The sequence below is a fragment of the Anolis carolinensis genome, unplaced genomic scaffold (assembly GCF_035594765.1).
Source record: "Anolis carolinensis isolate JA03-04 unplaced genomic scaffold, rAnoCar3.1.pri scaffold_12, whole genome shotgun sequence".
Classification (NCBI taxonomy): domain Eukaryota; kingdom Metazoa; phylum Chordata; class Lepidosauria; order Squamata; family Dactyloidae; genus Anolis; species Anolis carolinensis.
This window is the reverse complement of record NW_026943823.1, coordinates 3,728,801-3,800,889: the sequence shown is the minus strand read 5'-3', so window position 1 is coordinate 3,800,889 and position 72,089 is coordinate 3,728,801. Positions and strand designations below refer to the sequence as shown.

Sequence of the window (72,089 nt, the reverse complement as noted above, 5' to 3'; positions counted from 1 at the left end):
CCATCCAAGACTGTGATTATAGGCCTGCACTTCAGCTGTAGGCACCTGAATTGGTTTCTACAGAGGACTCTGAAACCAGGGATGAACATTCCGATGAACAGTCAAGACCAGTTCGGCCAGATGTTAGCCCGGAGGAGAATCATAGAATCGTAGAGTTGGAAGAGACCTCACGGGCCATCCAGTCCAACCCCCTGCATGAAGCAGGAAAATCTCATTCAAAGCACCCCTGAGTACAGAAGACCTAAATGTGAACACACCTAACAGGCCAGTATTTCTCAACTTTTTTTTTTTTTTTACTCTCAAGGGACCCTTACAATAATTGGCAAATCCCAGGAAGCCATTGTAGCTCTGGAGCTGGAAAAAATATATACTTTTTAGTCACAATCTCTGTGGAACCCTTAGAAACCTCTGGTGGAACTTGTTTATAAAACTCCGAGTTAGACAGTAAAAGTCATCAAATGCTTCCATTTCCTAACCAGGCCTGAAATCCGACTGGGTGTAATTAATCAGTATCACCCACATTTGAGAGGCCACATATATTCTACAGCTCATTCAAGAATGGTAAATTTGACACTAGGTATATTTATCAAAAGCCGCAGGCTCCAAGTTGGGTTCCTTCAACAAAACCCTTACCACAACTTTCTTCAAATCGGCAGTGGCTTCTTCCTCCACGAAGGAAGCAATGACCACATCAAAAGACCAAATACCCAGTTCATCTCAGGCTGATTTCAACAGACAAGATGTACAACTTTCTAAAAATCAAGTGGTGTATTTCAGCCCTTCGAGTCCTTTGTCCATGACTTCAGTGTACAAAACACAAAAAGTATCGGGGTGTTGGGTGGTTTCTGGGCTGTACAACTGAGAGGATGGATGGCTTTGACAGAAGCGGGATGTTTACTCAAGGGCGAAGTGAAAGTGAGGTTCGGAGAGGAAGCCAGCGTCTGGTTCACAGAAGCGCTAATGAGCAACTTTCTCATGAGAGGAACAGCACTCCCTAGTTTCCATAGCCTTGGAATCTCCTTAAATATTCCTCCCTTCCTTTGCACCGCAGAGGTGTCAACTTTGCAATTCAAGTGAGAAAGATCTCTTTCGTGCTCTTGCCTTCGTGTATTTCAAGCCAAGATCCTGACTTATGGATTTCAAGTATCTCCTGCCTTGTCAACCTTGCTTCCAGATGGACCTTCCTGATTCCTTGCCTTGTGGATTATAGTTTCTTGGAACCCTTGAGGCTTGTCCTTGCTCCTTGTGGCTTTCTGCTGTTTCCTGCTTGGAAAGAGAACTCTGTTTGGACTACCGTGATACTACTTGTGGGGCTAGGCACAGTTCCAGTTTGGATTACATCTGCAATAGACTTTCTTGGACTTCTGTTTAAGGACAGTTAAGTATTCTGCTGGGTGGTTCGTCCACTCTATTGATTTTGAGCTATACTTTCATCCACTTTATTGACTTTGAACTTTATTTGCTTGTGCTTACTTATATTCTACAATAAACAGCTTGATTGCTTATATTCTGGGCTTCGGTGTGGTTTTCAAGGTGCCATGCAGCCTTGGGGTGTGACATGGGATCCCTTCCATCTCTAGAAGAAGTCATGCAGAAGATTAGTTGGGTCCCTACATGGCAGAGAGTTGGACTGGATGGTCCAGTGGTTCTCAACCTGTGGGTCCCCAGGTGTTTTGGCCCACAACTCCCAGAAATCCCAGCCAGTTTACCAGCTGTTAGGATTTCTGGAAGTTGAAGGCCAAAACATCTCGGGATCCAGAGGTTGAGAACCACTGGGATAGTCCTTGTGGTTTCTTCCAACTCCGTAGTTCTATGGTTCTTCTATGGTCTGTCTTCTGGTGCATCTCCATTGTAGAACTAACGCAGTTTGGCAGCACTTGAACTGCTATGACTCAATGCTATGGAACTCTGAGATTTGTAGTTTAGTTTAGTTCTTTTTTCCATGTCAGGAGCTACTTGGGTTGGAGTCTCTCTCTCTCTTAACGAACTAATGCTTTGCTTCTCACCCAAGCAGAGCGTGAGCAATGCTAAGCAAAGTCAGGGATTATAGTAAAGGCTTCATTACAGCCTAACTCAAAATACATACTTTCCAACGTTAGCACAGACTCAGAACAGGACAGAAGGAGGTCTCGCCTCCCAAGTCAAAGATGCATTCAGCATCACGGGTAGGTATTTGGCAACTCCCTGAATGGATTTTCAGAGAAGGCTCTTTGTGAAGGGAAACTGGTGACAAGGGAAATCACTGGGGTTGTAGCAAAGATTATTTCCTTGGTGATCTGTCCCCCTTTCTAGATGGAAAAACCTGATATTTTAGAAACCAGCATTTGATCTGAACATGGGAGGGAGATGAGTAAGAAAGGAAAGAGTGAATGCTTGCTCTACCGTGCTGTAGGAGCACCGGGTGCCAACTCACACCTCCTCACTGTCACTGCTGCTTTGCTTTGCTTTTCTCTCTCCTGGAATTTTTATTCTCATTTTGCAAAGCTATGTGTGTGTGTGGCCATCTTCTCGTGCCTCCAGGGAAGGAGAATGTGCTGAGAAAAAAAAGGAGTGGGCTTTGGAAGTGAAGCAGCGGTTCTGGAAATGACTGCTAGAAATGTTGCCTCACAGTTGTCCGCTTTTTCCTAATCCCTTTTCCTTCTTCCAAGGGAGATTTGGTGACCACAGGTGAGGTGAGAGCCAGGTTGTAGTCCTCGGTGACAGTTTGAAAGGATTGATAGCAAACAACATCAAGAATAGCAAACAACACAATGGCTGAGAATGGGAACATGAGTTGAACTCCCACCCCAAAATAAAGAGACCAAACAGCAAATATGAAGCTAAAGGGCTATATATATATATATATATATATATATATATATATATATATATGTGTGTGTGTGTGTATATATATATATATATATATGTGTGTGTGTGTGTGTGTGTGTGTGTGTGAGCTTTTAATCTTATAAGATAGAATGAGTTAACATCGAAAGAGTGAGAAGATTTTGGTTTTATAGAAAGTAGGAAAATGAAAGAAAAAGAAGGGTGAGAGAGAAGGGCAAAGAGATACAAAAATTAAAATAAAAAATTAATGAAAAAAGAAAAAAGAATATATATATATATATATATATATATATATATATATATATATGAATAGAAAAATCTAAAAGGGAAGAGAGAAAAAAGGACCATTTTTTGAACTCTCAATTTTACTATAACATCTGGAATGCCCAGCAAACTGAGTTAACATACCTCACAACTTCTGCCACAGATGTGGGTGAAACGTCAGGAGAGAAAGCTTCTGGAACAAGCCCACACAGCCAGAAAGACTCACAGCAATCCACACTGAGTTAACCCGTTAGGGAAAAGAACCTGAAAACAACACAGACTTTGTATTATTAAAGGCTTTCATGGCCGTAATCTATGGGTTGCTGTGAGTTTTTCGGACTGTATAGTGATGTTCCAGTAGCCATGTTCCATTCTTTCCTGACGTTTGGCCTTCAGAGGTTCTGTTGGCAGTGAAGCAAGTGGAGTTTAGATATACCGTATATACTCGAGTATAAACCGACCCGAATATAAGCCGAGTCACCTAATTTTACCACAAAAAAACTGGGAAAACATTGACTCCAGTATAAGCTGAGGGTGGAAAATTTCAGAAATAAAAATAGATACAGTAGAGTCTCACTTATCCAAGCCTCGCTTATCCAAGTTTCTGGATTATCCAAGCCATTTTTGTAGTCAATGTTTTCAATATATCGTGATTTTTTGTGCTAAATTCGTAAATACAGTAATTACAACACAGCATTACTGCGTATTGAACTACTTTTTCTGTCAAATTTGTTGTATAACATGATGTTTTGGTGCTTAAAATTACATTACTTGAGGCATCAGTAGGTTAAATGTTTTTGAATATTTACATAAAGCTCAAATTTAAGATAAGACTGTCCAACTGTGATCATGATTCTCATCTTCTTCAATGTAAATGTATATCCTTTTAATAATAATAATAATAGAGTAAAATAATACACGTAATAATAATAATAAATACAAGAAAATAATATAAGTAATAATAAATAGAGTAAAATAATAAATGCAATAATAATAATAAGATCAGAGTGAAATAATAAATGTATTAATAATAATAATAATAATAAAAAGAGTAAAATAAATGTAATAGTAGCAACAATAATAGAGAAAAATAATAAATGTTATAATACCAATAATAATAGAGAAAAATAATAAATGTACCATATATTCTCGAGTATAAGCTGACCCAAATATAAGCCAACCAGGACCCTCACCCGAGTATAAGCCGAGGGGAGCTTTTTCAGTCTTAAAAAAGGGGCTGAAAAACTAGGCTTATACTCGAGTATATATAGTAATCAAGGTCTGAATTTTTTTCCAATGTGTTAGCTATATTTCCCAGTTTTGCATCATCCACAAACCTGATAAGGATTCCTTCAAACCCATCGTATAAGTCATTAAAAAAATACACTGAATTGTGTCAATCCCAGAGGATCACTCACCTGCTATAACACATCCCAACAATTTAAATGTAGTTAATATGAGAAAGTGATGGTGTTAATCGGGAAACCCAGCAGGTTAGAACAGATCACCAGAAAATTGTAATGAGTTAACAATTTATCAAGCTCATTAACTACTTATCATAAGCTCCGGCCATCTGCATGCTGCTAATGGCTATACAAATTGAAATTAACCTGTAACAGATAATGTTTTTTTTTTCAGATTAGTATTTTAAAACAGACCAACATTCAGAAATGTCTTCAAAAACAATAAAGATTGCATAGGATTTTTTTTTAATGTGAAAAGAGAGAGATAGATAGATTTCTTCATCTATATTCATGACATGCTGAGCGCTCTTAAAAGAAAGCTCAACATAGAAGAAAACAAAATCCGTTGTCATCAAACGTATTCTGAAAAATGGGAAGCTACCCTGTTGTGACTTTGCTAACTCAAGAAATCTGTTTCTGAGAATGGAGTGTCTACAATGAATTCCTTAAAACAGTGAGCATTTTGGCAGCATCCATACCTCACAACCTCTGAGGATGCCTGCCATAGATGTGGGCGAAACGTCAGGAGAGAATACTTCTGGAACATGGCCACACAGCCCGAAAGACATACAACAACCCTGTGATCCCGGCCATGAAAGCCTTTGACATCACAAGTGAGCATTTTGGTTATATTGCCAGGAAATTGGTCAAACCTAAGTTGGTTGTGAATCTTGTAAATGCTTTTTAGTTAGAAGAGGCAATAGGGTTGAGTCTGAAGCTGACAAAGGAAATTTTCCCAGTATATAAGGATAACCTTTATCACAGTCACAGAGCAGTCAACTTCCAAGATCAATAGTATTTCTTCAAATCAAAACTATAGGTAGTACAAAGCCAAGTGTTCATTGTGGTGGAGGAGTCTCTTTCTCTGTAGGTTTTTAAATAGAATTGGAGATCATACTGCAAACACAAGTTGGATAACAAAAATATATATAGACCAGTCTTTGCCATTCAAACCACAAAACATTTTCTCAAACCATGTGGCTTTCCAGTCTGTTCTCAGGAACAGAAAACTTTTCCAATGATGTTACATAGTGTAGTAGATGACAAGATCCTGCTGAGGAAACAACTACAAAACATTCAGCACAAACAGGGCAGGACTTTGAGTGATGTTTCTTGGAAAATGCTTTTGGTACAAAGAGGATGATGTTGTACATTGAATGCCCCCCGTGACATGTATGCATACACATACATACACACACACACATCAGAGAAATATCAGAGAACATCAGCACATTGTAAACAAGGCTCGTGTAACAGTTGGTCAAAGCAAAAAAACAAGGGTCGGTCCGTAGTACAGCAAACATTGTACAATGTGAAAAATTGCCGCACAAAGCCAGCTTTAAAAATTACAGCATTAAACAAATAATGACAGACTGGCCCATACAGCTTTAGATAAGACGGTCCCTATAACAGCGAACCACATTTTGTTTTTATTGCAGATTTATTGCTCATCTTTTGTGCTGCCAATACAAAGAGTCCCATTATGAGTCACATGTCGGTCTCTGCACACAAAAAGATAACACATTTTCATAGCCTGGCCTGTGTTATTCCATCTGTTTTCATTAATAACCGCCTTCTCCTTAAAGATACAGACGTGTCGAGGTGGGTTCCAAATATCCTTCTGAAAAGGAAAAACAAAACAAAACATTGGTTACATGTTATTTGGTGAGCAATATTGGAAAGAAAAGGGAATCTACTGAGACTACTAAATCACTATATACCTTGGGCTTATAGAATGCCCAACTCGAAAGGTAAAATTCTTTTAGCATGTGTTGCCTTTAACAATTCATGCTGTGACAGGGATCTCGAAGCAGATGCTACCTGTCAGTGTGGGCAAAAAAAAAAAAAAAAGTTGATGTTGTGGTTGTTTAAACAAGACAAAGCAAAACATTCCAGTAAAGACATCACCAGAGAAAGGTGTTGCTTCTTGGCATCTGAGGAACAACTGTCCATGGAAAGAGAAGAAAAATCTCTCCTCCAATAAGGCTCACTGCATGATTAACTCTGCATCTTTCATGTTCCTGCCTTTCTTGTTGAAATGCTCAGGGTTGTAGTCGTTGCACTCAAACTGAGGCTAACAGTGGGAGCTCACCCCACTCCCTGGTTTCAAACTTCCGACCTTGGAGAAATGGAGATTTCTGATTTTTGACTTCATTATTTGTTATTTGACTTTTATTATTATTATTATTATTATTATTATTATTATTATTATTATTAGCCCCTGGTGGTGCAGCACACTGAAATGCAGAACTTGCCAACTGAAAGGTCACAGGTTTGAATCCAGGAGCGGAGTGAGAAGCTGTTAGCTTCTGCCAACCTAGCTTCTGCCAACCTAGCAGTTCGAAAACATGCAAATGTGAGTAGATCAATAGATACTGCTCTAGCAGAAAGGTAACGACACTCCATGCAGTCATGCCAGCCACATGACCTTGGAGGTGTCTATGGACAACGCCGGCTCTTTGGCTTAGAAATGGAGATGAGCACCAACCCCCAGAGTCGGAGACGACTGGACTTAATAATGTCCTTTATCTTTACCTACCTGCCTTCTTCCAAACAGCTCATGCTCATTCCTTAGCTTTAACCTAGCTTGTTGGTGCACTAACACTGTATTTTATTTATCATTTATTTATTTCCATCATTTCTATCCCACCCTTCTAGCCCAAAGGGACTCAAGGCGGCTTACAAAACTAGCAAAATTTGATGCCAAAACACAACAGTACAAAAGAATAAAACATATGTACAGTAGAGTCTCACTTATCCAAGCTAAATGGGCCAGCAGAAGCTTGGATAAGTGAATATTTTGGATAATAAGGAGGGATTAAGGAAAAGCCTATTAAACATCAAATTAGGTTATGATTTTTCAAATTAAGCACCAAAACATCATGTTTTACAACAAATTTGACAGAAAAAGCAGTTCAATACGCAGTAATGTTATGTTGTAATTACTGTATTTACAAATTTAGCACCAAAATATCACGATATGTTGAAAGCATTGACTACAAAAATGGCTTGGATAATCCAGAACCTTGGATAAGTGAGACTCTATTGTAGTTAAAAACTGATTTAAAACAATACAAAATACTTGAGCCAACTCATCCACAAAAACCTTGTACATAAACCTTAGTCCAGACCAAGTCAAAGCCAACAAAACTTATTCTTTGAACGCTTTCTCGCATAGCCAGGTCTTCACTTTCTTTCTAAAACTCAAAAGGGATGGAGCCTGCTGGATGTCACTTGGGAGGGAGTTCCACAGCCGAGGAGCCACCACTGAAAAGGCCCTGTCTCTCATCCCCGCCAGACGCACTTGTGAGGCTGGTGGAACCGAGAGCAGGGCTTCCCCTGAAGATCTTAAATTACGTGGTAGGTCATAGACACGTTTGGACAAGTAAGCTGGGCTGGAACCATTTAGAGCTTTATAGGCTAAAGCCAGCACTTTGAATCGTGCTCGGTAACTGATCGGCAGCCAGTGGAGCTGACGTAACAGAGGAGTAGTACGCTCCCTGTACGTCGCTCCGGTTAACAACCTGGCTGCCTGCCTTCCACTGGACTAATTGAAGCTTCTGAACAGTCTACAAAAGCAGCCCCACGTAGAGTGTGTTGAAGTAGTCTAATCGGGATGTAATAAGAGCATGGACCACCATGGCCAAGTCTGGCTTCTCAAGGTATGGGCACAGCTGTCACACAAGTTTTAGCTGTGCAAAGGCTGAGACCTGGTGTTACACCCCTAGGCAGCGCGAGCACTGAAAACCAACACAGAGGCCAATAACAATATAATATCTTTATAAAGCAAAAAAAGTTCCAAATGAAAATAGGCAGAAAATTGAGCATGCAATTGACCTTTCAGGAAAGATCAAAATGAGTCCAATAAGTGAAAGTCTTAAGTTCAATATTAGGGTCCAAATTCCAGAAACCGAAACACACTCAAACTCAGCTGGAGTATTGAGTGGGGGAAAAGGAGCAAGGTATCTCTGAAGTAGAAGTCCAAGAACAGGATTACAAGGCAAGGCAAGAGCTGGATGTACTGGATCTGAAACGCAGTCCAATCTTGGTAAGAAGGGTAAACGGCGCCCAGTCTACTCAGGAGTAAACGCACCATCAAACCGCTTGGATTTCAGGAGCTAGAGACGATGATGCTTCTCAGTCAGAAGTAAAGTTGACACCGCGCAGGAAAGTTCCCAGCCCAAAACTTTTATTGAAGTTCATAAGCTCCCCCAAACCAGGTGCCTGCCTCCCTAATTCTTCCCAAAAAAAACTAAGATTAGCCATAGTCACCACGTTCCGCTAATCTGGCGCTTCTCCTTAAACTTTGTCTCTGCGATCTGTCAGTTTTCACAAAGGCCTTCCAATCAAACACTAACCCATCTGGAGAATCTGGGAGAGCCGTCACTGTCTCAAGGGCATCCTTAATTGACGCTGGCTCAGAAATGTCAACAGGAGGCATCTGGAAAGGAGTTGAATCTTGCTGACTTCGGGAAAAAACCCAAGTCTTCTTCGTTCTGGTCAGCAATGACTACAGGGTTAGGGGCCAAAGATGCCTGAGGCATCACACCTGGGGCTCCAGGCTCAACGATGAGTCTAGGATCACCCGAGACTGCACACCTTTGCCTTCAGGACATCCTGGATAGAGATGACACCAGACCCCGAAACTCCGGATGATCTCTCCCAGCGGCTTCATGTATATGTTGAACAACATGGGGGACAATACAGAGCCCTGCAGGACCCCACAAGTCAACGGTTGTGGGGCCGAGCAGGAGTCCCCCAGTGACACCATCTGGGACCGACCCTCCAGGAATGAGAGGAGCCACTGCAAAACAGTGCCTCCAAACCCCATCCCTGCGAGGCATCCCAGAAGGATACCGTGATTGACAGTATCGAAGGCCGCTGAGAGGTCCAGCAGAACCAGCAGGGACACTCTCCCTGTCCAGCTCCCGGCGAAGATACAAGCATGGCACACCACTTAGCCCTGGAGCCACTCTGGAATTGGGGCTTTCCAAAGTTTTTAGTCACCTTGTGCCACAAAAAAATCCGCCGTGGAGACGGAGAGAAGCACAGCAATGCCGTGAGCCTGAGTCTTCTAACTAGAGAGCTGCCAGCCTTATTTTGGCTCATCTTGGTTAGGATGCTGTCCTCGTGTGTACTTGTGACAGCAAACAGAATATAACATTGCTCGAATGTCAAGAGTGTGATCCATATCCGTGCCAAACAATGAAGTGGAGATAAGGTTGTTGACTCATATGGTGCAGCCCTTCTTCCGAGATCGGTTTCTATAATACATGTGAAACCAGCTTAGAAAATGAGCATTTTGGCTCCGACGCTCAGGCTGGTCATTAATCAGACAGCACATAAGGAAACCCTTTCATTATAGGTGTTAGCTTGTGTTGCCGAGGAAGAAGAAAAAGCCAAGGGTCACCGGCAATGCGCACAGACCGGCAATGCGCACAGGTTTGTTATTTTAAAAATACATAATTAAGTCTGAAATGTCACAGAAATGAGCATAGGTAGCAAGTGGCATTAGAAATAAGTAGACATGTCCAATCGATGGGAAAAATGTTTCAATTCTCGTTTCTAAAGTAGGGGGTGCCGGCGCTTCGATATAGAAAGTATTTCCAAATTTTTCACCCAAAAATTTTGGATATTTCCAAAAATTCGTAATGATTGTAAATGTTTCTAAAATGGCGGACACACATGCGCAATCGCCAAAAAAAAAAAAGGAAACTGGGGGGACTTTTACAGGGCTCTCCCGCCCTCATTTCTTGAGCTATCCTCATCAAATTTGGTACAGTGGGAGATCACATTTAACACTCTTTGCTCAACAAGTTGCAGAACGTTTCCTGTCTCCCATGATTTTTGGCGAATTTTCATAATGTTTTATAATACACTATTTTTCAATATTTGAAGAAACCTGTTCCTGGTTTGAAAGTCTTATTTCCTGTTCAACGGGTTCTTATCACTGTGAAAGTCCCTCTTCTACTTGTGTAGACTTTAACGAAACATTAAGACACATTTAGAGAATGGGCCAACGATGGTTCAAATTACATTGCTGGTTGCGCCCAGGGACAACGTCTCGGAACTCGATTCAAAAAGCGAGAACAATCCGAAATAATTCCGATATAAGAATCAAAATGATTTTTTGGACAATCCTAGAAATAAGGTACACCATAAAAGTATATCTCGAAAAGTATATCTCCATTCCACACTTTTCTCTCTCTCTAGTCTATGCCCTGTCTAGCCCATCAGAATGTTTGCTTTAAATAGACGAAATCTATTGAGGAGAACCTGAGCGATTGTTGTGGATGTCTCCAGGAGAACATCTGATGCGTTAGACAAAAGTTCAACAGCTGACAAGCCCGCTCCACCCCACACACTGTATGTAGCAAAGAAAGCCATCAAACTTCGTCTTCTTCATAAGGTAGGTAAAAATAGTTCTTTGCTCATGAATACGTCTGCATAATTAACACAGGATCATTTCCATCAGGAAAAGGTAAGAAAAAGGGAAATATGATGTCTGGTGTGTTGTATTCCAGAACTTTGTCAGTCTGGATTCGGAAGTCCCACAGTATCTTTGCGTGCTCATTTTCCAAGACTTTTGCAGGTTTGTGATCCCACCAGTTCTTTGCTGCTGGGAGGTGGTACTTGAGGCATAAGTTTCAATGAATCATTTGGGCCACATAGTTGTGCCTCTGTTTGTAGTCTGTCTGTGCAATTTCTTACAGCAGCTGAGGATATGATCAATGGTTTCATTGGTTTCCTTGCACAATCTGCATTTTGGGTCATCAGCTGATTTTTCGATCTTGGCCTGAATTGCCTTTGTTCTGATGTCTTGCTCCTGGGCTGCAAGGATCAGGCCTTCTGTCTCCTTCTTCAGGGTCCCATTCGTGAGCCAGAGCCAGGTCTTCTCCTTATCAACTTTTCCTTCAATTTTGTCAAGGAACTTTCCATGCAATGTTTTGTTGTGCCAGCTGTCAGCTCTAGTTTGTAGTGCGGTTTTCTTGTACTGTTTTTTTGTCTGCTGTGCTTTGAGGAGTTTCTGATTTTTGACTTCAATCAAAGCAGGTTCTTCATTTTGCTTTACGTATTTTGCCAGGGCATGTTCTTCTTCTTTGACTGCTTGTTTGACTTGTAAGAGTCCTCTGCCACCAGATCTTCTAGGCAGATATAGCCTATTATTATTATTTGATGCACTACAAGATTAAGATAAAGGTAAAGGTTTCCACAGTCATGTCCGACTCTGGGGGTTGGTGCTCAACTCAATTTCTTCAAAGTTGGAGGTTCGAAACCAGGGAGCGGAGTGAGCTCCTGCTGTTAGCCCCAGCTTCTGCCAACCTAGCAGTTTGAAAACATGCAAATGTGAGTAGATCAATAGGTACCGCAGCAGTGGGAAGGTAATGACTCCATGTAGTCTTGCTGGTCTATGGACAACGCTGGCTCTTCAGCTTAGAAATGGAGATGAGCAACAACTCCCAGGGTTGGATACGACTAAAATGTCAGGGGAAAACTTTTATCTTTACCCATATAGAAATGTTGATACTCACACATATTATATCATCATGCATATTTGGATACATTTTTCAAATTCATATATTTTTGGTAAGGGATATTTACTTCCATGTAATTCCCAAAGGACTCTGATATTCACAGCGTTCTCCTGAAAGTGGGAAAACGGAAAAGCGACCACACATTTGCATTAAGATTTGCATGTTTTATTTACATATTACCATAATATACACTTTTCTTTTCCATTTCTGATTTTGGCCAAGAAACCTTAATATTATCTCTGCTTCCCTTAGTTGGTGAGAAGCTAAACTGTAGATTTTGAGGAAATTGAACTGAAAAATGGTGAGATAAAATACTTTTATGTTGCTTTTATGCAAGTTTTTCTCTCTCTTGTAGCACATTCACAAGCAAACAGGTATGTGATTAAATGCATAGAATTTTCTTTTCTCACCGTGTTGCGGAGGCTAAAGGCTACTTAACTCATCAGAATGATTTTTTTCCAGCTTGTCATTTTGCACTAATTTCTTTTTACAACTTGTCATTTTAAACTAATCTTAATTGCTGATAAAACTTTGCTTCCGATCGTAACCAAGGGCTACCGCTGAAGCTTCGGGGGTAAAATCTGTTCTTCAATCTATAGACAATGGTGACAGATGAATATCAAAGCAACATTATTACACGGAGTTCACACCTCCAGTTGCCCCGATTATTACTTACCTTCCTAGTTAGACACTCCAGCAGCTCTTCAGACTCAATTCCACCAACCGATGACCCATGTGTCAGTCTTGTTATGCTTCATTCCTAAGCATTTTATCCTGTGCCAGCTATAAATTGGAAGGCAAAAAATGAATCTTGAAAGAATTTTCTTTTTAAAGCCTATCTAACTCAGTCTGCTTCTCACTGAACTAGTTTCCTATTCCCAAGGGTAGTTTTTTAAAACACGGGGGAATATTACTCTCTCTCTCTCTCTCTCTCTCTCTATCTATCTATATAGATAGATAGATAGATAGATAGATAGATAGATAGATAGATAGATAGATAGATAGATAGAGTGATGGCATCACGACGACCAACAAAACAAAAAAACTACAGGCCCCCCAACCTCGAAATTTGACAACACAACCCATCATCCACGCCTCTAGGTTGATACAACAAAAAGAAAAGAAAAATAAAGTCCTAATTAGAAGGAAAGGAATAATTATTTTTATCCAATTGCTGCCAGTTAGAGGACTAATCTCTGCCCACTTGGTCTCCTAGCAACCAACTCAGCCCAGGGGACAGGCAGACTTAGGCCGTGGCCTCTTCCACAGATTATCTAATTTGCACTGGATTATATGGCAGTGCAGACTCAAGGCCCTTCCACACAGCTATATAACCCATTTAGAATCTTATATTATCTGCTTTGAACTGGATTATCTTGACTTCACACTGCCATATAATCCATTTCAGTGTGCATTTTATACAGCTGTGAAGAAGGGGCCACATACTTCGCCACAGCAACGCGTGGCCGGGCACAGCTAGTATATATATAAAAGGGTAATGAAATTTTGGCCTAGGACAAAACAACAAAACTGCACATCCCAGAAACACTAAACTTGGCAGCACAACCCCTCATCCATGCCTCTACGTTCATACAACAAAAAGAAAAGAAAAATGAAGTCCTAATTAGAGGGAGAGGAATAATTGTTTTTATCCAATTGCTACCAGTTAGAAGGCTAAGCTCCGCCCACTTGGTCTCCTAGCAACCCACTCAGCCCAGGCTCTTCCACACAGCTATATAACCCATTTATAATGGACTTAATGTCAGGGGAAAAGATTTACCCTTTACCTTAACTACCACCAATTCCGCAATACTTTATTTCCCAGACCACCATACTTCGCCACAGCAACGCGTGGCCGGGCACAGCTAGTCTATATATATATATGGTAAATCCTTATATATATTAAGGTAAATCCTATTAAACATCAAATTAGGTTATGATTTTACAAATTAAGCACCAAAACATCATGTTATACAACAAATTTGACAGAAAAAGTAGTTCAATACACAGTAATGGTATGTAGTAATTACTGTATTTATGAATTTAGCACAAAAATATCACGATATATTGAAAACATTGAGTACAAAAATGAGTTGGATAATCCAGAACGTTGGATAAGCGAGTGTTGGATAAGTGAGACTCTACTGTTTGCATTTATTATTACTTGTATTTTCCTGTATTTATTATTATTTATTATTTTTCTCTATTATTGTTGCTACTATTACATTTATTTTACTTTATTATTATTATTATTATTATTATTATTATTATTATTATTATTATTATTATTATTATTATATGACACAGCAAACAAGATAGATATGCTGGATTTCGTATCACAAAATCACAAGTCGAACACTTCCCAAGTGTCTAGGACTGTGTGATCTATTTTCGGATGATGCGTGCAGATCCCAGTAGGGTGGCCTTATTATTATTATTATTATTATTATTATTATTATTATTATTATTATTATTATTTTTATTATTTCACTCTGATATTATTATTATTATTGCATTTATTATTTTACTCTACTTATTATTACTTGTATTATTTTCCTGTATTTATTATTATTATTATTACATGTATTATTTTACTCTGTTATTATTAAAAGGATACATAAGCACATTTACATTGAAGAAGATGAGAATAAGGATTTGATCAGAGTTGGACAGTCTTATCTTAAATATGAGCTTGATGTAAATATTCAAAAACTTTAAACTTTTAACCTACTGATGCCTCAATGAATGTAATTTTATTGGTACAGTAGAGTCTCATTAATCCAACATAAATGGGCTGGCAGAAGCTTGGATAAGCAAAAATCTTGGATAATAAGGAGGGATTAAGGAAAAGCCTATTAAACATCAAATTAGGTTGTGATTTTACTAATTAAGCACCAAAACATCATGTTTAACATCAAATTTGACAGAAAATGTAGTTCAATACACAGTAATGCTACGTAGTAGTTCCTGTATTTACGAATTTAGTACCAAAACATCACAATGTATTGAAAACATTGACTGTAAAAACATCTATATATATAAAAGGACTAGCTGTGCCCTGCCACGCGTTGCTGTGGCCCATTGAAATTGCACTGAATAGCTCCATTTTTTGGGGGGTTTTTTAGCCCCTGTGGAGGTTCATGACGTGATATTTTGTGGTTTCAACCTCGAGGCGTGGATGATGGATTGTGTTGTGAAATTTCGAGGTTGGGGGGTGTTTAGTTTTGTTGTTTTGCTCGGTGCCAGGATTCCACCACTCTTTTATATATATATATGGTAATGAAATTTTGGCCTAGGACAAAACAACAAAACTACACATCCCAGAAACACTAAATTTGGCAGCACAACCCCTCATCCATGCCTCTACGTTCATACAACAAACAGCTCCAGCTACTCCAGAAAACGGCCAGGCTTTGAGACTGCAAGGCTATTCAGTTCTATTGTGTTTTAGCGTATTGTTATTGCTTGTTGTTTATACTGTTTTAATTGTTTTTAATTTGCTTTTTGTTTTGTATTGTTATATTGTGTGTTGAGACCTTGGCCTTTGTAAGCCACATCGAGTCCTTCGGGAGATGCTAGCGGGGTACAAATAAAGTTTAATAATAATAATAATAATAATAATAATAATAATAATAATAATAATAATAATAATAATTCACTGCTATTCCATCTGCCCAACAAAGGATTCCCATAAGCCACAGCAACACGTGGCCGGGCAAAGCTAGTTGACTACTAAAAGGCAGACTGCATTTGACAATCCAGAATGTTGGATAAGCGAATGTTGGATAAGTGAGACTCTACCGTATCTATTTTTATTTCTGAAATTCACCACCCTCGGCTTATACTGGAGTCAATGTTTTCCCAGATTTTTTTGTCATAAAATTAGGTGCCTTGGCTTATATTCGGGTCGGCTTATACTCGAGTATATACGGTAATTTGAACCACAATCCACTTGCTAGCAGAAATCAAATCAAGCATTTCCATGTGGGAATTCTTTCAGGATATTTTTTGAGAGCATCCATAGCGCCATATTGTTGTATTCAATGGGGAATTATAGAAAACTAGAAACTAGGAGAATGGAACAGCCCCATTCAAATCATGTTTAGTATAAGAATCCTTTCGATTATTTATCCATTATCAGCTTTAATACCGACAAATTTGTTCCCCTCTGTGATTTTAACATTCGTGGAATTAACATTAATGACGCTACACCCTCTGAATTTCCTACACTGTTCGGATTCATTACATTCACGGAAGCATTGTCTGCTTGCTTTCTCTGTATTATTATTGGAACTATAGTCGAGCAGCTTTCCAGTAAATTGAATAGTTACCTAATCCCTCTTTGATCATTTTATAGTAAACTGTGAAGTTTATTTCATGGTTAATGATGAGTTATTTGGAAGGGGGTGGAGAGGAAAATCCATTAATTATTTACCTTCTGGAAGCTATCTTAACATGGATTTGTTTGACATCTCTATTTTTAATGCAAGGTTATTTTTTAATTAAGTTGTGTTCAAAGAAAGGGGGGAAAAGTACAACCTCCACAAATATCAAAACCCTTTTTTTTTTCCAGGAAGCGTTCTGTACTATTTTCTAGGGCAAACATCCACAGACTTTAGCATTAACTCCCCGTAATTTTAATATAAAGCCCGAGTTCCTCCCCTTTGACTATCTCTATTTTTCAGAAGACTGTTTAAAGTCTCATGTGATTACCCCATTTCTCCTTGTTGATGATTCCTTTTGAGAACATTCTAGGTTAATTAATCTGTTAATAAAAAAAAAAAGAAACGGAGATTATCGTGGAGTCGTAAGCAGAGTCCTGTAAATACACTTTTGAAAAAGAGAAATGAGATGCAAATGGGATTAGGAACGAAATTTCAGCAGGCACTAAATGGGATAATTTTGCGTGTTACCACGGAGGAAGAGAAGAGGAATAACTAATGAAACGGGATCTCTTTCAGCTTTGCTTTTCGTGCAGAAGGAAAGTGAGATGTCAACAGAAGACAGATCTGTAGAAATAAAAGTCCCCGACTTTAATCTGTGTTCAACTTGGACTTCTATGTGTGTCTGGACACAGTATTCCAGGTGAGTTCCGAATAAAGCAGAATATTGTGTTGTTGAAGGCGTTCATAGCTGGCATCATTGGGTTGCTCCCAACAAAGGATTCCCCCAGGCAGGAATCCGCCAGGCTTTGTATCTGCAAGGCTTCTCAGTGCTAATCAAGCTGGCCAACGGCAACATTTATTTATTTATTTAATTATTTACAGCATTTATATTCCACCCTTCTCACGCCGAAGGGGACTCAGGGCGGATCACATTACACATATAGGCAAACATTCAATGCCTTTTAACATAGAACAAAGACAAGACAAACATAGGCTCCGAGCGGGCCTCGAACTCATGACCTCCTGGTCAGAGTGATTCATTGCAGCTGGTTGCAGCTGGCTTGCTCTCCAGCCTGCGCCACAGCCCGGGCCCTCAAACAGACATAAGTTCTTTCTCTCACCCTGGACATTATTCCACAGATATATATACTCCTCTTGCCTAGTTTCCAACAGACCTCACAACCTCTGAGGATGCCTGCCACAGGTGTGGATGAAACGTCAGGAGAAAATGCTTCTGGAACATGGTCATACCTGATGCCATGTATTCACGTTTCTTGGTTTTTTGTCATGCTCTTCTTGGATATTGTTTATTTCTGGTAAGCTCTGGACTTATACTTCAAGACTATATTTGTAACTGACTCTTGGTGCCTTGCTTTGATTTTTGAAGAACTTTCTTCCATCTATTTTTAATAAACTATAAAGACTTAAACCTGTTGTGGGGTTTGTATGCTGTAGCAAAATGAATTCAAGTCTGAGGTGCAACAATGGGGCTGCTCACTGCATACCGAGAGAAAAAAGAGACATGTGGCAACTACCCCATCCTCCTCTCCAATACTCCTCCCTTGATCTGCAGGCTGTCCTCTCGGCATTATCCTAGGAGGATGGTGAGAATGACGACATCCAAGAGGACTCTCCAGGGCTCTCAACTACTGCATGTGTGCTGGTACGGCTCTACCAGAAGCTCTGACTTTATTTTCTTGCTGCTAATGTTTGCAGTCATAGGACTGGCCACCTGTCAATCATAATTAAGTTTGGTTCCACCCCTTGTTCAGGGCTCTGGGAGGGAAGGAGCCATTTTTAAGTCTGTCTCTCTTAAGGAAGCTAAGCTATAGGACGTAGACCAGCTCGTCCCGTAGAAAAGTTTCATATCTCAAGAACATCCGGGGATATAGAACATCCGGGGATATAGAACATCCGGGAATATAGAACATCCGAGGAATCAGAAACAGAAATTACAGGGGAAAGGTCCCAAAGGTTCTGGCTAAGAGCTCACAGCCTCTCAGCCTCACAGCTCCTGAGGGAAACAGCCCTAAAGTTTCCAGAGAAACCTCGGAGAGGGAACAGCACCAAAGATCCACGTAACCCCAGCTGAAACATCTACAAGCCTTGGTTGGTAGGTCCACTCGATGCCCAGATGCATTTGGAGTCGGCAGTGGGTCCCACATCAGCTAGACCCAGATAATAGACAGCCCGGGAGAGGTTATAAGGGGGTTTTCTTATAGAGAAAGCACAATTGTCTGTCCCCTAGGGACAAGATTGAAAAGATATCAGTTTATTAAGGAAACCTTGAAGTGTTATTTGACTCCTTGAAGATTTATTAATTGTTCATCAATAAAGACTTTGTTATTTCATTAAAGACTCAAAAGGCCATCCTTTTCAGGGAAATTCTCTCTCTTTAGGCACCCTGGCTTCCCGCTGGGCATAAAGTATACGTCCTATACAAAAAGACAATAGTTACAGGCCCAGCGTGTGACAGAACAGCGTGTCTTCCTCGAGCCATCCTCTCGGTAGAAGAACAAGGCTGCTCACATCATCCTGATGCTGGAAGGAGGACAAGACACGTGGTGGCTGAGAGCACTCCAGAGGGCTTCCTTCCCTGTCCTTTCTGCATAAGTGTGATGACTCTGGCAGCGAGAGCACTGGGAACCAGACACGGAGGCCAATAAACAATCTAATATCTTTATTAAAGAATTAAAGGAGGCTAATAAAAATAAGCAGAGTATATAGTCCAGCAATAGTCCTTTTAGGAAAGGTCAAATTTAGTCCAGAAATATAAAGTTAGATGTCCAATATTAGAGTCCAAAGTTTTAAATCCAACAACTGAAATACACTCAAACTTCCAAGCAGTTTGAGTGGGGAATAAAGCCGGTTCTTTCAAGAGTTCCAGATTCAATGTCCGAGGCTAGGATATCAAGGCAAGGCAAAGTTAGTTGTGGTAGAACTGAATCGCAGTCCAGACTTGGCAGGGAGACGAGATGCAGCGCCCGGTCTACTCGAGAGTAGCGCGCCGCAGAAACTAGAGACGATGTGATTTCCTCAACTGACACATTTGCACGGCAAAGGTCAGTCTGCGCGCAGAACTTTTATGGGACTTTGAATCTCTCCTCAACCCAGGTGTCCGACCACTTTTTCCCAAGGGAAAGCGGACTGGAGACAACAATTGCCAGATGCAAACCTCCCTGGAAACTCTCAAGGGAACTGATTTAATTAGTGTTTGCTCTCTCTGCTAAACGCGCGCTTCTTCTCCTGTTCTCCTTCTCAGCGCGGAATGTTTCCCAAAACAACTTCCTATCAAAAGAAACGCTCTCTGGGGAACCAGACTTTGTTTCAAGGGCTTTTGTAATTAGCTTTGGGCTCGAACTGTCAACAGGGGACATCTGGAAGGCAGCAGAATCTTGCTGACTTGGCACAAACCCCATATCCTCGTCAGTCTGATCCAAAATGGATAAGGGGTCAAGACTCGAGGGTCCCTGAGACATCACAATAAGGATGTGGCAGGCCATCGTGACTTTATGCCAAAAGGACAGAGAAAATGAGGAGGGCCCGAGATAAGCACCCAAGGGGCCACATCCGGCCACCGGACCTTAGTTTGCCCATGCCTGATTTAGATACTTCCATTCTATTACAACCACGTATAACTTTTAAAAATCCACAGGATGTGCATAAATATTACCCAGCTCACAAAAGTTTAAAATGCTTACAAAAGTGTTCTTGAGTCAACAGGCCAAAACTCTTATAATAAAAAAGTATACTGTACAGATGTCAGAAGTGAGAGAGAAATGATGAAGGAAATTCCAGATGGAACGCACCTCTATAGCAGACTGTCGCTCATGCCCAAACATAGCGGAAGAAAGACTGACTTTGGCATTATTTCAGTGGCAGCTCTTTTGTTGTGTATCTCATTTCCAGGGTCAAAAAATAAAAGCTGTGTTTCAATCTTGGGCTGGTGTACAACACAATCTAAGGGTTGCACTCCATCATCGCAAGACCCATTTGGGTTGCTTGACTATTGGACTGTTACCTGCCATTTCTCACCGCAGTCTTTACAATTTGTCACCCTGTGTTTGTTAAAGCGATGTTGTTTACTTTGTGGATTTCTCTTCCCTTTCTTCTTTCATTATGTTCGCCGAAATATTTGGGGATGAAATGTGCCCTTTCCAATGTCAGCTTCGCCCACCTACTCCCTGAGCAAAGAAACGTGCCCTTTAATAGCAGGACGATTTGCTAAATGTCATAAAATTATTTGGGAATTTTGTAGCGAGAATAGAGAGCAGAAAGGGTCAAAGGAAATGCTGATAACACATGTTTCAGCGATATAGGAGAGTTTTTTATATATATAATAGAAACCTTGAAATTCAATCAAAAATAGATTGCAGATAATACCCTTATTTCGCAAAGTACAGAGTTAAAAATCGGGTTACTGTGCTTGCAATAATCCACCTTACTCGTAAAATTTAGGAGTGTTATAAAAACCCTTAATGATCTGTGATAGACGTGACACACCGGTAGCCTTGGTAAATCTGAAATAAATGTAAAGGGAGAGGGGGGGAAATGCTATGACAAGTTCTTTTCACTTATATCTGTTTCCTTTCCAAAGATAAATGAGCCGATCCATTTTGCCCTTGAATTTTTTTCCTCATCCACTTCCAGACCCTTAAGTTTAATTGAAAGGAGTTTTTGTCCAGAGAGATAATTAGGTAAATTGAGAGCTGCTTACTTTCAGATAAGTCTATGTCTCTCTGTCGCCTTACTTTTTTCTGTGTAGCTTTCTTTCTAACCTAGGTAAGGGGTTACGCCGGGAACGCACTTGGAATGCTAATAAAGTAGTATTGTGCTTGTGTATGGAATTGCTGTTCGTTTTGTGTAGTTTCATTGGTTTTGTCTCATTTTTGTATTTATTCACACAAATGAAAATGGGGTGCCTATATGAACAGAAGTTTCATCTGGCTTACAAAATAAACCCAAAAATTTTCGGACCATTGGATGCAATGAAAGGGCTTCCGAGGCACACACACACACCCATTGGTACATATTGGATGTAATGGGGAGGCACTCCTCTCCTAGACCCAGCTTAGAGTACCAGAATAACTGCTACTCTTAATATAAATATTATTATTAAGACCCATTGGTATACATCGTATGTAATTGGGAGGCACTCCTCTCCTAGACCCAGCTTAGGTTGCCAGAATAACAGTTGTTCTTAATATAAATATAAATATTATTAAGACCCATTGGTACACATCGTATGTAATGGGGAGGCACTCATCTCCCAGACCCATCTTAGGGTGCCCGAATGACTGTTGTTCTTAATATAAAGATAAATATTATTATTAAGACCCATTGGTACACATCAGATATAATGGGGAGACACTCCTCTCCCAGACTCAGCTTAGGGTTCCAGAATAACAGTTGTTCTTAATATAAATATTATTATTAAGACCCATTGGTACACATCAGATATAATGGGGAGATACTCCTCTCCCAGACCCAGCTTAGGGTATCAGAATAACTGTTGTTCTTAATATAAATATAAATATTATTATTAAGACCCATTGGTACACATCAGATATAATGGGGAGATACTCCTCTCCCAGACCCAGCTTAGGGTACCAGAATAACTGTTGTTCTTAATATAAATATAAATATTATTATTAAGACCCATTGGTACATATCGGATATAATGGGGAGGCACTCCTCTCCCAGACCCAGCTTAGGGTGCCAGAATAATTGTTGTTCTTAATGTAAATTTAAATATTATTATTAAGACCCATTGGTACACATCAGATATAATGGGGAGACACTCCTCTCCCCGACCCAGCTTAGGGTTCCAGAATAACAGTTGTTCTTAATATAAATATTATTATTAAGACCCATTGGTACACATCAGATATAATGGGGAGATACTCCTCTCCCAGACCCAGCTTAGGGTACCAGAATAACTGTTGTTCTTAATATAAATATAAATATTATTATTAAGACCCATTGGTACATATCGGATATAATGGGGAGGCACTCCTCTCCCAGACCCAGCTTAGGGTGCCAGAATAATTGTTGTTCTTAATGTAAATTTAAATATTATTATTAAGACCCATTGGTACACATGGGATGTAATGGGGAGGTACTCCTCTTCCAGACCCAGCTTAGGGTGCCCAAATAACTGTTGTCCTTAATATAAATATAAATATTATTATTAAGACCCATTGGTACATATCAGATGTAATGGGGAGGCACTCCTCTACCAGATCCAGCTTAGGGTGCCAGAATAACTGTTGTTCTTAATGTAAATATAAATATTATTATTAAGACCTATTGGTACACATGGGATGTAATGGGAAGGCATTCCTCTCCCAGACCCAGCTTACGGTTCCAGAATAACTGTTGTTCTTAATATAAATATAAATATTATTGAGACCCGTTGGTACACATCGGAGGTAATGGGGAGGCACTCCTCTCCCAGACCCAGCTTAGGGTACCAGAATAACTGTTGTACTTAATATAAATATAAATATTATTATTAAGACCCATTGGTACACATGGGATGTAATGGGGAAGCACTCCTCTCCCAGACTCAGCTTAGGGTACCAGAGTAACTATCATTATTTATATTAATATTATTATTAACACCAACTGATATACATCACCTGTAATGGGAAAGCAGCCCTCTGTCAGTACCTGCTTATTGTTACTGGGATGAAACGAAAGGAAAACGAAAGCAAGCACAATGACTGTGCAGCTTTCATTTTCGCCTCTCATTTCCTACGAAAATGTCATCATTCATTTTGTGTAGATGAACGGTCAAAATGAAACAATAGTACGAAGGAAATGAAGGAAAACTTTTCTTGCATATCTCTATAATAAAGTCCGGTGTCACGTTTGCAAATAATTGAATCATGAACAGAGAAGTTTCCCTTGATTAGATCTCTCTCTGAATTTCTGTTACTGCAAGTTAGGAAATAACAAAAAAAAGTCAACAAATCTGATTTGTTGAAAGTATTACAGCTGAAATAAAAATAATACGCACGCCTAATCTTTTCGTAAGTAAAACTTTTGCAAATCAGGTCACAGCTGGGGAAATGGCTCTGTTATCTCCCAAAAAACACATTACAATTTTATAGATAGAATATCAAAGTTATATGCACTATAGATCAGAGCCAATGAAATTTGTTTAAATCAGTAGGACGAGTTACTGATCATAGATTCGTTTCAATAAAAACAAAATGCAACTTAATTTTTTTACTGAAGTGTACTGGAGCAGTCCAAGGAAAGGAGGCTTTGGGGAGAGAACCAACTGGGAAATATACAATTTGTCATCTTTTCAACTCCATCCAATGTGTCATTAGTTAATAGCTTAATTAATAATGTTAATATTAAAGTTCCATTGAATGAAAATATAAATTTATTTTAATTATTCCTGCATTAGAAAAATGTACAACTTGAAAAAACTTGGACAACTTGGGCCATTGTTGTCTTTAACAACAAAAAGTGAATAGAAGTTATTCCTTGTTTTAAACTAAGTCTATTCTGCTGTTACGTTGGCTCAGAGAGCTTGAAAACATGGTGAAAAAGCATCCCATAATAGTGAAAATTTTGCCATTTTTTTTACTCCTCCAAAGATGGTCATTTCTACAAATGTCGCATGATAGAAGTATAGATGGTTTCCTACTTTAATATGCCTGGATTGGGATATTGAAGAATATAGAACCATTTCTGAAATATTTGTACATCCAAAGTGTTAAGTTAAATCGGATTGGATTCAGGTTTTCTAAAATCTCTTCTATACTTATTTGTTTAAATATAAAAGGGTATATGACTGAAGGGCAGAACAAGTTAGAGATGAATATCTTATTTCCCAAGAATACCTGACTAATTTCGCATGGTTAAAAAGAAGCAATTCAGTGCCAAGAATGTCCAACTTGTTGTCAATTCCAGTCTTGAATTTGACATATTTCTCCACTCCGACAATTACTTTTTCCATCTCTGGCTAATAGCTTTCATTCAGATCTGCTACAACCTGGAAAAAATGAGATCGGACAAGTGATCACCTTGAACAAATGGCTGAGACATTTGTCTTGGGGAGCCTAATATTCTCCATGACAGATTCTCCAGCCAGCAAATGCAACAATGATTGGAAGCTGTGGAGAGAACACGCCAAGATCTTACCTTGTTCTTACTCCGCTAACACAAATTAGCCCTTCCCCAGCGACAATGGTTTAGAAATACAATTGTTTCCTTTATTTTTGACCTACAAGGAGGTAAAAAGTATGTGTTCTGTGTCAGATAATCCCTTTTGAGGAATTTTTCACAATTTTTAGCACCCATTAAAATATTGTGCGGTGAATATTTGGCAGGATTGATTCACAAACTTAGTTAGCTTAGTTGAGTAATATTTTTATCCTACCTGATCCTACCAGATATTGTGGGATTTTCTGCCTTGATATTTTGGGTTGCATGGCTGTGTGGAAGGGCTCTATGATTTATTGTTGACTATTTCTTTCCTAGGAAAACACTATGAAATTCATGAGGTTGCCATGAGTCAACAGGCAACTTGAAGGCACATCCACACACACATAGCGATCATAATTTTTTAGGTGTCTGTTGATGCATCCATCTTGTTAATGTGGGATTTGTGTATAGATAGTGTTTAAATGAAATTTGTGTCTAGCATGTATTGCATCATCCAGGAAATGCTATAGTGTGTAAAGAGTTAATTTGGTAAGAAGCTGTATTGACCTTGGATATGTGACTGGAGCCAGATAGGAGTGTCCAGATTACAAGTGTGTTTGTATATAGCTGATTGCATCAGATGAGATCTGTTTCTGCCTGCTGAGAAGATCTGTGCTGTTTGTCTAGAGCAAAAGTCTTATGTCCATTGTCTGCAATTCTGTTTGTCTTGTCAAGTAAAACTTTGTAAATACTTTTACATTGTCTCTGACGTCCATTCATTCTGCACTCAACTGACATCATACATCCACTGCTACGCTGCGTGCATTACTCTGACACATCTCCTATTCCTGATCCATTTCTGTGTCATAGGCAAGAGAAGCACTGTTAGGTCACACTGTTTTTGACAAACTTTGGACTTGAAAGTGATCTCCCAAGTAATCCACAAAGTTAGGAATACAAATATCTATGTGGAAGGCACTTTTTGAGTGGACTTTCTCCAGTCCCAAAATGAGTGCAGACTAGACATAACTTGTGTGTGAGAATCTGCACGTTTGGAGAATTATGCCCAGAGTAGTGGTTTAGGGCAGCTTCATATGTTCCTGAGTTTACACATCAATCAATCAATCTTTATTATGGCCCAAAGACCCAAAATGCTCAGCAGAAAATATGTACAGCAAATTCATAAACCAATAAGACCAGCACCAATCACCATTCTTGAGACCCTCTTCCAGTACCCAGGATGTGTGCCATCCTGTGTCTTAATGTAAGAATCTGAGGAAATCCCCTTGTCAACAAGAGCTTGGTGGTGGGTCCTTAAATATTATGGTGTAGCTCAGCCATAGCAGCCTTCTCTTCAGCAGGAAATAGAGTTTGATTCAGAGTCTGATTCGGATTTCGGCCCCATCCAGGACTTGGATCAAAGTCCAATGGCTTTGCAGGTGCTTGAAGTTATGCTTACAGAGGTTCCGTTAATTGGGAAACATTCCGATGTTCAGTGAAGGTTAGTTTCTGCGGAGGAGGAGGTGGCTTTTAATCGGAGGGAATCTTTTGCGAAGTACAAGAGTCGAAGGGAGGGGGTGAGACGAAGTCAGCGCTTGGCTCTCAGGTGCTCTAATGAATAACTTTCCCATGTGAAGTCCTGCGTGTCTGAACTCTCACTGCCTGGTAGCCTTGAGATCTGCTTAAAGGGGCCTCGCTTCCTGTTCTCGTTGCGGTGTCAACCTTGCCATCCTTGGAGGAGGACTCCATGTTCCAGTATCTTGCTCCTTGCCTTGTTCCAGTGCCTTGTTTCAGGGTTTCCTGGCCGAGTTTGTGCCTTGTGACTCTCGAGTATACCTTGCTTTGCTAATCTCGATTCCATGATTCCTTGGTGGTTGCTTCCCATGTGGAGTACAGTTTGTGGATTTCCAGTGTCTTGTTCCTGTTCCTTGCAACTTCGGGCTGATCCTGTTTGGACAACGTTTACAGACTAACTCTGACTTCTTGGTGGAACTAACGAGTTCCATTTGTGGATTACAATATTGAAAGACTTTATTGGACTTGCTTTTGGACAGTTAAGGACATTACCTTATGGACTATACTTTCTATTGACTTTAAACGCTTTTTGTTAGCATATATATATATATCCACTAATAAACTGCTTTGCTTATGATCCTGGCTCCAGTGTGGTTTTCAAGGTGCTCTTGCAGCCTTGGGGTGTAACGTATTAGCTTCAGGTCAGTATTTTCAGACTGGGATCATGTCTGATTCATCATCTAGCCCAAGACTATTAGCAATTGATTCAAGCTTAACTTTAAAAAACCCTCTTCTATCAGCCTTTCTTCATCCCTCTTATCTCATCTGGGTTATGACATGGCACTTAAATCTATTCAACAAGGACTGTGGGACATTGCACAGATTTCTCTAACTTAAAATGATACATTTTAATATATTGGGTTTATGGTTCCCGTCCCCTTGATTAGGTCATGTAAGTGTTAGTTATTTCTATAATCGTATTTTTACTTTGCTTAATAATGTGTTATTATGTTGTTATGTAATGTTTGTGCTGTTTTTATGATTGGAAACCGCCCTGAGTCCCATCCGGGAGATAGGGCGGTATATAAATAAATTATTATTATTATTATTATTATTATTATTATTATTATTATTATTATTATTATTATTATTTTGCCTTCTATGGGCTGTATTCTTGTTTCTTGTTCCCCAAGTGCCCTGAGTATACACTATGCTGGACCTCTTCATGAAGCAAATTATCTTAAGAAGTTGCCCATGACCAAATATTGCTGCCTATTGTCCAAGGAAAGGTGCAATGTATTCCCATCTGAAGTGCTTCGAGGTAGATTTGCAGGAGTCCCATACAATGCAAGACTTGGTTGAAACTTGCCTTGTATATATTTGCATTGTTTACACCCTTATTCATATGCACCTAACATTGTACTCGTCCTGCTTCTAAGTGGTCTTCTCAGTTTATGAATCTGCTATGCACTTTTTCCATTTAGCAAATTGGGTCTCTGGACCATAATAACGAATGACTAATTGATTGACATAGCGGGACTAAAAATTAAGTATACACATGGCAGAGGTACAGACCGATGTGTGTGTGTGTAGAACAGAAATGGAAAGAACAATGGGGAGTTTCTGCTGAAAGCCCTGTGCAAAATGTGAACTAGCAATTCATAAATATTATTTCACAAAGGCTTGGGAGCGGGGAGGCTATATCATAATTTGCAAACCATTTTTCTAGATGTACCCTTTCGAGTTACATTTGGCACACCTCCAGTCAGAAAACAATTTGACTTGTGCTGAAGTCAGTTGGCCATTTATTCTTCACTGTGGAACAACTTATTAAAAATCATTCTTTTTGTTTGGAAATCCAGACATCCCTAGTTCTCCTCAGTGTGAGGACCAGCCTTCAAATAAATGTGTTTCTCCGGCAAGGAACTGAGTGGGAGGTCAGAGGTGAGAGAAGTGACTGGCAGATTGAATTAGCTTTCTGGTCTTCCAGTTTTCCCGATTTACAGAATTATTGTGATATTAAAAGGCTTCGTAGGGACCGCTTGGGTTTAAGCTTGGCACTCGATGCTGGTTAATCACACAAGTTTCTGGGTTGACAAGTGAACACGTTTTGTGAATTTTGTTATGTGCTTTAAACAGCTAAAATATAATACACCTGGTGTACCTTTAATGATGCTTATATTGGTAATTGGCTCCAATCGTCATTGCTGCCTGGAATAATTTTGGCACAGTTGTAACATAGTTTATACAAAGGGTTGTTGTGTGTTTTCCGGGCTGTACGGCCATGTTCCAGAAATATCCAAAGGTGTACTAATATTATTTGTGTATGAAAGGGTATGGGTGATGAATTGTGACTATTCAAATGTGATTGCTACAGTCCTTTATGGTCATTACATAGGATATTCTAGCCAGACACCTTCATCCCAAACCCCACTTACTGGTCATCAGTTTTTGGGATCCATTGGGCTCGAATTGAGAGGAAAAATCCCTATGTAGCTCCAAATCATAGGGCTATGTACTTATTTATTTATTTATTTATTTACAGCATTTATATTCCGCCCTTCTCACCTTGAAGGGGACTCAGGGTGGATCACATTACACATATAGGTAAACATTCAATGCCTTTTAACATAGAACAAAGACAAGACAAACATAGGCTCCGAGAGGGCCTCGAACTCATGATATCCTGGTCAGAGTGATTCATTGCAGCTGGTTGCAGCTGGCTTGCTCTCCAGCCTGCGCCACAGCCCCGGGCCTATGTAGGATAGTGATCTGTAGCAATTAATTTTGTTGTTTATTCGTTTAGTCACTTCCGACTCTTTGTGACCTCATGGACCAGCATTAATTACAAGTATGTAAATCTTGGTTTTGCATTCATAATTAGCCAAACATAGTCCATTTTAAGAGTCCAACCAATCTATATACAGTAGAGTCTCACTTATCCAACATAAACGGGCCGGCAGAACGTTGGATAAGCGAATATGTTGGATAATAAGGAGGGATTAAGGAAAAGCCTATTACACATCAAATTAGGTTATGATTTTACAAATCAAGCACCAAAACATCATGTTATACAACAAATTTGACAGAAAAAGTAGTTCATTACACATTAATGCTATGTAGTAATTACTGTATTTATGAATTTAGCACCAAAATATCACGATGTATTAAAAACATTGACTACAAAAATGCATTGGATAATCCAGAAACTTGGATAAGTGAGTGTTGGATAAGTGAGACTCTACTGTATATAAAATGTACATTTGTAGGACTGAATAAACAACAAAATCACACCAAATTTGGCCACAATACACCAACAAATGTCCTTCACTCAACCGCTGCCACCCCAAAAAAACCTGGATTGGCCTAGGTATAACACAGCCAGGCATTGAAGCTGAAAAGCTATTCAGTGCAATTTAACTATACCAACAAAGGATTAACCTTGGTAGAAGTTGGCCAGGCTTTGAAGCAGCGAGGCTATTCATTGCAACTCAAGTAGCCCAGAAAACCATTCCCCTAGAACACAAGTTCCCAGGCTTCCAAGCAGCAAACCTATTCTGTTGTATTCCAGCTCACCAAACAAGGATTCCCATAAGAAGAAAATGCCCAGGCTTTGAGGTTGCAAGGCTATTCACTGCTATTCCACCTGGCCAACAAAGGATTCCCATAAGCCACAGCAATACGTGACCGGGCACAGCTAGTATACTTTAAGAGGGGGAAAAAATCACAACTCTCAACTCTTTTCTGGAAAAACAATGCTCACGGAAGGAAGACAGTGCATGGATGTCATGCCACAAACAAAACCTGCGATTTGTTCTCCAAACTGAAATACTTCAATCTAAAAGTACAGAAAAACAAAACAAAGAGGGATTCAAAATCCTGAAGGAAAGCTGCAGAAGATGGAGAGGAAGATGCCATAATCGTTTCACCTTTGAATTCTGATCCTTCCCCAAATAGAAGAATATTATTTCCCTTCTCCCACAAAAGCATACAGAAGAACGAAGCTGTAAGCATACCTGCCATGTTGAGTGAGGTCACCTTACATGCCAAGAGTTGAAAACCTTGATAAATCTGGATTTTTCGGGTCTTGTTGAGTTACGACCCTTGCAAAACAGCTGCTTGGCAGAACTTATAAATAAATAACATAAAGAGAGCAATAGAAATTCGTCTCACAGGTAGGCAACTGCAACAGGTCTGCTCCATTTTCTGCAATGGGAAGTCGCTTCTGGCATGAGCTTCCAAGTTTGTCAAGGCTATTTCTGGTCTTTGTGAGAGAAGGGGTGATGCAGGAGTAAATTTCTTGTTGTGCTTCCATGCAACCCAAACGCCACGTTTCCCTCCCATGTGCTCAAATGTCACCAGAAAACAGTTCCCATTAAGTGTAGAGAAGGATTCTCAATAGATCCCAGAAAGGTTTGAAAACTGTGGGTGAAAACAGTCTTGCTTTGTTACAGTGGACGGTCAGGAAAGTAGATTAAAAAACATCCTAGTTGGTCAGTGTTCTGGAGACTTCTTCAAGTTCAAGTTCACTTTATTATGGTCAATGACCAGCTCATAAGAAGAGGCAAATCTCACAGAAAAATGTGTGAGACTTGCCAGGATGGAGATGCTAGTGAATTTGGAAGGTCTCTGTCAACGTCAACAGATGTGGTCGCCTGCAGAAGAAAAACAACATGCTGCTTTCAGCTCATAGCAAATACAAGGTCAAATTAGATAATGGTCTAAATCAGAATTTGGAATTATACAGACCTCTAAATATTGTTAAATTGCAACTCCCAGCATTCATCCATTGGGTTGTTGTATGTCTTTCGGGCTGTGTGGCCATGTTCCAGAAGCATTCTCTCCTGACGTTTCGCCCACATCTATGGCAGGCATCCTCAGAGGTTGTGAGTATGGATAAACTAAGTAAGGAAAGGAAAGAATAAATATCTGTGTAGAGTCCAAGGTGTGGCAAGAGTCCTTTGTCACTGGGAGCCAGCATTAATGTTTCAGTTAATCACCCTAATTAGCATTGGAAATGTTTTGTCTCTTGCCTGGGGGCATCCTTTGTTCAGTCAAGCCCTCATTGTGTTGGTTCCCATCTACTGTTTTGATTTTGGAGTTTAGTTTATCCATACCTCACAACCTCTGAGGATGCTTGCCATAGATGTGGGCGAAACGTCAGGAGAGAATACTTCTGGAACATGGCCACACAGCCCGAAAGACATACAACAACCCTGTGATCCCGGCCATGAAAGCCTTCGACAACACATTCATCCATTGGTTTAGGTTTTTAGAGAGCATGATTCCCATCTCTGGCCTTCAAGCTAATGACCTAGATCAGTGTGGTTCAAACCATGGCTCGCAGGCCACATACAGCCCACCAATTCATTTTCGCTGGCCCTTGCCCTTCTTACTGGAAAAATATTTTAATTTAACATTTGGGAAAAAATTGTTTACCCTTCGTACTGCTTTAAGTTTTTAAGAATTCTTTCTGGAATGTCTCTGGCCCTCACATTCCTATACTAAAGTTTGATTGGCCCTCGGGTAACTCAAGGTTGGACAACTCTGACTTAGATCATTGAATTAGTTCCCAAATGGTAAATCAATAGATCCCATAACTTTATTCTAATTGGGACTAGTAATTGGATTTAAGGGAACCCCACAGTGGTGCAACGGGTTAAACCCTTGTGCTGGCAGGACTGCTGACTTGAAGGTTGGGTTGCTTACCTGAAGGTTGCTGGTTCGAATCCAACCTGGGGATGTAATTAAGGGAACAATTTCTTCCTGTCATCCAGACAGTGACGCAACCTTGAATTGCACTTGATTTTTTAAAAAACCTTCACGAGACATTGTGAAGCTCCTGTGTCAGCTCCAGCTCCCACAAGGATGGGAAAAGCATCAAAATATCTGGGCGTCCCCTGGGCAATATCCTTGCAGACAGCCGATTCTCCTACACCAAAAGTGACTTGCCATTTCTCAAGTCACTCCTGACACAAGAAAGAAACCGGATTTAAGACAATATTTACTAAGTTTTTAGTAGACTACTCCTACTGTTGGACAAAGTCATGTTTCTCATACTATCTGCTTATCTTCAGTTGCAAATTTTGCAGTTATTGTGCTTTGTTATGGAAATGGATATTGCAAAGTAAATACCGGTTTTATTTGCAGGTCTGATAAAAGAAGGCAAATGTACTAATCAAGGAGAAGATAAATTCCCATTGATGACTAATTTGACCTTTGGTTTTGTTCAAATGAAGGTCACAAGGTTGCTTCTGCCTCAACCAACCCATGCATAATTGATACGATATGTTATCAAACTACAGTATTAATGAAATAAAAATGTGACCCCAAGTTAGCAAATACATATATCTTGCCTCTTTATCCTGGCCAGGGAGACAAATGGTAGATTTAACCTACATTTGAACTTCCATTCCAACTTAGCTCAGGAAAGCAGAACATACAGGGATTCAGCTTCTCCCCTCCTTGTTTTTCATGTTAAATGCAAAATGCATGTTTGTTTTTTTCTTAAATCCAGGTACTAAAATTCATGCCGTATCCAAGGGGAACAGTGATTTATAACCTTGTTTAGATCAGACAGGAAACAGAACTGCTTGACACTCAACACATTTTAATTTTCAAAGCCTTGCACCAAAATAACATCAAAACATTATGGCTTTCTTTGTGGATGGAGTGTGGAAGATTATAGACATTATCATAAAAACTGTATGAAGTAGTATCTTGTGGGGCACAGCTGTATCTTTCGAGGGCTTGAGAGGAAACAGCCCGTTGGAGACTACGGGCTGCCTCAGAAGCTGCCTTTTCTTATTACTCATAAGAATATGCCCAGGCTCCTCCCTGACCTATTTCTACTCCATTCTTCCTCGCCTTTGGAAACTCCGAGCAGTAAAAATGGGCTAGTAAAATGACAATTTGTTAAACTGGATCGTGCTACATTTTTGAAATTAAAAACAAAACAAAACAGGTCCAGAGATGATCCAGTTTGTTGACAAGATCATGCAGCAATTTTGGAGGGTAGAGTTTGTCTAGAAAAGCAGTCTACATCCTTTCCAGAAAACAATCAATCAATTTATTAATGCTCCGACCAATGGTCATATGCATTTACAGAAACAAACACTGTAAAATCCAACAGTTAAAAGTAGGATGCAAACAGAATAAAACAGAGTGTGCAAAATATACATTGTAGTTTGCAGCAGCACAAATGCAACATGTGCTGGGAACTGCACATTACTGGTATTTATTTTATTTATTTACTTACAGTATTTATATTCCGCCCTTCTCATCCCGAAGGGGACTCAGGGCGGATCAAATTATGTACATATAGGACAAACATTCAATGCCCATAAACACATCGAACCGAGACAGAGACAACAGACAGACAGACACAGAGGCAATTTAACCTTCTCCTGAGGGGATGTTCGATTCTGGCCACAGGGGGGAGCAGCTGCTTCATCATCCACTCTGACAGCACTTCCTCATTCCAAGTCATAAATTAGTTAAACTTGCCTCCCCACTTTTATAAGTGGTACCTTATTTCCTACTTGATAGATGGAACTATCTTTCGGGTTGCTAGGTCAGCAACGAGCAGGGGCAATATTTTATTTTTAATCGACGGGTGCTCACCCTGCCACGGGCTGGCCTCGAACTCATGACCTCATGGTCAAAGTGATTTATTGCAGCAGCTGTTTACCAGCCTGCACCACAGCCCGGGCCCTATTGGTAAAAAGCCAATATAAAAGATCAGTTATTTAAAAAACGTAAGTAACAATATCAAGCAAGCAGCTATACAAAACACTGTAAAATTCAACAGTTAAAAGCAGGATGCAAGGAGAATAAAACAGCTTGCAAAATATAACTGGTTGAGTTAGAATCTGAGGAGGAGACTTTGCAAGTACCCACATTTCAGGAGAGGCAAAAGGAAACAGAGCAGAGATGTTGTTCAGCTAGAATAGCTGCCAGAAATGCAGCTGAGTATTTGGGAACTGCCCTAGCAGCTGTGAGGTGACTCAGGGCTATAAAGCAGAAGCAGGTGCAGCCAGCTCTTGCTAGTAACAAACTGACTCTAATGCCTTCGCTCCCCGTGTGCCTGCTCCGAGTCTGCATCTGGGAAACTGCTCCTAAGGATTTATTGCTGTTTCTTTGTCTGAAGTAAGACTGCTATTTGATTTGGGAGTTTATCAAAGACCAAGAACTGCATTTACCCTAAGACTTCCTTGCTTCCTTTTGCATTATTCCACCGAGTGTGCTGGTAACAAACTGACTCTACTGCCTACGCTCTCCTTGTGCCTGCTCCGAGTCTGCACCTGGATTTATTGCTGTTTCTTTGTCTGAAGTAAGACTGCTATTTGATTTGGGACTGTATCAGAGACGAAGAACTGCATTTGCCCTAAGACTTCCTTGCATTCTTTTGCATTATTCCACTGAGTGTGCTGTACTTTATGTTTTGCTGAAGTAAAGCAGTTTTCATTTACTTACCACAGTGTCTTAAGGCTGTTCTTGAAAGACAAAACAGGACACTCGGTATCCATGGTCCTTAGAACTCTAAATTCCGGTAACAACTTCTGCTTTAAATCTTCAGATCCCTAAAGAAAATATTGAACCTTATGGTATGGTCAAAGCCCGACAGTCTCAGTTTAGTCCAGAGCTTCTCAACCTGTGGGTCTCAGGTGTTTTGGCCTACGACTCCCAGAAATCACATCCAGCTTACCAGCTGTTAGGATTTCTGGGAGTTTAAGGCCACCATTCTAGGCATTTTTCTGGTGTAATATACACAATCTCATAATATTATTGGGTTATTGAAATACATATGGGGGTGCTGAATTAAACTATTATTAGGGATTTGTGTTATCATCTTAGAATTGCTGAAAATTATTAAATCCCCTTTCCACTTGAAGAGTTTTCTGTCACATCTTCATTTGTCACGACCTGCATAGTGCCGGATTTCTTTTGTTCTTCTCTTTTAAAAGTGAACGAACTCTTAAGAAAATAGGAGACAATTATAATGCAATCCGCCACTTACTCCAACCATGTACAATTTAATTGTCACCCAGCTCAAAAAATGATGTGTCCAAACTCACTGGACCTTCTCTGGTCAAATAATAGCCAGGATAAAAAGAAAGAAATGTTTTATTTAGTACTAGCTTTGCCCGGCCACGCGTTGCTGTGGCTTATGCTTTCAGAGTGTTGCTCTTTATTTACTGTCCTGATTTTAGAGATTATATTGTTCTGTATTATTATACCACAGTAATTATTACATATTATATTTATATTCTTATATTATCTGGTTAGAACTGGATTATATGAGGCCCCTTCTAAAATGCACACTGACGTGGATTATATGGCAGTGTGGAGTCCAGATAATCCAGTTCAAAGCAGATACTATAAGATGTAAGCTGCCCCAAGTCCCTGTTGGGGAGATGGTGGTGGGGTATAAATAAAGTTATTATTATTATTATTATTATTATTATTATTATTATTATTATTATTATTATTATATAGCTATGTGGAAGGGCCTTGAGTCTGCACTGCCATATAATCCAGTTAAAATCTGATAATCTGTATTTTATAGGCAGTGTGGAAGAGGCCTAAGTGAGGCCTAACTCTGCCTGTCCCCTGGGCTGAGTGGGTTGCTAGAAGACCAAGTGGGTGGAGCTTAGCCTTCTAACTGGCAGCAATTGGATAAAAACAATTATGCTCCTCCCTCTAATTAGGACTTTGTTTTTCTTTTCTTTTTATTGTATGAATGTAGAGGCATGGATGAGGGGTTGTGCTGCCAAGTTTAGTGTTTCTGAGATGTGTAGTTTTGTTGTTTTGTCCTAGGCTGAAATTTCATTACCCTTTTATATATATAGATTTTGCTGGGGGAAAAACCTGGGCAACATATAGTGAATAGTTATGAGAAACACCCAATTGATGTTTAGTTAAAGTATTTTACTCTCTATATTATATGTATGAATGAAAATAAATGCAGACTTTCATAGGGAAAGCTATAAGAGTAATGGAGGAGGGAGACTAATCGTATCCAGAAAAGGTGCTGGTAGTCGGAGCTGGCAATATTTCTCTGAGGAGAAGTGATTAAGGGGAAATAGCTTGACAAGTTTCTAATATCTGAAAGGATGTCAAAATGCAAGAGGGGAAACAATTATCTTTCCCAGACATTAAGGACTGGATGAGGGCTTATGAGTTTTTGCTACATAAAAATAAATGTGACTTAAATGTATGAGAACATTTGGATAGATATTTTGGAGAGGCGAGAGTGGAAGCGAAGGCTTGAAGCTGAATTTAATACATGTTGGCCAATTAATCCATTCATGTCAAACAAGCTCAAACTGTGTGTTAATGGTTTCTCAAAAGTGTGAGTATGGTATCACAGAATTTCTTTATCATCGTCGTCATCATCAACACCATCGTAGTATTTATTGCTAGACTTCATAGAGTCCTCGGTGGTGCAGCGGGTTAAATGCTGAGATGCTGAACTTGCTCACCAAAAGGTCAGTTGTTCAAATCTGGGGAACGGAGTGAGCTCCTGCTGTTTAGAACCTTTACCTTTTATAGCTTCTAGGCATGTCCGATCAATGAAAAAAAATGTTTCAGTTCTCGTTTCTAAAGTAAGGGGCGCTGGCGCTTCAATATAGAAAGTATTTCCGATTTTTTCACCCAAAAATTTCGGATATTTCCGAAAATTCATAATGATTCTAAATGTTTCTAAAATGGTGGACACACATGCGCAATTGCCAAAAAAAAAAAAAAAACGAACCCGGGGGGGTGGCATTTACAGGGCTCTCCCGCCCTCATTTCTTGAGCTATCCTCATCAACCCTAGCCCCCTCCTTTGCGTCCATCGTGGATGCTTCTGATTGGCTGGGGAGCGGCAGCCATGTTAGGCTGTGCTAAGCTCCCATTCTAGGTAGGTTGCAGAAACAAAAACATTTTTTTAATATTTTTAAAAATATATTTTAAAAATTTTTTTGGGGAAAAAATTAACGAAACATTAAGAGACAATTAGAGAATGGGCCAACAATTGTTTGAATTACATTGCTGGTTGTACTGTGAGACAATGTCTCGGAATGCGTATCAAAAAGTGAGAACAATCCGAAATAATTCCGATATACGATTCAAAACGATTTTTTGGACATGTCTAGTATATACATTTTAGGGAACACTCTGTATATAAAACATTTGCAAAACATGGACACACACATATATATTATATATAAGTACTAACTGTGCTCGGCCACACGTTGCTGTGGTGTAGTCTGGTGGTTAGGATCCCTCTAGTTAGGAAGCAGCCTGACTTAGAAGCTGTAAGGCTGTTCAGTGGTATTCAAGGTGGCCAACCGAGGAACCCCCTGGTTAGAAGGCAGCCTGGCTTTGAAACTGCAAGGCTGTTCCACCATGGCAACATATTTTAAAAATGGTGTTAGGCCACTTTTAAATAGTCTTCTGGGTAATGTAGTTGTTTCAGTTCTCGGTAGGCCTCTGCGCATGCGTGGTATGCAGTTGGGGGGGTTTCTGTTATTTGGACTTTATTTCTCTAGGTTTTTTTGACTGAAAGACATTAATTGGATGACGATGACTTTTGTGGCCAAATTTGGTGTGATTTGGTGCAGTGGTTTTGTTGTTTACTCCATAGGAAAAATGCACATAACTTTTTTTTATATATAGATGTGTCTGTCTGTTTGAATGTTTGTGAAGAAATAGACCTGATTTTGATCTGGTTGTGCAGGATACTTGTATTTGTATGTTTATATTTTACCTCAAGTAAGGACAAATAATAATAATAATAATCTGCGCGCATCATCCGAAAATACATCACACAGTCCTAGACACTTGGGAAGTGTTCGACTTGTGATTTTGTGATACGAAATCCAGCATATCTATCTTGTTTGCTCTGTCATACAATAATAATAATGATAATAATAATAATAATAATAATAATAATAATAATAATAGTTCTGGAACACAACACACCAGACATCACAGATGTGGAAAAGAAAAAAGTTTGGATCATTGATGTTGCCATCCCAGGTGACAGTTGGATTGATGAAAAACAACAGGAAAAACTCAGCCGCTCTCAGGACCTCAAGATCGAACTTCAAAGACTCTGGCAGAAACCAGTGCAGGTGGTCCCGGTGGTGATGGGCACACTGGGTGTCGTGCCAAAAGATCTCAGCCGGCATTTGGAAACAATAGACATTGACAAAATTACGATCTGCCAACTGCAAAAGGCCACCCTACTGGGATCTGCGCATCATCTGAAAATACATCACACAGTCCTAGACACTTGGGAAGTGTTCGACTTGTGATTTTGTGATACGAAATCCAGCATATCTATCTTGTTTGCTGTGTCATACAATAATAATAATAATAATAATAATAATAATAATAATAATAATAATAATAATAATAATAATTTATTTGTATTCCGCCCTATCTCTGCAAAGGAACTCATGGCGTTGGTAGCCCACTTAAGGCAACTTAGGGAGTTCATTGATAAATAGATAATAATAATAATAATAATAATAATAATAATAATAATAATAATAATAATAATCTTGATTTATACCCCGCCAACATCTCCCCAACGGGGACTCGGGGCGGCTTACATGGGGCCATGCCCAGAAAAATACATTATACAGTAGAGTCTCACTTATCCAACATAAACGGGCCGACTGAACGTTGGATAAGCAAATATGTTGGATAATAAGGAGGGATTAAGGAAAAGTCTATTACACATCAAATTAGGTTATGATTTTACAAATTAAGCACCAAAACATCATGTTTAACAACAAATTTGACAGACAAAGTAGTTCAATACACATTGATGTTATGTAGTAATTACAGTATTTATGAATTTAGCACCAAAATATCATGACGTATTGAAAACATTGACTACAAAAATGCGTTGGATAATCCAGAACGTTGGATAAGCGAGTGTTGGATAAGTGAGACTGTACTGTAACAGAATATAAAAAGAACAACAGATCATAACACATTGAACAATACCATAAACGATAATATGCATTAAATAAATTAAATAAATAAATAATTAAATAAATAAAGTTTATTATTATTATTATTATTATTATTATTACAACGCATATTATATTATACAATCCTCTTCCTATCTCATATCTCATGTATTTATCTCACTTTGATGTACCCCTTTCCACAGAATTCATTTTGAATTTCACGAAAGCTTGCATCAAACATTTTCGACTTTGGGGTTGTTGTATGTCTTTCGGGCTGTGTGGCCATGTTCCAGAAGCATTCTCTCCTGACGTTTCGCCCACATCTATGGCAGGCATCCTCAGAGGATTTCCAGACATGAATCAACCAAGGGCAGTTAACGACTCTAAACAAAGGATGCCCCAGAGGCAGGAAGAAGACAGCAGATAAGCTTTTCAATGCTAATTAAAGTGATTAACTACGCAACATTCACACTGACCTCTCTCACCCTAGACTTTCCACAGATATATATTAACCTCTTTGCTTAGTTTTCTCCATACCTCACAACCTCTGAGGATGCCTGCCATAGATGTGGGCGAAACGTCAGGAGAGAATGCTTCTGGAACATGGCCACACAGCCCGAAAGACATACAACAACCCTGTGATCCCGGCCATGAAAGCCTTCGACAACACATTTTCGACTTTGCTTTGCTTCCAAATATTGAAATGGATAACTATTGCGCCCAAAAGTCCAAGGTGCGGACAATGAATGGCACATATCGGACAATTATTTTCAGGATACGTAGTAAAAGAGATACAAAATCAATGTCTTCTTTTCTCATCGTACCGTCTCAGAATGTCAAGGGTCAGGTGCTCACTGTAGTTCATTAGATATAGATCGCAGCATACCGTGATGTATTTATCTTTTGGAAAGTAATACCCTTTTGATTATGTGCCGCGGATAAGATCTTCTCTTTGTCTTGGGGAGCGGGAGAATAATGGCGACTTCTTTACGGGCCCCCTGAACTTTGGCAGTCGTTTGCCCAATTACCCAATGGTGATTAAGAGGGTTCACTCTCTTGGATGCCTTGCACCACGGATGTGACTTTGAGTCATAAGTTGCACATATTTAATAGAGTTATTCCCTTGAAGGTACAGCAATCGGTTGGAAGTTCGGCAGTTTCACCCAGAATGTTTAGCTATGGCTGAGTTGTTATGTGTTTTCCATTCTGTCGGCCAGGGGTCCCCAAACTAAGGCCCGGGGGCCGGATGCGGCCCTCCAAGGTCATTTACCTGGCCCCTGCCCTCAGTTTTATAATATAATATTTTTATATCATTTTAAATAATATAATATATTGTATATACATATAATATTGATAATAATATTATAATGTTATACAATATAATACTAATAATAATACCATATAATAATATTAATTATATGTTATATATTACATATAATATTACAGTATAGTGGTATAGTTCAATATAGAAATATATAATAATAATAATAATAATAACAATAATAACTTTATTTTTATACCCTGCCCCATCTCCCCGAAGGGACTCGGGGCGGCTCACATGGGGCCATAATGCTAATATTGTGCTATGCTAATAATATAATATATTGTATGTACATACAGCTGCTCTGAGTCCCCTTTGGGGTGAGAAGGGCAGGATATAAATGTAGTAAATAAATGTAGTAAATGAATAAATAAATAATTTTAGACTTAAGCTCGCCCAAAGTCTGAAATGACTTGAAGGCACACAACAACAACAACAATCCTAATTAACTTGACTATCTCATTGGCCAGTAGCAGGCCCACACTTCCCATTAAAATCCTGATAGGTTTGTGTTGGTTACAATTGTTTTCATTTTTAAATATTGTATTGTTCTTTCATTGTTGTTGTTGTTTTGCACTACAAATAAGACACGTGCAGTGTGCATAGGAATTTGTTCGGGTTTTTTTTTAATGATAATTTGGCCCCTCAACAGTCTGAAGGATTGTGGACCGGCCCTCTGCTTTAAAAGTTTGAGGACCCCTGCTGTAGGCCATGTTCCAGAAGCATTCTCTCCTGACGTTTCACCCACATCTATGGCAGGCATCCTCAGAGGTTGTGAGGTATATGGAGAACCTAAGCAAGGAAGGTCCTGAGTGGAGAAAAGAACTCTTGTTTGCCATAGCAGAGCACTTGATGAACCAACCCGGACCCAGTATATTATTTGAGAACACAGAAATGCTCGACCACGCCAACAACTATCATGTCAGACGACACAGAGAAGACATTGAAATCCACAAGCATGTGGACAACTTCCAACAGAAAGGAGGAAACCATGAAAATGAACAAAATCTGGCTACCAAATTGAAAAGTCTACAACAGATCCCAAATGTAGACTCTGCAAGGAAGCAGATGAAACAAGAGATCCTGTCCTCAGCTGCTGCAAGAAGATTGCACAGACAGACTACAAGCAGAGGCGTAACACCGTTGCTCAGATGATCCATTGGAACTTGTGCCACAAACACCATCTGCCTGCGACCAAGAACTGGTGGGATCACAAGCAGGAAAAAGTTACAGAAAACGAAGATGTCAAGCTACTTTGGGACTTCCAAATTCAGACAGACAGGGTTTTGGAGCACAAGACTCCTGACCTCACGATTGTGTTGAAAAACAAAATATGGATTGTCGATGTTGCAATCCCAGGTGACGGCAGGATTGAGGAGAAACAACTGGGATCATCCGAAAATACATCACACAGTCCTAGACACTTGGGAAGTATCCGACGTGGGATCCAATTCAACAGCCAGCAGAGTGTCTGTTGTGGACTCAACTTGTTGTGTTTCAAATAATAATAATAATAATAATAATAATAATAATAATAATAATAATAATAACAATAATTAATATTGCCAGCAGCAAAGAACTGGTGGGATCACAAACCAGCAAAGATCGTGGAAAATGAACACGCAAAGATACTGTGGGACTTCCAAATCCAGACTGACAAAGTTCTGGAACACAACACACCAGACATCACAGTTGTGGAAAAGAACAAGGTTTGGATAATTGATGTTGCCATCCCAGGTGACAGTCGCATTGATGAAAAACAACAGGAAAAACTCAGCCGCTCTCAGGACCTCAAGGTTGAACTTCAAAGACTCTGGCAGAAACCAGTGCAGGTGGTCCCGGTGGTGATGGGCACACTGGGTGCCGTGCCAAAAGATCTCAGCCGGCATTTGGAAACAATAGACATTGACAAAATTACAATCTGCCAACTGCAAAAGGCCACCCTGCTGGGATCTGCACGCATCATCCGAAAATACATCACACAGTCCTAGACACTTGGGAAGTGTTCAATTTGTGGTTTTGTGAAACGAAATCCAGCATGTCTATCTTGTTTGCTGTGTCATACAACGTCGTTGTGTCAATAATAATAATAATAATAATACACTTAGGAAGTGTCCGACGTGGGATCCAATACAACAGCCAGCAGAGTGTCTGCTGTGGACTCAACTTGTTGTGTTTCTAATAATAATAATAATAATAATAATAATAATAATAATAATAATAATAATAATAATAATAATAATTTATTTGACCAGTCATATGACTATTTCAAAGGGCTACCAGTATTTTAAAAAAACTCCAAAATCAGAACAGTAAATAAGGAGCAACACTCTGAAAACAGCAAAATACAAGACCTGAATCAATCAGGGACAGCTAATGACTCTGAACAAAGGATTCCCTCAGGCCAGGATGTGAAGCTTGGAAGGCCATTTAATGCTAATCAAGGTCATTAATTGCAACAGTCAGACTGGCCTCCAACAGACAAATATATACACCTTCCTTGCTTAGTTTCTTCATATACCTTGCAAACTCTGAGGATGCCTGCCATAGATGTGGGCGAAACGTCAGGAGAGAATGCTTCTGGAAAATGGCCCGGAAAACATACAATAACCTTGTGATCCCGGTCATGAAAGCCTTCGACAACACATTTTTGGTTATGGCTGCTGCTCACTCCCGATTCCTCGTAAGAAGATTTCCCGAGAGGAAAGGACTGCATTGAAAAGGATCCGTCATCTGTCTCCCGGCACGGTGACAACACAGACTCAGTCTGCAGCTGATGATGAAGACTTTTTTGGGTAGCATTTGACACGGAATTAGAATAATCAATTAAATAATCAACTAAAAAGGTACCCTTGATTAACATGCCAGCCTTCAGAAACGCTTCCAGGAGGGTGCACAATAAAATCCAACAAGTTCATGTCATAACAAAGCTAAAATGTTAAGTGGTTAGGAAGCTGGAGAGCGGGCAAAACTACTGCTCGTGCATGCAAATAGCACAAGCCCAAAGAGCTCTACTGTACATGATTATTTTTGGGCTTTTTGCAATTCCTAAGACCTTTATTAAGAGATGCTTACAGTTTGACTTGAAAAAATCAGGTTGTACGAATTCCATACATGTTTCATACAAATTAAAAAAGAGGTTTCTTAAAAATTCCCAACTTTTCTGACCATCTATATATATAAATGAGTGATGGCATCACGGCGACCCACAAAACAACAAAACTATAGGCCCCCGAACCTAGAAATTTGACAACACAACCCATCATCCATGCCTCTGGGTTGATACAACAAAAAGAAAAGAAAAATAAAGTCCTAATTAGAGGGAGAGCAATAATTGTTTTTATCCAATTGCTGCCAGTTTAGAGGGCTAATCTCTGCCCACTTGGTCTCCTAGAAAACAATCAGCCAAGGGACAGCCAGGGTTCAGTTAGGGGACAGGCAGATTCAGGCCTCACTTAGGCTTCTTCCACAGATTAGCTAATTTGCACTGGATTATATGGCAGTGTAGACTCAAGGCCCTTCCATTCAGCTATATAACCCATTTATAATCTTATATTATCTGCTTTGCTCTGGATTATCTTGACTCCACACTGCCCTATAATCCACTTCAGTGTGCATTTTATACAGCTGTGAAGAAGGGGCCTCATATAATCCAGTTCTAAGCAGATAATATAAGATTATCAATATACAATATACAATTCTTCAATACTTTATTTCCCATACCACCATACTTCGCCACAGCAACGTATGGCCGGGCACAGCTAGTATATATATATATATATATATATATATATATATATATATATATATACTATACTAGCTGTGCTCAGCCACGCGTTGCTGTGGCGAAGTATGGTGGTATGGGAAATAAAGTATTGAAGAATTGGTGGTAGTTAAGGTAAAGGGTCCCCTGGGCTGAGTGGGTTGCTAGGAGACCAAGTGAGCGGATCTTAGCCTTCTAACAGGCAGCAATTGGATAAAAACAATTATTCCTCTCCCTCTAATTAGGACTTTATTTTTCTTTTCTTTTTGTTGTATCAACCTAGAGGCATGGATGAGGGGTTGTGCTGTCAATTTTCGAGGTTGTGGTGTGTTTACTTTTGTTGTTTTGTCCACTGCCGTGATGCCATCACTCTTTTATATATATAGATATACTCGAGTATAAGCCGACCCGAATATAAGCCAAGGCACCTCATTTTCCACACACACACAAAAAAAAAACCTGGGAAAACGTTGACTCCAGTATAAGCCAAGGGTGGCAAATTTCAGAAATAAAAATAGATATAGTAGAGTCTCACTTAGCCGACATAAACGGGCCGTCAGAACATTGGATAAGTGAATATGTTGGATAATACGGAGAGATTAAGGAGAAGCCTATTAAACATCAAATTAGGTTATGATTTTACAAATTAAGCACCTAAACATCATGTTATTATTATTATTATTGTCACAACAACATAGTCTGACACAGCAAACAAGATAGATATGCTGGATTTCATATCACAAAATCACAAGTCGAACACTTCCCAAGTGTCTAGGACTGTGTGATATATTTTCGGCTTATAATTGAGTATATACGTTATATCTGTGTCCATTCATTTAACACATTCTGGAAAAGAAGTAGAAGAGACTTAGAATCATAGAATCATAGAATAGTAGAGTTGGAAGAGACCACATGGGCCATCCAGTCCAACCCCCTGCCAAGAAGCAGGAAATCACATTCAAAGCACCCCCGACAGATGGCCATCCAGCCTCTGCTTAAAAGCCTCCAAAGAAGGAGCCTCTACCATGGCCCCGGGGAGAGAGTTCCACTGCCGAACAGCCCTTCTCACAGTGAGGAAGTTCTTCCTGATGTTCAGGTGGAATCTCCTTTCCTGTAGTTTGAAGCCATTGTTCCGTGTCCTAGTCTGCAGGGCAGCAGAAAACAAGCTCCCTCCCTATGACTTCCCTTCACATATTTGTACATGGCTATCATGTCTCCTCTCAGCCTTCTCTTCTGCAGGCTAAACATGCCCAGCTCTTTAAGCCGCTCCTCATAGGGCTTGTTCTCCAGACCCTTAATCATTTTAGTCGCCCTCCTCTGGACGCTTTCCAGCTTGTCAACATCTCCCTTCAACTGTGGTGCCCAGAATTGGACACAGTATTCCAGGTGTGGTCTGACCAAGGCAGAATAGAATAAGGGGGGGCAGGACTTCCCTGGATCTAGACGCTCTTCCCCTATTGATGAGGCCAGAATCCCATTGGCTTTTTTAGCTGCCGCATCACATTGTTGGCTCATGTTTAACTTGTTGTCCACGAGGACTCCAAGGTCTTTTTCGCACACACTGCTGTCAAGCCAGGCGTCCCCCATTCTGTCTCTTTGATTTCCATTTTTTCTGCCGAAGTGAAGTATCTTGCATTTGTCCCTGTTGAACTTCATTTTGTTAGTTTCAGCCCATCTCTCTAGTCTGTCAAGATCATTTTGAATTCTGCTCCTGTCTTCTGGAGTGTTGGCTATCCCTCCCAGTTTGGTGTCGTCTGCAAACTTGATGATTGTGCCTTCTAACCCTTCGTCTAAGTCGTTAATAAAGATGTTGAACAGAACCGGGCCCAGGACGGAGCCCTGCTTGTGGCACTCCACTTGTCACTTCTTTCCATGATGAAGACGACGCATTGGTGAGAATCACCCTTTGGGTTCGTTCGCTTAGCCAATTACAGATCCACCTAACCGTAGTTTTGTCTAGCCCACATTTAACTAGTTTGTTTGCCAGAAGGTCGTGGGGGACTTTGTCGAAGGCCTTACTGAAATCCAGGTACGCTACATCCACAGCATTCCCTGTATCGACCCAACTCGTAACTCTATCGAATAAAGAGATCAGATTAGTCTGGCATGACTTGTTTTTGGTAAATCCGTGTTGACTATTAGCAATGACCGCATTTCTATCTAAGTGTTCGCAGACCACTTCCTTAATGATCTTTTCCAGAATTTTGCCTGGTATCGATGTGAGGCTGACCGGACGGTAATGGTTTGGGTCGTTCTTTTTTCCCTTCTTGAAGATAGGGACCACATTCGCCCTCCTCCAATCTGCTGGGACTTCTCCCGTTCTCCAAGAACTCTCAAATATGATCGCCAGTGGTTCTGAAATAACTTCCGCTAGTTCCTTCAATACTCTTGGATGTAGTTGATCTGGCCCTGGGGACTTGAATTCGACTTGATTGCATATATGGGAGACTTGTTGAGACTCGAAGCAAACTGATCCATCAACCATGAGTCCCAAGTCACTTCAATGAGACCGAACTCTTAAGCATCTCCATGCTTCAGGATTGCTTAGACTTTTTAGCTCTTGTCACCTTATCAAATTACGCCAGAAAGGATCCAATATCAAAGTCGAAATCTGAAAAGGAGTGATTAAAATAGGCGACTGAAGTTTATTTTTTAAATCAACCCACTGGTTTTTCTCTCTCTCTCCACAATATAGAACCATGTCTAATTAATTTTTTATTAAAGCCACTTCATGTAACAAGAGAGCAAGCGAGCGGGCGAGCGGACCCTCATCTATCTCCTTGCAACTTGGGTGATCAGTAACAATCATGTGTGAAATGAATTATTTACTAAGTAGATAATGCTGAGGAATCCGTGTGTAGTGGCAACTCTGGGTGTAGTGAGCCTCCTGTGATATCTTTTAACAAGCTTATCTGCAAGGAAGCCGCATGCCAGGGCTGGTGGACATTAAAGAGTTTTTCTTCGGCACATTTATCATTTTATTTCAAACACTAACGTGTGGAACAGACCAGATTTCACACTTCTCCACATCTTTGTATTTATGGTGCTATGAGATGGTCAAAGGGCTGCCTGTAAATAACTCTCTCTTTTTTTTCTCTTGGGCTAGAAAGCCTGACTTCTATTTGTGACTACACTATACTCTCTCCAAATGAATCCTTAAATATCCCCGATATCAGTGGAATGTGATGGAATTTCATCCCCCTTAGAATCATGTATAGTATCGAGAAAAAAACAGGCCTTGTATTATTTATTTTTTATTTTTATCCATTAAAAAAACATGTCACGGCGGCTCCACCAAAGGGAGTGTCAGCGGCCGGAGATACCAATAATAATAATAATAATAATAATAATAATAATAATAATAATAATAATAATAATAATAATAATAATAAATATATAATAATAATATAATATTATTATATTATATTATATTATTATATTATACTAGCTGTGCCCGGCCACGTGTTGCTGTGGCGTTGTCTGGTGGTGTTGGTGAGAAATTGTTGAGGTAGTGGTGGTATTGAATGTCTGTTGTATGGCTGTCTTTATGTTTAGTATGCACACTGAAGTGGATTATATGGCAGTGTGGACTCAAGATAATCCAATTCAAAGCAGATAATATAAGATTCTAAATTGGTTATATAGTGGTGTGGAAGGGCCTTGAGTCTACACTGCCATATAATCCAGTTAAAATCTGATAATCTGTGGAAGAGGCCTAAGTGAGGCCAAACTGTGTCTGTCCCCTGGGCTGAGGGGGTTGCTAGGAGACCAAGTGGGCTTAGCCTTCAAACTGGCAGCAATTGGTTAAAAACTATTATTCCTCTCCCTGTAATTAGGACTTTATTTTTCTTTTCTTTTCGTTGTATCAACCTAGAGCCGTGAATGATGGGTTGTGTTGTCAAATTTCGAGGTTGAGGGGCCTGTAGTTTTGTTGTTTTGTCCGCTGCCCTGATGCCATCACTCTTTTATATATATAGATTATATTATAATAATATAATCAGCTGATGACCCAAAATGCAGACTGTGCAAGGAAACCGATGAAACCATTGATCATATCCTCAGCTGCTATAAGAAAATTGCACAGACTCACTACAAACAGAGGCACAACTATGTGGCCCAAATGATTCATTGGAACTTATGCCTCAAGTACCACCTCCCAGCACTAAAGAACTGGTGGGATCACAAACCTGCAAAAGTATTGGAAAAAGAGCACGCAAAGATACTGTGGGACTTCCGCATCCAGAATGACAAAGTTTTGGAACACAACTCACCAGACATCACAGTTGTGTAAAAGAAAAAGGTTTGGATTATTGATGTCGCCATCAATTCGAATTGATGAAAAACAACAGGAAAATCTCAGCTGTTATCAGGACCCCAAGATCGAACTGCAAAGGCTCTGGCAGAAACCAGTGCAGGTGGTCCCAGTGGTGATGGGCACACTGGGTGCCGTGCCAAAAGATCTCAGCCGGCATTTGGAAACAATAGGCATTGACAAAATTACGATCTGTCAACTGCAAAAGGCCACCCTGCTGGAATCTGCACGCATCATCCAAAAATACATCACACAGTCCTAGACACTTGGGAAGTCTTCGACTTGTGATTTTGTGAAATCCAGTATATCTATCTTGTTTGCTGTGTCATACAACGTCATTGTGTCAATAATAATAATAATAATAATAATAATAATAATAATAATAATAATAATAATAATCACACAGTCCTAGACACTTGGGAAGTGTTCGACTTGTGATTTTGTGATACGAAATCCAACATACCTATCTTGTTTGCTGTGTCATATAATAATAATAATAATAATAATAATAATAATAATAATAATAATAATAATAATAATACATCACGCAGTCCTAGACACTTGGGAAGTGTTCAACTTGTGATTTTGTGATACGAAATCCAGCATATCAATCTTATTTGCTGTGTCATACAATAATAATAATAATAATAATAATAATAATAATAATAATAATAATAATAATACATCACACAGTCCTAGACACTTGGGAAGTGTTCAACTTGTGATTTTGTGATACGAAATCCAGCATATCAATCTTATTTGCTGTGTCATACAATAATAATAATAATAATAATAATAATAATAATAATAATAATAATAATAATACATCACACAGTCCTAGACACTTGGGAAGTGTTCAACTTGTGATTTTGTGATACGAAATCCAGCATATCAATCTTATTTGCTGTGTCATACAATAATAATAATAATAATAATAATAATAATAATAATAATAATAATAATAATAATACACAGTCCTAGACACTTGGGAAGTGTTCAACTTGTGATTTTGTGATACGAAATCCAGCATATCTATCTTGTTTGCTGTGTCATAATAATAAAACAATAATAATAATTATTATTTTTATAAGCAAACTCCCTGAGGATTGGAAACCCACTAGACTTGGAAGTGTGCAAAATACAAAAGCCTTTCCTCGCCGTACTGTTTTACTATGTTCCGGAAAGTGTTTTGTTTTGTTTGCTTGCTTTTAATATGTCTGCGCGGGGCATTTCAACTCTGATCTCCGAAGTGACCCAGTCCAGTGGGAACGATACCATGTAATTCTGCCGGTGATAATAGCTCGGCTCTTCAGCGAAACATTACACACTCCATATTACAGAACCATTTCATTCGTAATACTGACTGTCCTTAACATCTGAACTTCTGCAGAAGTGTTTGGATTTACTGATCTCCCTTGAACCATCATTTTTCTAAACAAAAGCTTCTCGCTGAGTGGCAGATTGCTTCCGTGTGCGTTTCCCTGCTTAAGTTTTGAAGATTTCGCAACATAATTGTGCCGGAATAAACGCCTTTTCAGCCACAAAGTATTATATTTAAAATATGTAATTGCTATGGTAATAGAGTGTAAAACAGGCAGAATTTTCACCTTCTGTGTCCTATTATTATTATTATTGCAACAAGTAGTTGGCTGGACAAATAGTATTGCATTTAACCCCTCAGCTTAAAGGTCTGATCACAGAGTGGTGGAAACAATTGGATGTTTGTCGATTGCACAAGGGATAGGAATATTGTTATGGCAACCATAGTTTTGCTACCAAACATCAATCCAAGATTCTCATAACAATTAACTCAGATTTCTTGTGGCATTACTTTTAAAAAACGAGGGTTGAATGAATGATCTTCTTATCCCAGATTATCTGGCAATGTAGACTAATGCAATCCAGTTTAAGTCTGATAATCTGGCATCAGATTCTGCGATTTAAGGTAGTGACTGAGATCTTTTGGCATGACACCCAGTGTGCCCATCACCATTGGGACCACCTGCACTGGTTTCTGCCAGAGTCTTTGAAGATCAATCTTGAGGTCCTGATAGCGGCTGAGTTTTTCCTGTTGTTTTTCGTCAATGCGACTGTCACCTGGGAAGGCGACATCAATGATCCAAACCTTTTTCTTTTCCACAACTGTGATATCTGGTGTGTTGAGTTCCAGAACTTTGTCAGTCTGGATTCGGAAGTCCCACAGTATCTTTGCGTGTTCATTTTCCAATACTTTTGCAGGTTTGTGATCCCACCAGTTCTTTCCTGCTGGGAGGTGGTACTTGAGGCATAAGTTCCAATGGATCATTTGGGCCACATAGTTGTGCCTCTGTTTGTAGTCTGTCTGTGTGATTTTCTTACAGCAGCTGAGGAGATGATCAATGGTTCGTCGGTTTCCTTGCACAGTCTGCATTTTGGGTCATCAGCTGATTTTTCGATCTTGGCCTGAATTGCCTTTGTCCTGATGTCTTGCTCCTGGGCTGCAAGGATCAGGCCTTCTGTCTCCTTCTTCAGGGTCCCATTCGTGAGCCAGAGCCAGGTCTTCTCCTTATCAGCTTTTCCAACAATTTTGTCAAGGAACTTTCCATGCAATGTTTTGTTGTGCCAGCTGTCAGCTCTAGTTTGTAGTGCGGTTTTCTTGTACTGGTTTGTTTTGTCTGCTGTGCTTTGAGGAGTTTCTGATTTTTGACTTCAATCAAAGCAGGTGGGCAAGATCTGAGTATGCATCTGCACTGTCAAATTAATGCAGTTTGACATCACTTTAACCACCATGACTCAATACTATGGAATCATGGGAGCTCCAATTCTACAAAGTCTGTAGCCTTTGCTGCCCAAGAGTGCTGGTACCTCACTACACTACAACTCCTAAGATTCCATAGCATTGAGCCAAGGCAGTTAAAGTGGTGTCAAACTGCATTAATTTGACAATGCAGATGCACGCTCCGATCTCTTCCCTCTAAGATCTCATTCTCTCATTTTAATCTGCAGAAAGCTGGGCCAGGTATCTGAATGCCTCTTGCCTCCCTCCTCTTTCTGGAGGAACATTTCCTATACCCATGTCTCTTTGTTTGAACTTTTGATGTGCTGTGATAATTTTGTGCTTGCTTTTCTAAACTGTATTATTCATTTTTAAAGAGTATTGTTTTATCTGGCTTTATTGCAAGCGCATCACTTCAGGAAACTGGGGAAGTTGAGAGGTGATGAACGAACAGATATACCACTTGTAGGCAAGGCACAATATTTCTGTGGAATGTGTGCTTTTCTTGAGCAGCTTTTTCTGCATCGAAACCAACAACAAATTATCTTTCATCGTACCAAAATGTTTGATTGTGGGCCAGGGTCTGAATTCCCACTGGGTGACCATAGGCAAGTCATACACTCTCAGCCTTAAGGGAAAGCAAAAGCAAACCCTCTCTGAACATATCTTTCAAAAAAAAAACAAACTTGGAAAAATTCATTAATTTGTTGTAATTGGAATGTATTTTATGTTGTTGTATTTTATTGTGTATTGCTAAACTTGATCGTCATGTAAGCCGCCCAAGTCCCCTCGGAGAGAGGGTAAGGGAGACTAATAATAATAATAATAATAATAATAATAATAATAATAATACGATGTAGATACGTCTATTATTAATATGGTATTAATAGTAATACCATAGATATGATGTAGTAAAGGTAAAGTCTAGTCGTGTCCAACTCTGGGGGTTGGTGCTCATCTCCATTTCTAAGCTGAAAAGCCGGCATTGTCCATAGACACCTCCAGGGTCATGTCGCTGGCATGGAACTCAATTACCTTCCTCCCAGAGCAGTACCTATTGATCTACTCACATTTGCATGTTTTCGAACTGCTAAATTGGCAGAAGCTGGAGCTAACAGCTGGAGCTCACCTTGGATTTGAACCACTGACCTTTTGGTCAGCAAGTTCATCAGCTTAGTGGCTTAACTCGCTGCACCACCAGGATCTACACTACCTTATATCGCAGAATCTGATGCCACATTATCAGCCTTAAACTGGATTGCATTAGTCTACATTGCCAGATAATCTGCTCCCCAGCTTCAAACTGCCAACCTTTCTGTCAGTAAATTCAACAGCTCAGTGGTTTAATCCACTGCACCACCAGGGGCTCAATGATGCAATGGGTTAAACCTTTGTGCCGGCTGAACTGCTGACCTGAAGGTTGAGTCGCCCACCTGAAAGTTACTAATTTGAATCAGCAAGATGGGGTGAGCTCCCGTGTGTCAGCTCTAGCTTGTGGAGGCCTTAGAGAAGCCTCCCAGCAGGATGGTAACACATCCATGAGTCCCCTGGGCAACATCTCTGTAGACAGCCAATTCTTTCACACTAGAAGCGACTTGCAGTATGTTCTCAATTTGCTTCTGACATGATTAAAAAAAACTAGAGAGGGGTAATAAATTAAATTCCATCTTTTTTTTTGGGAAAAATTAATAAAATAAAATATGTTGAAAGAGAAGAAATGTGAGGAAAAATGAAAAAAAATAATCATGAATAGCTACATGGCATGAAAATATAGTATGATTACCTCCAAGCTGTGAATTAGGGATATAATTAATTTGCTTGTTTCATTAATAATAATAATAATAATAATAATAATAATAATAATAATAATAATAATAACTATTTTTATACCCCGCCCCATCTCCCCGAAGGGACTCGGGGTGGCTTACATGGGGCCTTGCCCGATAAAACAATCAAATATCAAAATATCATATCTGAGAAAGTAAACATCTTTTGCTCCATTTCATAGAATCACAGTTTTTTCATTTTAAAAATAGTTATTAAAATTAATAAAAAATACAAAAATGTTCAGTGTTTTTGCACGAAACTCTCACACTAGAAGCGACTTGCAGTATGTTCTCAAGTTGTACCTCGCAACCTCTGAGGATGCCTGCCATAGATATGGGTGAAACGTCAGGAGAGAATGCTTCTGGAACATGACCAGATAGCCCGGAAAACACACAACAACCCTGTGATTCCGGCCATGAAAGCCTTTGACAACACATTGTTCTCAAGTTGATTCTGACACGATAAAAAAAAATAATTCACTCTTCATTGTGGTATGTCAATTTTGGGTTGTTTGTATACTTTGTATATTTCCTCCATCCTTGAACGTGTAGAAGTTTGCAGTTACTATAACATTGTTACTGTTGAGAAAAAGGAGTGTAGCCATTCGTTACAGTATTTCTTCTCTCCATCCCTAGGGTAACATGGTATTGTTCATTGTGGACTATAGGAAATATTGTCTTTTTTTCCCTCCGCAGGGAGAGGGGAAGTCATAATCAAAACGGCAATAAATCCATAAAAGCTTGTCTGATTTTCATGGGTTCTAATCACTCTGGGGATTTCGAGGACTTTACTTAAGACGGGGAGGAGAGTCAAAATCTCGGCGGGATCTTTTGTTCAAGGAGAGGGCAGTAATATTTGCACAGCGGGGAGGCCGGTCCTGATAGATTCCGATAGTGCCGTATGCAAAGCAATTATGCATTATTTTTGTATAATTGCATGGTATATTGCTTTGTGTGTAAAGAACAATGTTGGCAGCATGCTGGGGCAGAAAATATACAACTCTTCCCCTCCTCATTAAATGCTTCATTAAAAGAGGGGGGGGGGGGAGGAGAGAAAAAAAACTTAAGGGCATTTTATTGTAAACTCAAAGTTTGGTGTCTCTTTTTGACTGGGTATAATTTATGCTTCTTTCAAAAATGCAATCTTTGCAAACGGCTCCCACAAATAGTAAACCAATTACGGAACAAACAGGCCTACTGTGTCTGTCCCGATGCAAAAGCATTAATCACTCTGCATCTCGAGAAGGCTGTCGTGCCAACAAGGAGACAATGGGGAATGTTCTTGAATTCATTATGAAATATATAACAAAAACCACTAATGGGATATGGCACACCTCTCCAAGAAATAAAGCTTAGCAGTTGTATGCATTGGAATATAAGTCCAATGCATATAAGGAAGACTAGGCCAGCAATAGCCATCAGAAAGGCTTTCTTCCTACAGTGTGGGCTTCTCTCCTAAGACTACAGCTTCCTCAACAAGTTGCTATCTAGTCTCATTTTAACATTGCTCAGAGGAAGATATCTCACTACCTCTTTAAGCAATTGGTCCCATTGTCAAACAGGCTGGATCTAGGTAAACGTAAAGGTTTTTTCTTAATAATAATAATAATAATAATAATAATAATAATAATAATAATAATAATAATACATGCCCTGGCAGAATATGTAAAGCAAACCTGCTTTGATTGAAGCCAAAAATCAGAAACTCCTCAAAGCACAGCAGACAAAAAATCAGTACAAGAAAACCGCACTACAAACTAGAGCTGGCAGCTGGCACAACAAAACATTGCTGTCACCTGGGATGGCAACATCAATGATCCAAACCTTTTTCTTTTCCACAACTGTGATGACTGGTGTGTTGTGTTCCAGAACTTTGTCAGTCTGGAACACAACACATCATTATTATTATTATTATTATTATTATTATTATTATTATTATTAAACTTTATTTTTGTACCCCACCTCCATCTCCCCGAAGGGACTCGGGGCAGCTTACATGGAGCCAAGCCCGAACGACACAGTTTAAAATGTAATTTCATAAAAATGCAATTTAACAATGTGAACAGAATAAAACAACATTATAACAATACATTAAAAGGTTTGAACATCTCGGTATTATGATGCAAACTGGTCACTACTGTAACATCCCAAGTAATGAGAGATTCTGTGTCTGGGGAGATCAAATAGTGGAAGATATCGAACATTTGTTGATTGACTGCCCAGCATATGCCGAACTTAGACACAGTTATTTACATCCATTACTATCTAAATTTAGGTCTCCCAACAGAAATGATCTTCTGACAGTCCTCTTGCAAGGACAAGAAAGATCCACCATCATCAGAGTCAGCCTTTTTATCCTGAAAGCTATCAAGAAAAGAGCACATTTCCTGAAAGAAGAATCAGGAAAATAAGATTTTGTCGGCAAACAGAAGGTCAGCTGCCTGTCCTCCCATCCTTTTTGCCTTGTTTTTATTTATGTTGCACTTTGAAATGGTCATATGACTGGTCAAACAAATAAATTATTATTATTATTACATTAAAAGGAAAAGATGTTTGAGCCATAATATGCACCAACTCCCACAATGAAGTATTGTCATTCTTGGAATAATGATTCAACCTTCACTAAACCTGTTGAGTTTCTATTTTGGGGTTGTTTGGATATATTTTTGGTGTGTGTGTATGGGAGATAATATCTTATTTTCACCTCGTTTTCGAAGCATAAGTACTGAATCCTGCTTTGTTAAACCTTCTTATGGATAGAGATAGATAGAGAGAGAGGGAAAGGCAGAGAAAATGCAAGCCAGGAGGGATCTCTTTGGGATAATGCCGGATTCTGCGCCTGTTGTTGGTCAATAAGCCCAGCCCTCCATCTTGCAAGGCTCGAACAATGGCTTTGTTCTTTTGTGTTCTTAATGTCTTCTTTGCCCGGTAGCGGGAATCACTCTGTGCTCGCACACACACCTCCTGCTATTTATAATCCACTCTACCACATTACTTGTCAATTATTTTTTGCTACTCAGTGCTATACCATTGATAGGCAGTTTATCTTTTCACTGCATTCTTGCAGCCTGCGGACCATTGATTTGAAAAGCATCTTAAAAGTGTCACTGCTTAATGATACTAGCCGTGGCTTCATCTCTAATCCGTCATATTTCTCCCCGCTAACTCACTTACTTTTTCTTCGTAACTGTTCTCTCTGCTGGGTGCAATACAAAAACCGGGGATAAATGCAACCTAGGTTTCAGAATTTTGTTTTTTTTTCTTTCTACTTAGAGATATTGAAATCTTCCTTAATATATGCCAGTGTGGTGCTAGGAAAGAGCAAGAGCAAGATCCAATAGAGACACCAAATTTTATTTGAGGGAGTATCTAATTGTTACACCCCTAGGCAGCGAGAGCACCGAAAACCAACACAGAGGCCAATAACAATATAACATCTTTATTAAGGCAAATAAAGTTCCAAAAGGAATTAAGCAGCAAAGTTGAGTAAGTGATTGACCTTTCAGAAAAGATCAAAATTAGTCCAATAAGTGAAAATTTTTGCCAGGTGAGAGTATAGCGGAATCAGTAGTGTCCAGTTAACACCATGTGCAAAAGACTCAGACCAGGCAGAGGAACTGAAAAGAACAAAGGAAAACTTTACTCTTGCTTGTTGAGTTGAAATACAAAAACAGTTCTGCAATCGTACAATGTCCATGTAGTTGCATAAGATCAATAACCTAATCAATCAGCATCAATATATACAGCATAGCATATTCAAAACTACTACTTGACCGTAGCTAGAGAGCCCTGTCTTTTTCTGTGCTCTCCCTCCAAGCTCAAATTCCAACTGACATTCTCAGCCACCTGCCATCAAACAGATACATTGTTTTAGGCGTGGCCTTGCCTCTGCAAAGCTGAGCTCTTTTGCAGAGTTCCCTTTGCAAACCAACTTTGCAAGAATTTCTTTACAAGGATTTCTTTACACACACACATAGCAATTTGGCGCAATAAAAATCTTATGTCCAATATTAGAGTCCAAAGTCCAGAAACCGAAACACACTCAAACTCGGTTTGAGTATTGAGTGGGGAAAAGGAATCAAGAGGCAAAGAAGAGTTCTCTGGAGTAAATGTCCAAAAGCAGGATTTCAGGGTAAGGCAGGAACTGGATATGCAGGAGCTGAAACGCAGTCCAAACTTAGGCAAGGAGGCAGACCGGCCTACTCAAGAGTAAGCGCACCTTCAGGCCGCTTGGATTTCAAGAGCTAGAGACGATGATGCTTCTCAGTAGCAGTAAAGTTGACACCGTGAATGAAAGTTCCCAGTGAAATACTTTTATTGAAGTTCATAAGCTCCCCCAACCCAGGTGCCTGACTCCCTAAAACTTCCCAAGAGAATTGAGCTTGTCACAGTCACCGTGCCAGGTGCCTGACTCCCAAATTCTTCCCAAGAGAACAGGGCTTAGCCATAGTCACCACGCTCCGCTAATCTGGCTCTTCTCCGCAAGCTTTGTCTTTGCGATCTCTCTGTTTTCAAAAAAGCCCTGCGATGAAACACTAAACCTTCAGGAGAATCTGGGAGAGCCGGCACTGTTTCAAGGGCATCCTTAATTGGCTCTGGCTCAGAGATGTCAACAGAAGGCATCTGGAAAGGAGTTGGATCTTGCTGACGTGGGAGAAAACCAAAGTCTTCTTCGTCCTGAACAGTAATGGCCACAGGGTCAGGGGCCAAAGGTGCCCTAGGCATCACACTAATATCTCCTTGCTCCTTCTGACATCCTCCATCGATCCCTCTGCCCCTTAAGTCTGAGATTCAACATGAACATACTTTATGGACTTTTCATGATACTGGATCTCAGCTGGAAGCAAAGAAGCATCAATCTATATATATATAAAAGGGCAATGAAATTTCGGCCTAGGACAAAACAACAAAACTACACATCCCAGAAACACTAAACTTGGCAGCACAACCCCTCATCCATGCCTCTACGTTCACACAACAAAAAGAAAAGAAAAATAAAGTCCTAATTAGAGGGAGAGGAATAATTGTTTTTATCCAATTGCTGCCAGTTAGAAGGCTAAGCTCCACCCACTCGGTCTCCTAGCAACCCACTCAGCCCAGGGGACAGGCAGAGTTAGGCCTCACAAATGAGAGTGGATGACCTAAGCAACAGTTGCATCTGTTGAGTAGGAAATGTAGGTACTGCTTTATGCGGGGAGGCTAATTTAACTAATTTACAGCACCATAAAACTTTCCAGCAGTGTGCAGAAGAATGAGGAAGTACTCCATCAAGGACTCGGTGTCACAAGTAGACGGTGAAGCGGCAGCTCCCCCTGTGGTCAGAATCGAGCATACCCTCACGAAGCCGGAAGATGGAAAATGTTAATTTTTTTCTATTGTCTGTCTGTATTTGTTGTATGTCTAATAATGGCATTGACTGTTTGCCATGTATATGTGCACTGTGATCCACCCTGAGTCCCTTTCGGGGTGAGAAGGGTGGAATATAAATACTATAAGTAAGTAAATAAAAAATAATAATACTGTTAATGGGCGGGAGGGTGGACCAGCAATGAGCTCAAACTGACCTTACTGGCCCAAACCGCTCTCTAAGGTAGTCACGCCTCCCGAAAATAGTTCCTCTAGAACTATTTTCCTAATGGAAAATTTTCCTCCCTTCAACGTAGGTGGCAAAAGGCTTCCCCGCACCAAATGCGTCGGACTTGGGAAGTGAATTCCAACTAGAATTTAATGATTGAACGGTGAGTCAACACATAGCTAAGTCCGGCTGATTTGATGAGCCTGTTCTAGTTGGAATCGACAGTAGAATTCAGGCTATATGAGCGAGAGCCTTGTTTATTTTCTTGCATTCCTTGGTAGGAAATTAAAACCAAGTCAAACCGTGACAGCTGTATCTACAAAACCTTCATTTGTACCCCTCGCTTGTCCTCCGTTGTCGGCCTCCCCAGTGCTTTGCCAGTGTGTACACCATCTGCCACAGACCCATGTTCCCACAGTCATATTCTAAATCTATGCAGATTATGAAATTCGAATGGCTTGTTTCCCTTTTGTTCCTCACATCCCTACCATTCTGGCCAGGTTAGTCACCGAAGAAAGCAGGGCATCTCCACAACCGTCTTGACAATGTGACAATTCGGCTTAATTTCCACCTGGAGATGTTTCTGAAGCTGCTCAAGATGCTCATCCACCTGATATTTGTGTGGTGTTCACTTTAGAAATAACTAGCTGTGCCCGGCCACGCGTTGCTGTGGCGAAGTATGGTGGCATGGGAAATAAAGTCTTGAGGAATTGGTGGTAGTTAAGGTAAAGGGTAAAGGTTTTCCCCTGACATGAAGTCCATTATAAATGGGTTATATAGCTATGTGGAAGGGCCTTGAGTCTACACTGCCATATAATCCAGTTAAAATCAGATAATCTATATTTTATAGGCAGTGTGGAAGAGGCTTAAGTGAGGCCTAACTCTGCCTATCCCCTGGGCTGAGTCGATTGCTAGGAGATCAAGTGGGTGGAGCTTAGCCTTCTAACTGGCAGCAATTGGATAAAAACAATTCTTCCTCTCCCTCTAATTAGGACTTTATTTTTTTTTCTTTTTGTTGTGTGAACGTAGAGGCATGGATGAGGGGTTGTGCTGCCAAGTTTAGTGTTTCTGGGATGTGTAGTTTTGTTGTTTTGTCCTAGGCCGAAATTTCATTACCCTTTTATATATATACTAGCTGTGCCCGGCCAAGCGTTGCTGTGGCTTAGTCTGGTGTTGTTGGTCAGTCTACATTAGGTTGTATTTATGCTGTGACCCCCACCCTTCTTTATACTCACATTAGTAATAGTATTTGAAGTCTGTTACCTTCTTCAATTTTTGTGTTGATTGATAATTGCTTGAGATCCCTGTTGTCTTTGGTTTGTTGTTAATCGTGATGTCTGATTCTGCTGAGTGCAGTTTATATTTTTATTGTGGTACAATAGTCTTTTTTTTTTGGCCTGTGTAGGTGTTTATTATTATTGTTGTTGAAGTGGTCATGAAGGTTGGATAAGTTAGATGCTACTGTACTGTTTTTTGTTTTTTTTTTGGAGGCCCAGTGTAGCACTGACTGGCCTCTCAGCCTCAGTGCCTGGCTGCTTCTTGCCTTTGATGGTGTTGATTCTTATTGTTATTGTTGTCATTGTTATTATTGTAATTGTTTTTTTGGAGGCCAAGTGTGAATGTAGGGATTGGGGAGGTGGATGAGCAGTGAATGGCCTTGTAGACTCAGTGCATGGCTGATTCTTAGAGCCTTTCCTGCCTGCAGAGCCATGGAACTGGGCCAGTGGGTTGGATGGCGGGGAAAGGGAGAAGGAAGAGGCCTTTAATTGAAATGCATGGACTCCATGCCATGTGGTGCTGGAATTTGTAGTTTGCATCCAGTCCAACCCCTTTCTTTCTTTTTGTCATGGAGGAAGAACCCACCCAAACATCTCAGACAGATAGCCATCTGGTTTAGTTGTGTTATAGTCACGATGCATTGTTGTGAGTTTTGTGGGTCCGGATTGGTGTGGTTGTGTTGTTACAACCGGGAGGAAAGGCTTTTGCGTTGTGTTGTCAAGTTTTGTATTTCTGGGGCATTTAGTTGTGTGCCAAGTTTCGTATTTCTGGGGCATTTAGTTGTGTTGTTATAGTCACGATGCATTGTTGTGAGTTTTATGGGTCCGGATTGTGGTTTTGTGGTGTGGTTGTGTTGTTACAACTGGGAGGGAAGGCTCTTGCGTTGTGTCGCCAAGTTTCGTATATCTGGGGTGTTTAGTTGTGTTGTTATAGTCACGATGCGTTGTTGTGAGTTTTGTGGGTCCAGTGTGGTTTTGTGGTGTGATTGTGTTGTTACAACCGGGAGGCAAGGGTTTTGTGTTGTGTTGCCAAGTTTTGTATTTCTAGGGCGTTTAGTTGTGTTGTTATAGTCACTGCGCCCACAACTATATATATATATATATATATATATATATATATATATATATATATATATCAGCCTTATGTATTGCTTTCTCACTTCACATTTTGTTCATGGTTTGAGCCAGCCTTCAAGGAATGTGCCTATTGCAAAATTATCTAAAGAGGAAACTTTACGCTACTCTTAACCAATGGAGTGTCTCCTCATTTTCTTTGAAAAGTAGATACAAATACATGTATTGCTCTGCTTTGCTCAGCCTAAGGAAATACTAGCATGCTTTAGTCCATCCCTGTAATATATCCTTTAGTATATTGTTGATCTAGACAGAGAGCAACAATAATGACACACAGCCAATAAGATACTACATGACAAATCCAGGTGAGAAGCCAAGGATGTGTGCAGTGCAGTGTAAATGTCAAATCCCATATATTAAGTAAAGATATGACTAGCAGCCCTGAATATTTAAAAAGCAGCCCTCGGGGAAGAATCTGTTTGCACAAATGAGGTGTAAAAGTGTCAGGTGCAGTGCAGGGAACAGAAAAATGGCAGGCGAGCTCCAAATTGCCCTCCCAATGGAGCAAAAAGAAGTTAGCCCAAAACGAATGAAAATAACAGCTACAACTAAAACAACAACAATAAGAATAACAACAAGACTGGTGTCCATGTCCATAGAACTATAAAACAACAACATGGAAAAAAATAGACTGATTCAATAAAAAAAATAGAACAGATTATTCTAATAATACTGAAAATCTGGAAAGTATAAGACTTAATTTTCTGATCGATTCAGAACTGATTATTTTGCTCGAGAATGCAGAGCTATTTAGGTTTTTATCACAGTGTGGAGATGTCAATTCTTTACTCATTTCAGTCCCTAAAAAGCCATTCCATCTGTGTTTTGATCTAGACAGAATCACTTAAATATGATTTAATATGTGTTTTTGTGTGTACATCTTTGACCTGGAAATTGCTGAGAATTTGGTTCAGTTCATTCTTGATATGAAATTACAGAAACTGGCATATCTCATAATATTTGTGATGGGAAAGTATTTGAGGTTTGTTTGACTGATTGTTTAAAGATTGCTCGAGAAATGGAAACAGACTGAAGCTGATCTAGATCTTTGAAGAATTATACATCAAATACTTAAGCATCAGACTGAATCGGGTAGCTCTCATCCAATGGAGATCCCACCTCTCTAAGCAATTGACTCCAATGTCAAACTACTTTCACTGTCAAGAACTTATTTTGAATGTTCAATCAAAATCCCTCTCTCCTGCAATTTTAAGCTGTTAGATCCAATTCTATATGTCACTTTGTGGCAGCTCATGAGATATTTAAAGAGTGTGATCATGTCACCCCTCAATCTTCTCTTCACCAAGATCAACAGGTGAACTTCACCTCATATGTTTTGTTCTCCATACCTCATACTTCAAGGGCTCCTAACTCCCTCATTTTTCTAGCTATTGGGGTGAAACTTGCTACAATGGTAGAAGATATTTGTCACTGTTAGTTCACCAAATTCCAGAATATTTCACTTATCTACTAATTTTTGGCGAATTTTCAAAGTTTTATGGAAGGTCAGACCTCTCTCCCTGCTATCCTGGTGCAGTCTGGAAAATGTAATTTAGGGCAGGGACTGACGCTGATGCAGTCTGGAAAATGTAGTTTAGGGCAGGGACTGACGCTGATGCAGTCTGGAAAATGTAGTTTAGGGCAGGGACTGACACGGATGCACTCTGGAAAATGTAGTTTAGGGCAGGGACTGACGCTGATGCACTCTGGAAAATATAGTTTAGGGCAGGGACGGACACTGATGCAGTCTGGAAAATGTAGTTTAGGGCAGGGACTGACACTGATGCAGTCTAGGAAATGTATAGGGCCGGGACTGATGCTGATGCAGTCTGGGAAATGTAGTTTAGGGGTAGGGACTGATGCTGATGCAGTCTGGGAAATGTAGTTTAGGGCAGGGACTGATGTAGTCTGGAAAATGTAGTTTAGGGCAGGGAGTGATGCAGTCTGGAAAATGTAGTTTAGGGCAAGGACTGATGCTGATGCAGTCTGGAAAATGTAGTTTAGGGCAGGGACTGATGCTGATGCAGTCTGGGAAATGTAGTTTAGGGTAGGGACTCATGATGCAGTCTGGGAAATGTAGTTTAGGGCAGGGACTGATGAAGTCTGGGAAATGTAGTTTAGGGCAGGGACTGATGCTGATGCAGTCTGGGAAATGTAGTTTAGGGTAGGGACTGATGCTGGTGCAGTCTGGGAAATGTAGTTTAGGGCTGGGACTGATGCTGATGCAGTCTAGGAAATGTAGTTTAGGGTAGGGCCTGACACTGATGCAGTCTGGGAAATGTAGATTAGGGCAGGGACTGATGTAGTCTGGAAAATGTAGTTTAGGGCAGGGAGTGATGCAGTCTGGAAAATGTAGTTTAGGGCAAGGACTGATGCTGATGCAGTCTGGAAAATGTAGATTAGGGCAGGGACTGATGCTGATGCAGTCTGGGAAATGTAGTTTAGGGTAGGGACTGATGATGCAGTCTGGGAAATGTAGTTTAGGGCAGGGACTGATGAAGTCTGGGAAATGTAGTTTAGGGCAGGGACTGATGCTGATGCAGTTTGGAAAATGTAGTTTAGGGACAGGGACGGATGCTGATGCAGTCTGGAAAATGTAGTTTAGGGCAGGGACAGATGCTGATGCAGTCTGGAAAATGTAGTATAGGGCAGGGATTGATGCTGATGCAGTCTGGAAAATGTAGTTTTGGGCAGGGATTTTTTAATTCTTTGGCATAGGGCTCCTCCCTTCTCAAATATTTCCTAGAGTTCCCAAAATGCATTTTTCACTCTTTTGCTTGCTGCTAATGCTAAAAAATGTATTAATTTCACAGAGGAATGGCAAGATACTAAGGCAGTCTTTGGCTTTGCTTCCTTGCCTTGCATTGAATATGAAATTGATTTTGGGAGACTTCCGAGATTTACAAAACTAAATCAAAAAGGTATGGGGTAAGTTTAGATTCTAAAATATTTGGTATGGGCCATGCATATGGCTTCTGACTTACAAAACTTCTGATTTTCTTACGATTTCCGAAACTTCCAATTTTTTTGCATAAACCTAGTAACAACGATAATCTGCCAACTGAAGGATTCTGTTCCCAGTTCTTTTGAAGAAAATTTTTTTCAATCCGGGAGTGCAATTTTCTTCATAAATAGTTTAAAAGTCCATTTAAAATGAATGTGGTAAAAAACAAACAAAATGAAAACAACTTCCCATCTATGTTTTCAATGTTATAGAGGTCTCGGAAGTGGCTACAGGACCCTGGAAATCAGGACAAAAGTGCACAGGAAGAACTCGAGGTCCATATACAGCTTCTGGGAAAACATGCTTGTTTTAAAAATCAAATCCTCCCAGACCAGATAATAGGTTTCTAATGGGCTAATTAATTTTACAGCCAGTGTATTTTCCCCATCAAATGCAGAGAGCCTAGTAGCAAATTATTGCCCTTCAGTATTAGGAAAGAGTGATTGTCAGAAAACCAAAGCAGAGTCACTCATACTGACAGCTTTCTTGAGTTATTGTAAATGGATCAAGCTGTGAGATATACCCGGGATGTGAATAACACCTTAATAGCTAGTCAAGCGAAGAACCTCTAAAACTGGGTCGTTGCCGTTAAGTATATCAGATACTGGTATTTGGTTTCTAATCTGTGACATCCTGTGATTATATATGACAATATTGGAATGTATGCTATTGCATTACATTCATTTTACTACTCACAACAGAAACAGATAATGAAAACAGTTTTAAAACAACAATTAAAAACAAAAGTAAAAAAAATGGCTGTCTTTCTCTTTAAGGAATATGATCAAGAGGTCAGTCCTGACTCACTGAGCGAAAACGTTGTCTTATATTGACCGGATATTATATATATATATATATATATATATATATATATATATATATATATATATAGCTGTGCCCGGCCATGTGTTGCTGTGGCATTGTCTGGTGGTATCTATATTTTATAGGCAGTGTGGAAGAGGCCTAAGTGAGGCCTAACTTTGCCTGTCCCCTGGGCTGAGTGGGTTGTTGGGAGACCAAGTGGGCATAGCTTAGCCTTCTAACTGGCAGCAATTGGATAAAAACAATTATTCCTCTCCCTCTAATTAGGACTTTATTTTTCTTTTCTTTTTCGTTGTATCAACCTAGAGGCGTGGATGAGGGGTTGTGCTGTCAATTTTCGAGGTTGTGGGGTGTTTAGTTTTGTTGTTTTGTCGGTCGCCAGGATTCCATCACTCTTTTATATATATAGATGTGTCAGAAGCAACTCGAGAAAATGCAAGTTACTGTCTGCAAATTGGCTGTCTGCAAGGGCATTGCCCAGGGTTTTGTTTTGATGTTTTTACCATCCTTGTGGGAGGCGTCTCTCATGTCCTCACATGGAGCTGGAGCTGATAGAGGAAGCTCATCCATGCTCTCAGCAGCCAACCTTCAAGTCAGCAGTTCTGCCAGCTCAAGGGTTTAACCCGCTGCGCCACCGGGAGCTCCACCAGATGCATGTAGAACAGTGGTTCTCAAACTGGGGTCCCCAGATGTTTTTGGTCTTCAGCTCCCAGAAATCCTAACAGCTGGTTAACTGGCTGGGATTTCTGGGAGTTGTAGGTCAAAAACATCTAGGGACCCCAAGTTGAGAACCATTAATGTAAAAATAGGGATCCTACATGGCAGAAGGACCATACCCATGGACATTATCAACAGTCTTGAGAAGTCTTGGAGCTGACTGAAGGCAAATACAGTCCTGGAAAATTCAGACCGGATTGTGGTGCAGCTGGTTAGTAGCCATCTGCAATAAATCACTATTGACCGAGAGGGTATGGGTTCGAAGCCAGCCCGGGTCAGATTGAGCCCCCGATCATTAATAGTCTAGCTTGCTGTTGACCTATGCAACTGAAAGACAGTTGCATCTGTCAAGTAGGAATTTAGGTACCGCTTATGCGGGGAGGCTAATTTAACTAATTTACAATGGCATAAAATCTCCAGCAGTGTGCTGGAAGAAGATGAGGACGTACTCCATCAAGGACTGGGTATCACAATGGATGATGAAGCAGCAGCTCCCCATGGCCGGAATCGAGCATACCCTCATGAAGCCGGAAACTGGAAATGTTAAATTGCCTCTGTGTCTGTCTATATGTGGTTGTCTACATATGTCGTATGTATAACAGCATTGAATGTTTGCCCTGTATATGTACATTGTAATCTGACCTGAGAAGAGCAGAATATAAATACTGTAAAAGGTAAAGGTTTCCTCTGACGTTAAGACCAGTCGTTTCCGATTCTGGGGTTTGGTGCTCATCCCCATTTCTAAGCCGAAGAGCCGGCATTGTCCATAGACACCTCCAAGGTCATGTGGCCATGGGAGGTGTGGAGCGCCGTTACCTTCCCCAGAGCAGTACCTATTGATCTACCCACATTTGCATGTTTTTGAACTGCTAGCTTGGCAGAAGCTAGGGCTAACAATGGGAGCTCACCCCACTCCCTGGATTCGAACAACCGAACTTTTGGTCAGCAAGTTCAGCAGCTCAGTGGTTTAATTCATTGAGGTTACCATTGCTAGAAGTCTAGAACGCTTGCAGGCACTTGCTTGCTCAGTTGAGTTGAGGGCCTTAGGTTTCTCCAACTTGTATGCATTGCCTCTTTGTCCACGTCTGCCAATCTTGCCGTAGTAACAGCTCAACCTCATGCAGTCCTCTGCTATCATGCAAAAAAGACAAGGCAATTTCTTCCCTCTATAGTTAGGAAGATAGTTATTATTTGGCAGTCATGTAGGCTTCCTTAAACGTTTATAGATTTCTTTCCCTGCTGGTTCAAATGTACCCACATCATGCATAAACTGAAGTGGATCAGACAGGGAATCCTGATAGCTGATTTTTTCCATGATAAACATTTCATGGCCTTACTGTCTGCCAGTATCAACATCTATATACAGTAGAGTCTCACTTATCCAAGCTAAACGGGCCGGCAGAAGCCTGGATAAGCAAATATCTTGGATAATGAGGGATTAAGGAAAAGCCTATTAAACATCAAATTAGGTTATGATTTTACAAATTAAGCACCAAAACATCATGTTATACAACAAATTTGACAGAAAAAGTAGTTCAATACATAGTAATGTTATGTTGTAATTACTGTATTTACGAATTTAGCACCAAAATATCACGATATATTGGCTTGGATAATCCAGAAGCTTGGATAAGCGAGGCTTGGATAAGTGAGACTCTACTGTATATAAAAGGGTAATGAAATTTTGGCCTAGGACAAAACAACAAAACTACACATCCCAGAAACACTAAACTTGGCAGCACAACCCCTCATCCATGCCTCTACGTTCACACAACAAAAAGAAAAAAAAAATAAAGTCCTAATTAGAGGGAGAGGAAGAATTGTTTTTATCCAATTGCTGCCAGTTAGAAGGCCAAGCTCCGCCCACTTGGTCTCCTAGCAACCCACTCAGCCCAGGAGACAGGCAGGTGTCTAAGGACAACGCCGGTTCTTCTGCTTAGAAATGGAGATGAGCGCCAACTACCAAAGTCAGACTCGACTAGACAATTTTTGTTTTTATGAGTGTATTGTTGTGTTCAGGCATTGAATGTTTGCCTTTTATGTTTGGAATCTGCCTTGAGTCCCTCTGGGGAGATAGGGCGGAATGATGATGATGATGATGATGATGATGATGATGATGATGATCTGCTGGGATTTGATTCCAGTAGCCTCTGCGGATTCCAAAATCCTTGAATGCTCTCATCCTATAATGTACAATGGTACAGTAAAATGACATCCGTTCACCGAATGGCAATATTAAAATTTTTGTATTTCTTAAAATATTTCCAAGTCATGAATAGTTGAATCCATGGAAATCGAATCTGTCAATATGGAAGATCAATTGCATGATTATAATACAAAAGAAACAAAGTTATCCTTTGCCATGCCATTGCAATAATCTTCAGTTCTTTCCTACTAGAGGTAGAAATATTACTTTTTTAAATAAATAACAGTTTGTCCACATTTGTGGTGGCTCTGCACCGCAAATCCTAGTGAAGGCGGAGGACCTATTGCATTAGTTATTTGCAATGATATATTTCCATGATCTCCTTGGTTCTGTTCACGATGTTGAGAATCCCGTTCGAGTGAACATCTGCCATTGTGCAAGCCTTATTTGCATGACAGTCAGATTCTCCCAAAGCCTTGCAAACAAAACCATCAATTTGGTTTTGCAGAATAGCCAGAATGCCATTAATTAGCAAAGTGCTGACGAGGCACAAAACATAGATCTTTCTCCAACGTGAAGATGACAGTAAGCTGATCTTGCAGGTTCACCGTGTTTTAATTGTCGACTGGTGGCAGTTTAGCCCCGTGTTGCTGTATACAATATACATGGTATTAATATATTAAGAAGAAACCTGCTGCATGGAGGGGGAAAAAAAGATAAGATTTAGTTCTTGTGCAACTGGTATGCAAGCAAGCTGTTGCAAATCTCATTGGTTTGCCATTTCTTTCAGGTAACCTTGGCAAAAGGTGTGAGACAGCGAGGAATTGATCAAGAAAATCCCATGCCGGGTGAATACCATTGCCTCCTGGTGTTGTACTTTCAAAATCCACAGGTTTTTCTTTCCTCACTGCTGTGAAAAGCTTGTTATAATTTGGTGGCAAATATTCAGATAATACCTTATTATACAGTTTTTCAAGTGTTTTGTGAGTAAGCTGCTAAGCACAAAATAGCAGGCACAGTTAAGCCAATAATATCAGGTTGCCCTAAGGAATATTCTCCAATTCTCCCCGTTTCTCTGTTTTCTGCTCCCAGGCTTTGTTTCCCATGTTTCTTTGGTCTCTCTTTGTTGTTGCTCTTTTAATAGGAATGAGATAGATGTGGTTCCCCAGAAGTTGTTAAACTATTGTCCCACCAGTTGTTGTTTCACCTCATCCATCATTGGCTTTGTTGGTAATAGTTGATGGGCTTTGCAGACCACCTACATCTGGAGAACGACACATTTGACAGACTTGTACTGAGTTCTGTCAATTATCTTGAATATGACTTTTAAAGCGTTTTTTTCCCCAAAAAAATATAGACGTCACACTCAACTCTTGGAATGATTCTACCAGCGTTGCCTCCAAAAAATCCTGCAAATCTCTTGGGAAGACAGGTGAATAAACGTCAGTGTTATGGAAGAAGCAAAGACCACCAGCATTGGAGTGATTGTCGCACCTCACCTTGCTAAATACACCAGACTGTACACAGGTTGAAGTTGTTTGTAGTTTATTAGGAAATAGGAAATTATAGTTCTTAAAAAGCAAAAGTAAAGTTCCAAAAGATTGCTGCAAAACAAGGCTATAAAGGATAATCCAAGAAAACGTTAGGCACAAAGCAAGGTTCCATAAATGCATGACAAAGTCCCAAGAAACATGAATACAACAAGGCTGCAAGACAATCTGAGAAAGCAAGAGCTGGCTTCTTGACTCAAACGAGAAGTTGCTTTGACAAAGTTTTCTCTCTCAGCACACTCTTTTAATACCCTTTGCATAGCATGAATGCATTTCTTTGGCCTCTGACCTCCCTCTTGTTTGCTATTCTAGCACTACTGCAAATCCTGAATTCCAAACAGCCAGCTCTGTGATTGGCTGAGAAATGTGATGCAGCTGGCTGTATTCAGAAACATTGAAGAGATGTTCTCCTGTCATTTTTAGGGCTATCAGTATGAAACTTGGCACACTTGTAGGACACACTTATGATTGCAAATCTGCCAAGTTTCATGGCATTTCACTCATCAACTATATTTTGGGAATTTTAAAAGTTTTTGCCAATTTTAAAAAAGCAAAAGAGATATCTCCTGGAATTTCTCCACAGCGACAGAACAGGAGTAAGGCACGATTCCTGCCAAGTTTCAGAAAGATCCACTCAATCACTAATTTTTAGGAAAAAAATTAATTTTCTCTCTCTGCTACTGAGAGGAGGAGGAGACAACTTGCAGGGGAGGAAAATAGGAAACAGCTACCATATTTTCATAGTTTCAATGAGTTTGCTCAAGTTGTCAGAACTAATAATTCAATTTAGATCCTTGGAAAACACTAACTTAAAGCAATGCTATCCAGAGGGAGAGGTGACCACAAAACTGCCATTATAGGCCTTGTTTCCTCCACATCCATAGCATAATGGCTTTTCTGACATTTGGTACATGTTTCATTGGAACCGATAGATTGTATAATTAATCCTGGACCGTACCTTTAGAAGTGATATTTGAGAGCCACTGAATTAGATTTTATAGCAGGGAAAGGTCATTGACAAAGGCACTCTGTGTTATATGAGGGACATGATGGCAAAGTATGCAAACCAGATGCTGTTAAAAGATTGGTGTGACTTATAAAGCTCCATCAAGCCGTCCCCAATTCTGTACATGGTCATTTGATTATGTGACATCAATAGCATTATCTAGCACATATTCTACAACTTGTATAGACTCGTATCTCCAAGACAAACGGTTATGGGCTCTTAAGACCATGAGCTGTGATTTATGGCTAGGAGGAAAGTCCCCAGCTCAAGCCACAAATAATCTTTTGAATCATAGACTGTTTTGTAAGTATGGATTCCTGTTTCAAACCATTCAAAACAAAAGCAAAGCTGCTTCAAGACAAGGGCCAGTTATGCCGTAAAGCATATAACCATTTATTACAACATATTTGAGGGGGAAAAATCTCCCACATTTCTCAGAGTTCTGTTCAAAGAACCAGAGTTCTGTTTAAAGATTCCTGAACCAGGATACAGGACAGAGCCATGCCTTTCGTATACGTTTAGAAATACAGTAAGACCCTGCAGCACAATACATAGCTTTCCAAGACATTTTAAGGAGGCCAAGGGAAAGGAAGAACTAGGACCTGGAGTTATCTTCCCTGGACTTCCTTTAAAAAACCCTCTCTTTTCTCTACTGTAAGCCCTGTCTGGAGTGGGCACGCTTCAATCTCTTGATGTTAGGGATTCCTCTTCTTCAGAAGAGGAAGGGGAGTAGGAAAGTTTTCATGAGTCAAAGGGGCAGTTGGAATCTGAGGAAGAGAGTTTGCAAGTACCCACATTTCAGGAAAGGTGAAAATAAACAGAGCAGAGATGTCATTCAGCTAGAATAGCTGCCAGAAATGCAGCTGAGTAATTAGGAACTGCCCTAACAGCTGTGAGGGGACTCAGGAATATAAAGCAGAAGCAGGTGCAGCCAGCTCTTGCTGGTAACAAACTGACTCTTAATGCCTAAGCCTTCGCTCCCCTTGTACCTGCTTTGAATCTGCATCTGGGAAACAGCTCCTAAGGATTTATTGATGTTTCTTTGTCTGCAGACTGCTACTTGATTTAGGAATTTATCAGAGACTTAAGAACTGTGTTTGCCCTAAGACTTCCTTGCTTTCTTTTGCATTATACCACTGCGTGTGCTGTTATTTATGTTTTGCTGAAGTAAAGCAGTTTTCATTTACTTACCACATTGTTTTAAGGCTGTTCTTGAAAGACAAAACAGGACACCTTTCTGCTTTGTGCTTTGGGATTCATGCTTCCTTAAATCTGTTTTTACTTTCTACTCTTGAGGAGGGGGTAACTAGGTGGTAGTAGTTTTCAGATAAGGAAGGTTTTCTTTTTGTTTGCTGAGATTTATTATTATCATTGTTATTATTATTTTATTATTATCTTTCAGAAATATTTGAAGGAAAGGAAGGGAAAGAGAAAAAGAGCTAAAAGGGCGACTCTCCAAAGCCCGCGAATGTGTGGGCCCTGTCCCCATACATTTTCACTCCAAGTCAGTCCTACTAAATAAAAATAATCAAGAAAATAAAGGAAAATTTAAAAAAGATTAAACTGTGATGCCGAATAAGGGAGGAAGAGCCAAGGACCTATTATTGATAGGATTCCCTTGATGTTATAAGAACCCAAACAAACCAAAGAAGCTGGATTGGCCAAAGAAAATGGTTAAAACCATGCTCAAGTCTAGTCTCAATCTACTCTTGCCTCTTTTTATTGGCCATTTCAATGTTTATAATATTTTTACTTGTTTG

The 72,089-nt window shown here is 39.9% G+C and overlaps 1 long non-coding RNA gene across 1 annotated transcript; it reads left to right on the top strand.

The window, feature by feature from the left end:
* Positions 1 to 15,528: 15,528 nt before the first annotated feature.
* On the top strand, positions 15,529 to 71,519 carry LOC134294088 (uncharacterized). The gene is made up of 2 exons (XR_010001070.1): positions 15,529 to 17,173; positions 68,564 to 71,519. It is a non-coding gene; the product is annotated as an uncharacterized LOC134294088 (long non-coding RNA).
* Positions 71,520 to 72,089: the final 570 nt, after the last annotated feature.